The sequence below is a fragment of the Tyto alba genome, unplaced genomic scaffold (assembly GCF_018691265.1).
Source record: "Tyto alba isolate M040663 unplaced genomic scaffold, T.alba_DEE_v4.0 Super-Scaffold_32, whole genome shotgun sequence".
Classification (NCBI taxonomy): Eukaryota; Metazoa; Chordata; class Aves; order Strigiformes; family Tytonidae; genus Tyto; species Tyto alba.
The window spans coordinates 78,466-133,877 of NW_024881307.1; the positions used below are offsets into that span (position 1 = coordinate 78,466).

Here is a 55,412-nt window from a genome sequence, read left to right on the forward strand (position 1 = left end):
GTTCCTCGGTCTGCCCATCTGCTGGATTTGGCAAGTTGTGTGTTTGCAGCTTTGGTTTGATCAGAAAGTTGAGGCTCGGCCAGCTCCTGTGGCCTCAGGCTGCAGCTCCTTCAGCTGCCGGCACTGAGCTGCTTGTGCAAAATGACCCTGCGGAGAGAGAAACAGACTGCACGCAGCTGCTTGGGTAACGACCCCAGTCCCTGGTGCACGGGGGTTCTTGCACACCCACACCCGTTGCAGGGGGGTCTCTGAACACCCGTCTCCGTTGCACAGGGCTCCTTGCACGCCAGCAGCTGTTGCAGAGGGCGGTCCTTGCACACCCACACGCAGTGCCCCCCTGGAAGCTGCGTGGGAAGCGGAGGTGGCTTTGAGGCCTCTCAGCAGCAGCCAAAAAACCCTGGAGGTATCAGCCAGCGGCTGTGGCTCCGGGAGGGGCTGGAGAGTGGGGCTGGGGGGCTCCCAGGGGCTGGAGAATGGAGGCGGGGCTGGGAGAGTTGGAGATGGGGCCTGGGAGTTGCCTACCGGGGGAGCCCCGAGCCCGGGGGGGCTGCGAGCCGGGGGGGTCCCGCCCCTTTCCCTGCCCGCCCCAGGCCCCAGCCCGGGGTCCCGGCCGAAGCCCCTCGAGGAGCTGATTTGGCCGCCCCGAGGGACGGCTGGGAGGGCAGCCCCGAGCTGCTCGGCTGGGGCCTGGTTATTACTGCAAGAGTGGTGCTATTCAGTCGAAGCAGGGATTTGGGGGATAAGCAGCGTGCTGATTTTGTGTTAGCATTTGCAACTTAAATCATAAAACACTGTTTGTTCTCTTAACTCTTCAGAGTTAATGCATCATTATTAGTACAACAGGCAGCACGTGCCTGCGCAGCGTTTGAGGTTTTACTTGAAAATTACAGCTTTGGTTGCTTCGTGCACAGTGTAGCTCTTGCTTCTTGAATTTCACCCAGCAGCCATGCAGGTTCCCCCAGGTTTCTTGGTATTTTGCTCTTCTTCAACCTTCAGTTTCAGCAATCAAGAAAATGTTTTTTTTGTTTGAATAGTGTTTGGTTGCTGTAATGACAGCAACAGGCTTCAGAGATGAACCTCTGCAATTCAGTAGTCCCAAGCTTTCCACTTTGTGCCTTTAGTAGAGAAATAATTTGAACAGTGATGTTTCAATAATTTGAACAGTGAAAGGGTGTTTGAGCATTGCAGAGTTTTTCTTTGTATGGGTGAACAGATTTTGGTTTTCTCAGATTAGTTACTGTCCATGGAGGCAAGGAAGGAGAAGCCAAGTGGCAGCAATGTATTTTCTTTCTATTTAAGACACGCATAGTGATTAGAAGGGTAGCCTAAAGAGGGGAAAAATGCACCAAGTTCTCCAGGAGGCCCTTTCAGAGCCGCAGTTGTGACTCAAGTGTGAGACGTGGCTGGGGTTTTATGGCTTTGAACACAGTAATCCTGCTCACCCCCTTCCCCAGCCCAGGTGTCAAGGGGTAAAGAGCAGCAAAAAGAGTTATTTCTGTTTGCTCCTGTAGTTCTCCTTTGGCTTTTAAGACACGGCTGCTCTTCAGGCAGTGAGAGCAGTGGTATTTCAGGCGAGGAGAGCATTGGCTCTCAGTCTTTGGCTTTTGCAAGGATAAAACCCGTGGTTTTGGTGGAAAGTGCACTCGCAGCAAGGGAAACCTGAGCCTCGTTGGGCTGAAGATGAAGCTTCATCCTTGCAGGTTCCTCAGGGCCTGTGGAGGTTGTTTGTAATTTTCATGTAGTTTTTCTCTTGTTGCCCATTGACTGTAATGGGAAAATAAAAAAATAAAAGTCTCATTTTTCTCGCTGTGCTGCTTCAGTGTCTTTTGAAGGGGGCAGAGGGGTCGGAGGCATCTTTGGATCTTTTTAAGGGGCTTTTTGGAGGTGATGCGGGAGTGGGTAGCGCTGCTTTGGGGGAAATCCATCTCCCTGGGCTCTGGGGCAGGAATCCTACGATTGCTGTTGGCTCAGGAGAAGGATGGGGGAAGAAAACGGGGTTTCAGGCCCACGGTGGCATCCTGCATCCTCCTGGCAGGAGCTGCCCAGAGCAGGGGCTGTGTTGGATGAAATGTCCTGGGCAGAGTCAGTCAGGCCTGTGCCCTACAGAGCCGTCAAGCTTTCCCTTCCCTCAGTCTGCCCCTCGCTCTGGGAACGGCCCTGGGGATGGAGGGCTGGGGGACGGAGCGCCGAGGGAAACGGCCACCTTCATCTGAGCTCTGCCCAAACCGCTAGGGAAGGAGGAGAGCAACTGATGTGGTGATCAGATGTTTAAAGGTAGAAATATTTATGCATGCTCTTCTCACAGAAAAAGAAAACACAAAAAACCCCAAACCCAACAACCAAAGCAACACACCTTTTCCCAAGAATTCAGATCACCAGCCTCAGTTCACATTCCCATCCATGACACACCCTGAAGGCTTTTCCCTTCCCACTTGTACCTGTGACCCTAAGGCTGAATAGGAGAACTAGCAGAAGTAGGTAACACAATGGATTGTAAAGGTGGCAAACTTTAAGCACTTGCACCTCTGACTCCAGTGTGCTTTTTGAGTGTAGCTGGTTTGAGTCCCTGGCTGTGCTAGGAAACAGGGAAACAGAGGAATAGTTCCAAAACAGAGAAATGGTCACGTCAGCAGCGAAAGATGATCTTAGCAAACATAGTTTGGATGAAGCTGCAAGGACCCAAAGGAACATCAAACAATATGGGAAAAGAAGAGCTTCCAGTAATCCGGATGACATACTGGGGCTACTTGTCCTGAAAGTTGTAAAAATCATCAAAAGGTCACAGGGTTAATAATCACCATGGGCAACTATTTGTAATCCATAAATTGGTATTTAGAATTTATTTATAATCTGACAGATGGGAAGAACCTTGATTTCAAGCTTGCTCTATAGCTAGCCGTCAAGTGCTCCATTTGCAAGAGTGACCTAGTAATCTGTACGCGCTTCGGAACAAATGAGGTGGACACCCTTCAGCTGTGTTCCCTTCAGTGTCTTCTCAAGGAAAACAAGAAGTCACTCCTGTCAGAGATTCTTGCTGTGTGCAGAGGAATATCCCTAACCCATGGAAAACTTTGTAAAACATACCAGAACCACCTGTCAGGTAACAAATTATCTCTATAGAATACCTCTCAAGTGGAAAAAATTGCTTGGCCGCCATTTGGGATATTTGGGGCATGTAGGAGGAGGACAGCAAAACCCCGTAAAAATGCAGAGACTCCTGCACATGCTCAGAAAGCGCTAGGTATGTATGGATCCCTGTCTGGAACGTGAAATGCAGAGAACGTTCAATACTGCTGGTGTTCTTGTTCCTATCCAAGATACCCCTGGAAGAGACAATCTGCAGCCCAAGTATACTGGCACATGCAGAGGACAACAATTCCTCAGCTATATAAATTCCTTTACCTTTTAATCACCAAAATTACAAGTTCTGCTGTGTGTCTGACACCACTTAAATATGTCTGAAAAATGTCAGTATTTCTGAAGCTTAAAGAGACAGTCTAAGAGGAGTGTTAAAATTTATCCCCTGATAAAGTTATAAATCAAAGGAGATCTTGGAGCTGTGTAGAGGTATCACTCTAAAAAGAATCCCAGAGGGAATCTGATTATATGAAGAAACTATCCTTTAAAAAAAAAAAACAAAAAACAAACAAAAAAAAAACAACCAACCAACCTAACCAACCAAAACAACAAAACAAAACACCAACCACAAAACCCCCAAACCATCTCTTCAGTGAAAGCAATACTCACAGTATCACAATATTGGGTTTTCATATCCATGGGGTTGCATAGGCATCCTGACAGTTTGTTTCCAAGAGAAAGATCTTATAATTGATTTAAGGTCTAGGCAGATCCGTGTATGATTTTCTTTCTTTTCTTTACCCTCCGCTCTAAACCAAGTAATGATATAGTTATTATTTGGGCTGCTGGTTTTTTTTTTTAGTTTGACTTGGTTTTACTACTTTATCATCCGTCTGATAACAAAAATTACTTCAGTGTTACTGGTAGACAGCGTGGTGCTGCGTTCCTAAGGGTATAGCTTAACAATAGGAGCAGCCACTGGCCCCTGCAACATCCACAACCCCAATGCAAGAACCAAGGAAAACTGGGAGATGGGTTCTCTGCTGACTCTCTGATAAATACATGGTCCAGTCATGCTATTAGATATGGTAGGAGACACACAGCCTGGTGAAGCGCATGGTCTGGGCATCTCTATCCATCCCTCACTGGTGGGGCTGCTTTTCTGGGCTTGTTCCCTGTGCTGTCACTGCTGTCACCTCTTCCTTCCCAGTCTCGCAGTCCACAAGACGTGCCAGACTGCTGGGGAGGAAGCCAGTGGAGAAAGCAAGGATTTGAACACTCAGACTGGGAGGAACACATTTCAACCCTGGGACGTAAAGGCTGTTGGGCTTAGTTACTGGTGACTCATTTCCCACCAGGAAGCCACAGATCAGCATATTTCAAGCACTACTGATTCCTATTATCTGTTATGCTGAGAGAACGAATTGGAAGAAATTAAAAACACTCAAACCACAGTAAGAAAATAGCCAAATAACATATGGGGACATGAAATAAGCCAGTCTTACTACACTACACATAAACGCATGCTACAAGTAAAACAACACCTGAAATTAGAAGAGTATTTGGTAGTGTTTTTTACCCAACTGATCATCCACATTCATCTCCCAGTTGTCCACCGTGAGCAGAGAAGCGCTGCTCATAATCCTAACCTGCTGCTGTTTCTCAAAAAAAAAAAAAAAAAAAAAAGACTGTAACCTTACTGGCACCCTGCAGTACACAGGGACAGAAAAATCTTCAGTATGCTAACTTCCAAAAGATACTACTTAGTCAAGCTCCTGGGGTCAGGGGGGCTGGGCTGTGGTGGTTTGGGTGTTTTGATGTTGTTTTGGATTTTTATCATAGCAGAATCTAGTGAGGAAAGACATTACAACAGAGAAAGAGACAGTAATTGTCTCTCACTAAATCCAGGAATTTATATTCTTTCTCTTGGATGATCCTCAAGAAGGTCATTCCTTTCAAGGGCTTCCACTCTCCTTCCTGATTAGACTAACAAGAGTACATCAGGGAAGAAAATTTCTATAATAGGTGATTTATGAAACTAATTTTTCAGATTGGGAAAAAAAAAGCCTCTGCAGATTAATATTGACAATAAAATGCTATTTCCAAACTTTCTCATAGCACTAACGCACTCTGGATGCTACTTCAGTAATTTTGCATATGAATTAATAAGCAGGATGCACTCTGTTATTATCGGTTTACAAACAGGTGTATTTTCTGCTTTGCAAAATAAAGTCTTTGCCATGTGAAAGATACAAGATAATAAAATTTCCTTTTTATTTCCCAAGTCTCATATTGGTTTGTGCTGGAGGATAAGCTTTAGTATTTCCACTATACAGAGAGAGAATTTAAGCCATAAGAGAAATATTATTTGCCTTAAGAATGTACTATGAGAACAGGCAGAATCGGGCACAAATTCTCCTGGTTTATTCTACAGCGTTCTGCCTACTGGACCATAAAGCAGCTTGTTATTTGACAATTTTTTATTTTTTAAGTACTGGGAAAACCCCCTTTCTCGCCAAGTCCCATCCAGAATTACTTTCTAAGCTACCACTCCTACTGCATTGGTTTATGTTGGTTGTGAGGGAAGGAGTTAATTTGGAAAGCACTGTTAAATTTAAAAATTGCCTAACATCATTGGACGAGATCCTAACCCTTTTCAGGTCCACATCAGAAATCCCACTGACTTCAGTAGGACCAGGATCAGACTCATTTTACACACACGCACAAAACTCACAGAAAAAGTATTCAATCAAGAATGCGGTCCTCATCTAGTACTCAAATGAAGCCATGACCCAAAACCTCCACAACTTTGGACAGTCTTACATGAAAAGAGGGAAATCCTATGAGAAGGATGCATACTAGAACTGATTATCAATAACGACAGCATCAGTTTACACTTAACTGTAACAGGGGAATCAGTATTACAGCCTATAAGCTTCTGACTTTTCTATTCACTAATATAATCATTCCTATTCACCTGCTCATACTTCTAGCTTTCAAATCCTTCCCAATAACTTGACACATCCACATGTGTTTAAAAGCTACTCTAATCTTCTCCTTTGGGGCTTTTCCTGGGTTCAGCTAGGACATGGTTAATTGTCACCAGGAGCTGGGAGGAGGCACAGCCAGGACAGGTGACCCCAAAGAGCCCAGGGGATATTCCCCACGTGCTGACATCGTGCCCAGTGTATAACTGGGAGAACTCGTGGGGCAGGGTTTGGCTGCTCTCAGCAAAACCCCCAGCACTGCACAAGTGAGAGAAGGAGACGTGCTGGGACTTGTCGGCCACAGGCCTTGGGAAGAATGAGACAAGAACTTCGTGTAGGAGGAACTGTAGGGGGGGCTGACTTGGTGTCTGTGTTAAGGTTGGGCGCTGTGGAACAGATGTCCTGTAACTGGGAGTTAAGAGAGCCCCGAGGAGGGGGGCGGTCCGGCGGGGCGGGGTGGGGGAGCGCTGCTCTGGGTCGCAGCCGGGGACGCTGCGGGGCGGGCTGGCCGGAGCCGCGCTGTGGGGGGCGAGGGGCTGAGCTCGGCGGGAGAGAACAGCTGTGTCCGCGCAGGGTGAGCTGCCTCCCCAGGGCATGCCGGGAGCTGTAGTCTTACGGCACTGGGAGGTGGGCGGCTATGCTGTGCTTGCCCCAGGGCATGCCGGGAGCTGTAGTCTTACGGCACTGGGAGGTGGGCGGCTATGCTGTGCTTGCCCCAGGGCATGCCGGGAGCTGTAGTCTTACGGCACCGGGAGGTGGGCGGCTATGCTGTGCTTGCCCCAGGGCATGCCGGGAGCTGTAGTCTTCCAACTCGGTGGCTGACGCCCATGCTGTGCTTGCCCAGGGGCATGCCGGGAGCAGTAGTTTTTGCGGACCCTGCTGTCAGACAGCTGCGGAGCTCCCTGTGGTGCGCGGCACCCCCGGCGCGGCTCGAGGCGTAGTTTTGGTGCCGGTTTTGTGTGTTTTCCTGCGAGTTCCCGGCTGCCCCCCAAAAATGCGGTCCTGCAGCCCCGGGGCCGCGCATGCGCGGTGGGGGCGCGCTCTGCCGCCATCGCTGCTGCCTCCGCGGTTACCGGCAACGTGACGCGGCGGTGCTTGCGGAGCGGCGCCGCCTCGCCCGGCGCTTCCTCCCGGTAAGGAGCCGCCGCCGCCGCCGCCCCCCCGCCCCCCCGCCCGCGGTGCCGCCGGGCGCTCTGCGCGCCGATCGCGGTACTGCAGCCCGGCGTTCGCGCGCCGGCTCTGGCCCCTCCGGCGCAGGCGCGGTGCGCGGGAGAGAGAGGGGCGGGGCGGCGGCGGCGGGTGGCGGTGAGGCGAGCGGGCCCCTTGGGCGGGGGGGGGGTGTCTCCTGGGGGCGGGGGGGGCGGGAAGTTTAGATGTCTCTTGTCTTCTCCAGCACTGAACGGCCGTTCCTCAGTCATTCCGTCAGCTGAGCAGAGAGAGACCCATGTCCGAACAAGCAATCTTAACAGACAAAGGGCAGGTCTCAACCCCCAGGTGCAACATTTCCTGAGGCGGCGGGGGGGGGGCGGGGGCGCATCTGGTTTCCTTAGATCACAGGGAGCCCCCCAGACAAGGTGCAAGGGGGCCAGAGAGTTTGCCCAGAGATTTTGCAGGGTGTGTGGTCGGTGCTCAGGGCGTCCAGAGAGTTTACAGGGGGGCCAAAGGAGGTTGCATGGTGTTTTCTTGGGGTTCAGGGCACCCAGACAGAGCGCAGGGGTGCCAGACAGGGTGTATGGGGTCTGGTCAAGGTACAGAGGGACTGTCTGGGGTACAGGGGGTCTGGTTGGGACGCAGGGGTCTCAGACAGGGGGAAGGGTGTCTTGTTGGAGTGCAGGGGGTTCAGAGAGGTTTCAGGGGGTTCTGGTTGGGGTGCAGGAGCTCTGTTTGGGAAACACGGGACCCAGACAATTTACGGGGGTTTTGGTTGGGGTGCGGGGGTGTCGCGGATGAAAGTATGAGCACGGTGGTGATTTACCAACAAATCAAAATTTATTAATAACTAATAGTACTTGATCATTAATCGGTTTAAATACATACAAAATAATTCAGGAAAATGTTGTAATTAAAATAGCGACTTATCTACAGATTCTAAGATGACAAGATTCACTCTAACTTACTATACGTTATCTTAAATCAGTACATATATGTACACATATCTGTGCGCACATACACAAAGACAGAAACATGCAGACACACATGGCAAAGTATTTGGATCCAATAAAATAAATGATATACCCACACACCAATAGGCAGAGGAAGAGGAAGAGAAGCTAGCTCAAAGTAAAATCTCCCTCCTCGAGTTTAGAGCAAATCCTCACAATGTTAGCGGTCGCCATTGTGAAAGAACTTATCCACCCAAAGCAGATAAGCAGGCACTTCTTTATTCCAGCACTGGGGAAGACGGGGGATAACTCCGCCAAAGACGTGTTCGCCAACAGGTACAAAGCACAACATATTTATACACTTTTTCAGCAGTCATGGTTACATAAGATCAACAAAATTCATAAAGTTTGAGTTGACCTTAACAATGATTGGCTTTCAGTTACCTCACCTTACCTCTATTCCTATTCTACAGAAATCATTGGTCATCTTTACTGATGGATTTAAATAGAATGGGGGGAGGGCAATGATTAGCACATTCATGTTATTTCCTGGGAATTATTATCATATGCAGATGTCCCTAACGCATGCGTGGTTATACTGGACGGGGGTCCTCTGGTGGTCGTCGATAGTCTTCATCACTCTGTCGGCTGATTGAACTCCATCCCTGCGCATGCTCACTCCACCTTTGGTTAATGTTCACCTCTCCCTTGGCCGATCTTCCCAACCAAACCAGTTTTCCTCTGGTACCTATTGTTTCAAGTCAAGATCCATAACCAGTACCCAGTGTGTTAATTCAGAGTCCGTAACGATTCTCATAGCGTTCAAGGCACAGAGCATACTAGTTGCTTAATCCTAAGGGCCTTAGTGTACTTTCTATTCTCAGAGCTACTGTAGCTTCATGTTAAGTCAAAATCATACTTTTAAACTAAAATCAAAATAATATTCTAATCGAAGCGTCCTTGACATTCTTCATGTATCAGCAGCTGCGAGCAGCTGCAGGCAAACCCTAGTGGGGCCCAGCATCAGCGAGGCAGCATCAGCCCTTAGAACAGGCTCTGATCGTACAACTGCTCGGGGGGCTCAGGACCCTTGTCTCTGAGCCATTCTCCAAAACCTGTCTAGCTGCTTCCTGTCACTGGGAACACACAAATGTTCAGCAGAGCCAGAAGAGCGCTTTTAGGGTCACAGCGAACTTTTCACACACCATTCTCGACTGAAATTTGGTTTTCTTGATCAAGTTCTGCCGTCACTAATTGTTTTTAAACGTTGCTTGGATGGTTCTAGTTCAAAAATTTAGTTCTTCAGCAACATCTTACAGTTTAACACTCTTAGTAATTCATTAATTCTTTATGTTCTGTGGCATTACCAAAGCCTGAAGAGGAAAACTGATCGAAAATCCTGAAACAAAATCTAGAACTTAAATTATAACTTTCATGAAACAGTGAGTGGCTGTTTTCTGCACTGCATATGAGCTGCACCTTTGTGTCCATTAATTCTTGGCATTAGACTGACACGTGTCTGGTGGCCACCATAACCAAGTCTGCCTTCCTAGCTCACATCTCTTCATCCAGTTCTTCGGGAATGGTCAGAGAAGTATAATATGTTAGAAAGGTATAATTAAGATTTTGAAAGATTAATACCTGTGGTATTTAGTGAAATTGCCTTCTAGTGGAATGCTCATTATTACTTTGGTATAACATTTCTGCTGTTAAAATGGTAGTGCTTGTAAAAGTGCAAAATCAGTGTCAGACGTTTGGTTTATATACATTTTATACCAAAAAGAACCCCATGGGAGAAGCAATCAGGTCAGGTTTTTTTCGCCTGGAATTCTTATGTGTAAGTCTTTAAGTATTTCCATGTCTGGTGTAGTTAGGATCTGCTTGCTGGCTTTTGGCTAAGCTCTAAATAATTCTGTAGTCAAAAGAATCTGTTCAGGTTAATTGGAATTTAAACCACTACCTGGGTACCAAGCCCCAAAGCATGTTTTTTGAAAAGGTGAGAAACCTTTCTAGCAATTTCCTATATTTTTCTTTATTATTGAAACTCTTTATATTTAGGGGATTTCTTGGTAGAAGGCATCTTTGAACACAGCAGAACTTGGAGTCGATGTTTCTTGGATCACAGTTGGAATCCCCAAGTTTGGTACAGCAAGGGAGGTGTTATGTCATTTCAGCTGCATACCCCCCACTTAAAAACATACTTACTTTTTGCCTTTTACCAGTTGTGGAAGCAGATAAGCTCTCTACTACATGTTTGGCTGATGCTCTATGTGTTTCGATTAAAAGAAGCCCTGTAGCAACATGTGTTTGTCACCGGCAGAGGCCAAGTGTAACTTTAGGATACACTTGTGGGAACTTGTAGGAGCAGCCATCAAGATAACCGACAGGCAAGGACAGTGGAGCGTGAGTGTCACGTCAGCGGCTGCTGGTGGACTCTGGGCACCCTCTGTGTGAGCAAGTGCTGTGAAATTGCAGGGGAGTGGCTGATCTGTGGAGAAAGGGTAGAAGGTTGCCTAGTGGCTGGTAGTAATTTTAAGACTGATTTAATGCTTTTGCCATAATAACCGCAAGACTTAAGAAAGCAGCTTTGGTGTTTCATGCTTTCCCTGCTTTGAGACAAACAGAAGTTGTTTCGCAGCTTCCAGCATGTTTTCCTTTGAAGCAAATGAAATTAAAATCCAGAGAGACTTCATCTGGTATAGTTTTCTTTCCTGTGAAGTATATCTCTTATATAAACAGATTGAGACGCGTGTTCTATTGGAGTTGGGACTGCAAGATTTATACTAGAGAAGTGGCAGATCTCAAAACCAATATTATGTACATGATCAGCCTCATAAATACTGAGCTCAGGATTCTGACTCTGTGTTGCAGCTGTCAAGCATCTTTCTGAAATCAGGGCTGAAGAGCCAGCATGCCACTAGTGGGAGAAGAAAAGAGAGCAGCACGTGGAGTTGCACAGAGAATGAAACTGGTGAGTGTGGAAAATGAAAAAAGGGAAAGGTGGTCAACAAGTTGAAGGGGGAGAGTAGCGTAGTGCTTCTTTTGCAAGCTAAGTAGATGTGTTATTTGCCAACCGTGTATATTATCTACAAATCTAGGAATATAGGGAAATTGAAGGAAAAAAATAGTAATGTTACGTTTTTTAACAGGTGACAAAAAGGTAGATGAAAGTGCTGAGGGAATACCTACTTTAAAACTGATTTTTTAAAAATATTATCATATTGCTGGAGAATGTAGCATGTTTATCTGCTTGTCATGTCTAAAGTAGCATACTCTTCAAAACAGTAACAACATATCTCTCTTGAGTTTCTAACTGTTTTAAAAATGTATTTGGGCATTATTATAGTTTAAAACAGAAAGCAAAACAACTGCAAGATGTATTTTCTGTTCTGTTTAGGAGAAGCAGAAAGGAAAATAACCTTGTTCACATTTTCCTGCAGATGTGTCACTTGACTATAGAATGATATGTTGCACAATAGATACTTACGAAAGTATTATTCGATAGTGCCATATATTGCCAGAAAAGCAGAACTAAAATGAATATTTTTGTTATGTGGATGTCTAAATTGAGCAGAAAAATGAAGGGTACCTGTTCCTCTTACTTATTATGAGGTCATTTTAGCTATGTGGATTTAAGTTTGACCTTGTTTTTATGGCTATGAAATGGACTACATCTTTAAAAAATTGATTTATCACACAGTAGCATCAGAGAGGGTGTGATAAACCAATATTCCAGAAAGCTTGCAACTGTTGGCATGTGGCTGAATGCCAGTGGCTGTATTTTAGATAAACCGATTAAATCTGATTATTCCCCCTCCTCCATTTTACTGATGACATTAAAGTTCATGTAACACACTAGATTGATCCTAATAATCCTAAAACTGCTTTAGATTTAGCAAAACACTGAAAATTAGTTTTTTTGTGGTGCTTGAGTTTTATGTTAAATGTGAAGAGAATAAAATGTTTTTAACATGCATCCAAAAATTCTATGAAAAGCAGCTCGCTAGTGGTGAAAATCCTTTGAAGACAAAGACTTAATGATCTGCATGCATATTAATACTTAGCATCCTGTACCAGGTCTTTCAGTTGGCAAGCATGAAAGCTGATTTCTCCACCTGCCCTTCAAAGGACAATATTTGTTTCATTATAGAAGTCTAAGTAATGCTAATGGTAAGAATAGTGAAAGATTTGTAGGGGCAGCCTGCGATTGATTTTAAGTTTCAGTTTTGGTTAGTAGCATTACTGATCCTTCTTACTGCCTCAGTGCTGTTATTCACCTCTACCAGAGAAACACCCTACCCTAAAAAAATACACATTTTTGGCTTGTAATCTTTAAGGGAAAGAAACATGTCTTCTCTGTGCTGTTTTCCTCATGAAGCATATAGATGGCAAGATAAGAGCAATTTGGAAGTAATCTGTTCTTTCTCAAGTCCAGGCAGGTGTTTGTCAGGAGTTTATTGCTGCTTCACATAACTAATATTCTTTGGCTGAAGCTGTCCTCCATCCTCAAAGATAGGTGAGTCTCTAGTTACCCCTGCTGAACTTCTGAAGTAGATTGCTGCAAAGACTCAGGGAATCAAAGGAATCAGCTCTCGAGTGTATAGGCATCTGTAGATTTATAAAAGGTTCGGGAGAAACAAAGGATGACCTACCCATCTCTTGACCAGAGAAATGATGAGCTGAAATCTAATTTAGCCAAAGGGAGTCTTTCTTTCTTGATTAAAAAAAAAAAAAAACCAAAAAAAAAAAAAGAAAAAACCCTTCAAATGATATCTAACTTCCTTTTCTATTAGTTGCATCTTGGACCTGAATTTGAGGTCGCTTGTATTCTCCACTGATCCAGGATATATTTTCTTTTCCAAAACCTGTTTTAACATCTTTTTTTCCCCCTGTATATTTGTGTTTAGCCCCTCTTTTTCATTCTGAATGCTGCGACAGCCAAAAGTAGCATAAAACCTTTAGCAATTATATTTTGCAATAGGGAGAAACAGAAGGATGTAGCTGCCTAATGGTTTACTTCATGGATGGATTTTGTATGCTCTCTTTTCTTGAATTTCAAGGCTGCACCTGTTCTGCAGTCTCTGTTCCTATACATTTCACCTTCTATTTTGTGTTTGTAGCTACCTGATCTCTTGTGTTCCTTAGCATTTTTCCACGTATTTTCTTGTTTTCTTGTTCATTCATCTGTCTGTCATCTATCCACAGAATTAGAGCATCTACCAAAGCCAACAAAGTTTCAATTCTTGGCGCAAACTTTAAACCTCCTTTATAATTCTCCCTAATGCAGATTCTGCTGATGTAAATAGGAAAATACTGTTCAACAATTGAATTATATGTCTTTGTAGGAGTCTGTGTGCCCTCTTCTAATGAAGTTTTGTGCTTAAAAAAGTTACATACAAAATGTATGAGCAAAGGAATCGTGGCCAGCAGAGCACACTTCAGCTTGAAAATGAGAATAGTGCTGAAAGCGGTGGTCTAAACGCCTTTAATTTGGCTATCTTTGTCTAAAAATGAAATATTTTTTAAAAAATGTTAATCAGAATCATTTAGGCAGGAGGTATTTGCATTATGGTTGGTGCTTTGTTGGCATTGTCTTCTACAAACTATGTATCTGCTGCCAAACAGCACTGTACCATGGAAGAATCTAGGAATTGAAGGAGAAAAAAAGCTCCCCATATAGTCTAAAGGGTGACTTTACTGAAAGAAATGATAGCTTTGTTGTCACCTTTTATCACCTAAAATTGAACGCAATAGCGTATGTTAAAGCCATCTTTTGAAAACTTTTTTCCCCCAAAGTGGGTGCTTCTGATTTCTTTCTAATTGTGATTTGATTTATTCTTCTAATGGAAAAGCAACTGAAACTGGAGAACACTGCAACCTATTAATTGATTTTTGAGAATGATGGTGTAAATAACTTAACACCAAATACTAATCTATTTCTCCTTTTAATCCAGCACTGATACTGTTTTCTTGTAATACAATACTAACATATGATTATACCTGCCATTAATGCATTTAACAATAGATGACGAATTTTATTAAGAATGCTTTCATGCACTTCCATTTGCTCTGGTGTAAATCAGAAGTTACTGCCTTGAATTGAAAAGATTTATTCTTGTGAAAGAGCTTACTGGTGTAAATTAGGGAAGTCAAGACTGACAAGTGGTGATGTACCACATTCTGTTACAGGATATTTAGATTCTGTCTTCCACTGAACAGCAGGATACCGTTTTTAGCCTTCTTGTTGAATGCAGAATCACTTTTCTATTTATGAAGTGAGCCTGAACAGAGTGCTCTCAGTATTGGCTGCTCCTCTGTTACTCCACCTACAGAAGATATTAAGACACATGCTCATCCTTGTAGGGCAACCAAAATACTTTCCTCTAAACAAATCAGTCTGTGATTAGTGGAATTAATGAAGCTTCACTGTCTGCAGATTCCTGTCCTCCATCCCTAATCCCCTCAGCAACCCTTCCACCAGTGTCTCTCTGCTCATATTCCCTCTGATCTTCCCCTTTCCAATACAGTAATGCCAGCTCCTGTTTTCCTCCATCCTTTGACCCTTCCTGCAATACCTTCCTCAGGTTCCTCCTGCCCTGTCACCCCCAGCAGCATTTCTGCCTGGCCCTGGGTGACTTGGGGGCTGAGGGGCAGCTGGGCCACTGGCAAACAGTCATTAACCTCAGATTTCACTGCTCAGAGGTGGTACTAATTCATGTCTCTTGGTTTACTGCCAGATTTTCTCAGAGATCAAGGAAATTTAATACCTTCCAGATGACTGCCCTCTGTTAAATTGCATAGAAATGGATCAAGAAATATTAAAAGTGTGTGTCTATTCCCGCCTCCTTGCTCCAGCGATCGGTCTTTCTTAGACTAATTTTAACTTGGTTTTGCTAAACTGCTGCTCCTTCTCCTATCTTGCTCTCTTGTTTCTCAAATGAAGTGCCGTGGTTACTGCCCTTGTAATGATATTATTACCTGGACAGAAAGCCAGCACAGAGCAGCAAAGGAGGGCTTCGCCCCATCGTATTTTTAAGGGCATGTATGCAGCTGCCATTCATAAGGTTCCAGACCTTGCACCTGAGGACAGTATGCAAGGATTGCCTTTGAGCATACCACAAAGAAAAGAGGAAGATGAATACTGAAAACCTTTAGCTTTTAATACTTGAAAATCCTATCTAAGTGAATTTATGCTCACTTAGGTGCTGCCCAGTATTCAGTATGTGAATGCCAGTATACTCAATTGGGGACTTTAAGCTCAGTTGCTGCACTGAGTCTTTTCTGTGTTTTGTAAAAATGAAAGCATGCACAGTATTTTTCATCAATAGGTATTTAATTAACGAGTCTGCAAGTTTTAAAATTGTCTTGTTTGCTCAGTGCAGAGCACTGGCAGTGGAAATAGCTGGAAGCAGAATTATTACACTGGGCTTGGCAAGATGTCTTTTTGCTTAGCCTCACAGCACCAAATCTCCTGGTGAATATAAAGTTGTTTTTTCTACATGTTACCTTCCCAAAAGTTAATTTAAAACAAAACAAAACAGATGAAACACGCACAAAAACAAACAAACACCACCACCAACAAAAACCCACTCATTTATCTCAGTAAAATATTTTGGTTTGCTTTGCTTTAAATTTGATTTTTAGACCGTGATGGTTACTATATAAATATACTGAGTGGAAATTTTTTGCAAATGAACAAACCACAGTCAGCAAATCCTATGCTGTCAGAGAAGGTGCATATGGCTCTTTAGGGACTAATGAACAAATTAAATTATTTCCGCTAATGAGGCCCTGTTGATAAGCCATAAGCATTTACAAATGCATGTTTTATTGCTGTGTTGTATAAAGGTCATGGCTTAAGCCCTAAACTAAGGAGTTGACCGGTATTATAAGAGGCAATGACAAGAAAGAATAAACAGAACCTCCATAAAAAAGAGCAAATCTGTCTTTAAACTACAGTTTGTAAAAGTAAGCTGGCTTCAATCTTATGATAAATATAATCCTTATCTAAAAGGCAACTGGCAGCTTGCTTCTTAATTATCTGAATATTTGGGACTGCCTGCTTTGAAATTATTTCGGAAGCAACATCCAACTCATATGCCAGACTTTTTTATCATTGTTTTGTCGTTTGGGGTTTTTTTAATGAACCGTGAAGGTTCTTGCCTTTTCCACTTTCATAGCCAAGAGATGATAAGACTTGAAAGAATGTAATATCAAAATATTTTGTGCTTTAGAAATACTGTATTTTTATTTGTGTATTTCTGTACCTCATTCTGTAAAGGTAATGAGGTAAAAATTAAAAAAGATGCAATAAAAAGATGTATTAATTTCTCTGAACTGCTTAATGAGGCCTAATATAAACCTGAATTTCAAATCACCTTAGGGTTGTCCTATGCTCTCATTTCAAATGACAGTTCTGTCTTGCGACTCAGCTGGCCTTTTATTTTGTGCCACAAATTAGCAAACCACGTGGTTTTATGTCACTGTTTTATTAGAGCAGTGCTTGGTACTTAGAGAGGGGAAAATTGCGTTACAGTAGTTTTGTTAGAACGCAACCCACATGGGGTGGAGAGGGGGAAATAAAGGCAGTTTCAGGCCATGTTTAGATATTTTAAATATGGGTAAATATAGAGGACTGAAAAATTCCTTCTGGTTTTCCACACTTCCTAACAAGACAAAGTGCAGTTTATGCTCCTTAGCAGCAAGGTATCAGCATCAAGGTGCTACATGGCACTTTAGCAGCCAATACTGTATAGCAGTAGAGAATGTATTTACAGGTGAAACAGTTCTTGAAATGTATGGTGCTTGTGATACTTTGAAAATGGTGTCTGCTGTCTGTAATTGAAGAAAGGGGATCTACTAAAACCGTGAAAGGACAAAAAGCAACTGGGAACTGTGCAGGGTTTTTTTTTCAATCTGCTGTTTGCTCAAGGGGATTAGCATCTCCTAATGACTGGGTTCTTTTGTCCTGTGGCTTGATTCTGTATCTCTAAGTCCTATCATTTTGTCAGTCTAAATGAATAAGGTAATACCTAGAGTTTGTTGCACTGAATTAGTATTCTGGGGTTGGATGAATAGTCTGGGGAAAGGTGAAAATATAACTTGGCTTGACCACAGGGTCAGGATTCTGAGGACCACAAGAAGAATACCATGAATCACAGCTTTTTACCTTAACTGGTCAAAATCCCAGTGTGCTTTGATGGGACCTGAAGAGAATGAACACTGCAGTGGAGATCACCTTCCCTTCCCCTGCCTGGGCAGTTTGGAGGAATGCTTCCCCTCCCAAGGCCATTCTTGTCTGCGAAAGGAGATGGAACATTTCCCGTGGCAGGCACCTGGCTGTTTATCACTGTGTCAGAAATCAAGCTGTTTCAAGATGTTTAGATTTTGTTTCCTGTTGTCGTCTCTAGTGACAAAGTACCATATGTTGTTACCACTTTTTGCACTTCTGACTAGCTTTGTCTTACTGTCCTTTATAAGTCACGTCTACTGATGACTTCTCTTTTATTAATATGGTTATAGCAGTGTTCAGTGTCTGCAGAACTCATAGCTAAACCTAGCTAAGAAAAGGTCCTAGTTTTGCACGGTCTCAGCCCTGGAACGTTTCAGACTAGTGAGGTGAAACCTAATTCGTCACCCTGACTAGATGGACTGAGATTTGTGTCCCGGGTTTCAACTGCGAGGAAAACAGGACTTGGGAAATTGTGTCATTCTAATTTTTTTTGTGTGTGTGTGTGTTGTACAGACTGCTGGGGTGCATCTGGACAGGACAGGTTCCAGAGCACGCATGCTTGTAGCATAGTAAGGGTAGTGTCGCAGCTCTTAGCTGAGGGAATTTTAGCTAATAATAGTCCCAGCTGACATGTGGCCTGTATGTTACTTTTTATTCTTGATTACACCAACTTCTATGTCTTGTCTTCTCCTGTGGTTTAAAAAGCTTTCCTATATTGCTCGTTTTTCTCTCACCAGATAAAACCTGTGTAGTTGGGTGTGTTTAGCTGTCATTTGGGCTGTGATCTGTCTCCTGCATCCTGTGAGAGCCCATAATGTATCAGCTTTCTGCTCAGCATCTACGGGGGAACAGATGCCCTCAGGACCAGCCTCCTGCTATTCTCTGTCAAGTACCTTGTCAGACATGGGCTTCCTTGCTGACATTCATGGTAGAAATCATTGCAGCTATGACTGGGTGTGTCCACCTGAATGAGATATCTGGGCTCCCACTGTAGTCAAGGGAAGTTCATTTGGTTCAGGGGTGGGGTTTAGGGCATGATTGAGCTTACCTAATAAAAGCCTTTCCTCTAGGATGTGTCAGGTCAGCCTTGAATGCATTGATTGCACAGGCTGTACAGGAAGTCTGAGGCAAATGGACTTGGTATTGGCAGTCCTATTGTAGACAGAACCTCTGCGTAGATGAATCCGTCTCTTAGTGTTCTATGTGTGATTGGACACTGCTCCGAGAGTCCTCTGCCTTGCCTTCATTTGCTGTATTCCACCTGGACTAGGGAATGAACAGGCCCAGGCTGCAGAACAGTTGATCCAAGTTCCTGCAGAGAGGTGGAGAGCATCTGCCTCGGCAGGGCTCACTGGTAAGCAGCTGGAATCTGAACTACTTCAGCTGTGGTGTCTGTGGGAACGGGTGGATCATCTGGAGTCATCTTCCTGTGCTGGCACACAGGCTATCTGCCTATCCAAACTTTGAGCTGTTACTGCTGTGCCAGCACATCCTGTAAAGATGCAGTAGATTTGTTCTAAAACTGAAATAAAGCCTCTGTCCTACTGAGGTTGGGGTAGCTGGACCTAACTGCCTGCTAAGTAAAAATATGTAACAGCCGAGTCATTTGTATACTGTGAACATGCCCTTGACTCACAGGAATATAGGTAACAGGGAATAAGGGCAGTGGGGACCTCTAGTTAAAAAGGCCAAACTGGAGGGAGAGGCATGACTAGTACTGGCAATGATGTCTAGGTCATGTGGACACACGGGAAAAATCATAGGGATGTGCCTGGAAAACATTCATAGTTGCTGCACAGCAAATGCATTGATAACTGCAAAGCATTGCTCATTTACAGCACATCAGAATCCATCTGTAATGTACCATGGGTAAACCAACAAGAACTCTTTTCTTTTTGTATCTTCTTATCAATGGCTTGCTGATGCTGTTGCTTTTAAAACCCTATAGCTTTTGGGGAAGACTCTCCTAGCCTTGTACTACAGTGAGGAGCCTTTGACAGCTAAATCGGGCTCTGGGCTCCAAGTGTTCCACCACTCCTGAATATGTTGGCATTCTGCCTACGGTGATGTCTTACTGAGCACTTCTCCTTTTTTTGCCCCCAGCTGATAGGCAGGTGACCCAGAAAAGCTTCAGCTTTGCCCAGGAGTCTGTTTGCGCTCTTACTTTGTGTTTGCCGCAGGTGGCGCCAATGTAGTGAAGGTAAAACATATCTATTTGGCCCAACAGGCATGAGACCCCTATACAGTCCAAGGACACGGGGACTGCTGTAGGCACAGAGCAGAAAATGGGCTAGTATGTCTGTTTGGCTACTCACGAAGTCCTGGTAGCTATAGGTAGTTGCAGAGGTGTTCATTTCTTTTTTTTTTTTTTTTTTTTTCTTGGGATGTGGGAACAGTTTCCATATGCTAGAGAAACCCAGTGCCCCTTAGTTTGTGACAAGCATTCTCCTTCTCATCAGCTCTCCAATGATGCTATCAAACCAGCAGATGCTTACAAAGAGAATTTCATGGGCAAAGTCATGGAAGAACTGGAGGTAAGAAAGGCTCTACTTACTGCACTCCTCCTAAGTGATTAGCAGCTCTGCTCTTTTTTCCCGCAGGCAGAGCAAAGCCTGTGGCAAAGGGTGAAACTCTACAGGCATGGAAAGATTTGTCTTCTGCTGGTGACAGCCTGGGGTTTCTGTGCTGCTCGTGTCTAGGTTGGAAGGGGTGAGGTGGTGACCCTCTGAAGAGCCCATGCTGCCCTAGAGCAAATTTGAAAGAACCACAGCAGAGTGTAGCTGTTGCTTTCATGCTTCTCAGCAGTTTCATGTCCTGCTCCTCTCCAGAGCTCTGACCTGCAGAAGAGGAGCGGGAATTTGTCGGATAAAGAGAAGAGAAGCCCCCATCTGTCTAAGCCCTGGACCCTGAGTCTGTGTTTTCCCTTTGTTCTAGATTTCTGGGGCTAGTTAGAGCTGGTCTTCAGAGAGGAAAGTGATTTTTCTCATGCCCCGAGAGCTCTGGTGATGGGCAGCTGGGCCTCTCCCCTTCTTGTGGGAGACTGTCTGGGCATGACCTTCCTTGACTTGGTGCAGGCCACTGCACATCACGGTCAAAGAAAGGGCAAGAGCATCCCCATGGTTGCTAGTTATCAAGGCAAAGCATTCCAGGAGAGCTAGGACACTCTTGGACCTGCAGAGAAGGGTCCTGCTCAGATGCTTTAATGGTACATACTGGAGAAAACAAACACTACATCATTTTTTTTTATACAGCTTTGAGCTTGCATTCTTCCTGCACTTTCGTTATAAGGCAGTCTAGTTACTATACAGTACAAACCCAACTGCCAGCCCGCCCCATTGCTTTCACAGCTTCGCCAGTGCTGCCTCTCTGCCCACCCCTGTGATCTCTGCTGCAGAGTTTCTTTGGGTTTCCTTCCCCATTCTGTTACAGAGCAGCTAGATTCAGTAGACTTCTGAACACAGGGGATTTCTCCTTTCAGGTCTGCTAGAGCTGAATCCAGTGGACTCTCGCTCCCAGGAGGCTTCTCCCAGCCCAGCCTTGTGGCTGCTGCTGTCCTCACGTGTGTGTGTGTGTTCAGAAGACTTATGGTGCATTCCAAAGAGCCAGATGCAGACACACACACACAGATTTACACCAATAATGCAACCGGCAAAACAGATTGACATAGACAGAGTAACGCCTTTACCGGCACCCAGGTCTTTGTAACCACCACTTACATAAATGTGAACACAGGCCGCTCCTTTTCTGCCTTTCCATATGATCAGGACTGGATGTTTGCTAGTGAACCACAACTTCATTCCCTAGATTCATAAGCACAGCGTGTGCATGGATTCCTCAAGCAACACTCTGGAAATCGAGTCCATGTAATATCTGTGGCTGGATGTCAAGCTCCTTAGCCAGTCATTGGTGCAAACGTTGGGTCTTTCTAGATCTCCTGTGTCATGAGAGAGTCCAGTCTGAGGTTCACTGGTGCATTGTACACACACAGGGATCCCCCCAGTAGCCGGCCAAAGACACTTTGTGTTTCCAACTGCTGTCCCAAGACCTCTTGCCCCCTATCACCCATGTTCCTTTCTTACACTGAACCATCCCCCTCCTCTGTGGCCAGACAGGGATTCAGGCCTTTTGAGCAACTCTTCCCTTTGTGCCCCACTTAGCTGCCTGCAGCCTCATTTGGCAGGGACCAGCCAGCCATGGAAGTCCTTGCTTTGCACAGGCTGACTGAATTGCACTGGAGCATGGTTAGCTGTGAAAACTGTTAACTTTATTTCAGGAACTAAGGCAACTTAAGCATTTGTGTGTACTCTAGCATTTGTGAGCAGGGACAGGACAGAAGAGGCCTTTGACACTGAGGCTGCCATCGGATCAGCAGGCATTGCCCCAGAAGGGAATGGTCATGGTACACTGCAGCCTGCACTGGATCCCATTCATCTGGCTACTCAAGCCTTTTTTCCTCTTAGGACCTGCAGGAGCTCCTGCAGCAGATTAAAGAATTCCACCAGCTTCTGGCGTGGAAATAGACAGGATGTAAAGCCGCTCTCTTGCGTTGGTACGGGACTTGGCTTCTGAAAGGGGGTTGAAGTGAAAACTGGCTGTGGTGTGAAGACTGGCTGTGGTGTTGGAGCAGCCGTTAGTGCTGGGTGCAGCCCCATCTGTACCAAGATCCAGTCGTAAAAGTGCTGAGTGGAGGTGTAGACTCCGGGCCGTCTTGCTCTTGCACAGCCTTTCCCCCAGCTGGTGACTCCAACTAGCCAGAAGTAGTCAGCACTGGTATCTTTGCAAACAAGAGGACCACCACTGTCGCCCTGCAGTGGAGACCAGAGGATTAAGGCGATGTTGGGTGGCCAGTGGCAACACAGGGGCTGGCTCCTCCTCTGTCACAGCACATGCCGGAGTCTGGGCAGTGGTGACAGGGCTGTCTGTGCTGCTGGGGACAAGCCATCGCACGCTCCTACCTGGCAGGTGTCAATGCCGCCCTGCGGATAGCCAGCACACAGGTTGTGGGGGTGGACGGCCCCACTGTACCACCGGGTGCTGTTACAGAGTTTGACGTCGATGAGCCGGACCTTGGCCTCCTGCAGGACATCAGTTGGTCTTCCAGCTGTGAGCACAGAAAGGAATGAACACCCAGCAGCTCGTTGCCAGTTCTCCTCCCTTGCCTGGGTGAACCTCCCTTTTCCCTAGGGCTCGGCTTTGCATCATGACAGGCATTGTACCAGTGTTTCATTTCTGTCTTGCTTTGGGTAGCGTGCCAGGCCCATCTCTCTACAGGCATATGTCCCTGCAGTCTGACCCTGGCTCTCGCCTCTGCTGTCAGGAAGCCCAGCCCATCTCCCCCAACGTGCCAGGCTTGCACTCGGGACCCGAGCACTTTTTGGGAACTCACATCTTGCAGCTGTGGACCCCCAACCGCTGACGTAGCAGTTTTTCAGCTCTGACACTCTCAGCGAGGCGTCAGGCACGCAGGCAAGCTGTATGGAGTAGCTGCACTGGACAGGCTGGTCCAATTCCAGCAAGGCAATGTCATTCTCCTCTGTGATACTAGTGTAGTGCTCGTGAGCCAGTAGCCGCTTAATATGGCGCACTTGGGTGTCAGGGCCCAGCTGAGACAAATGGGTGGCTCCGATCACCACGCGCCACATGGTGATGTACCTGGAAGGCAGATCGAGAGAGGGATCAAAGGGAGTGGAGCCATGCACCCAGCAGCCCAGCAGTTCTCTGCTTTCTGCTTGGCAAGGGAGAGGGGAAAGCAGCACTGTGGAGGGTGCAAGTGCCCTAGCATGCCTCTGGCTGGAGGCATGTCAAGCTGGAGGCTGCTAGGAAGCAGTGGCACGAGCCCAGCCTTCTCCTGAGCAGTCTCCGAGCGGGGCTCTGCAGTGCCCAGGCACTGGGCATACTGCAAGGGAACGGTATGGGAGCAGCACACGGTGTCGCAGACAGGGCATCTGCAAGTGCCGTGGGGATATCCCCGTTCCCTGGTCCTCCTTACCTGGCCTCGACGAAGCAGTGGGCTGCTGTGAGGACCCACTGTGGGCTGATGAGGGACCCTCCACATATATGTCCTGTGCCTATCGCCCAGGGATCCTGGATGCTGACAATCCAGGGCCAGGAGCCTGGCTGGGCGTCTGTGCCACCGACGACGCGCGACGTGCCGTGCTGAGAAGCCGTGGGCCGGAGCCCGCAGGTCCCTCTGTAATCAGAAACTCGTTACCATCCTGCTCTGTGGCTTGCTGATGTGCAGGCTGAAGCTCAGCCATCTTCCCTCCCCACAAGGCCCGGAGAGCATGGCCAGGGAACCCTCTTGGGGGGGCGCATCCATCTGAGCCTGTTTCTGCGTTAGCCCTGAGGATGGGCCGTGCCAGCAGCCTGGGTGCTGCAAGGAACTGAGGCTCCCACGTGGGGGAAGCTGCGGGGACAAGGGGACAAGCGGGCACCCTCCGGTGAATCCCATAAGGGTTGCCCGAGCTCCCTCCCAGAGCCTCGAGCCACTCACCCACAGCTGTCCCGTGTGCTGCCTGCAGCCCAGCACGTGGCCAGCAGGACGAGGAAAGGAAGCGAATGCATCACTGCAGCTGCAAGACCGGAGGGCTCCTCACCACCAGCGCAGCAGCCGACACAGTGCCCGCAGTGCTCCTGTTGCCCGCGGTGCCCTCGGCAACGGGGCTGATGTCACAGAGTCACTGGTTCCAGGTGCTGGGCACGGTGGCCTCTCCTGGGGGGGGGTGCAACGTAAGGGGGGGTTCCAAGCAGGAGGGGAGGCAGAAGCTGGGGTTGGACACCCCCAAGAGACTCCCGCTGAACGCTCTGCCTGCGGGATGAGGGGGTGTGGGCCCCATGGCAGGTGTTAAAGGAGACTCGAACTCCGTCGTGGGTTACTCTAGGATTTTATTCAGGTCCAGCAGCGTTGGGTCACCTCCGCAGAGAGTGACAGCTTACATGAGTTCGCATACATGTATTTATGCACCTACAAAGCATTACCTAATCCAAAATACACAGAATTATACTTGATCAGTCATTCTTATCTTGACAGCGGGTTCCACATCTTGTTCTGGAGTCCGACTACTTCGTTGTTTTGTTTCTTCTTTCTTTTAGTCTTCAAGGACGATTACCTCAAGTTCTGTACGTCTCAGTTCTTAGTAGCCACAATGATAGATCTCCCATTTTGGGAGATAAGCAGCATGCTGATTTTGTGTTAGCATTTGCAACTTAAATCATAAAACACTGTTTATTCTCTTAACTCTTCAGAGTTAATGCATCATTATTAGTACAACAGGCAGCACGTGCCTGCGCAGAGTTTGAGGTTTTACTTGAAAATTACAGCTTTGGTTGCTTCGTGCACAGTGTAGCTCTTGCTTCTTGAATTTCACCCAGCAGCCATGCAGGTTCCCCCAAAAACTCCCTTAAAAAGCTCCGAAGATGCCTCTGACTCCTCTGCCCCCTTCTGAAGCAGCACAGCGAGACAAATGAGACTTTTTATTTTCCCATTACAGTCAATGGGCGACGACAAAAATCAGCCAGCCATGGCTCTGGGGGTGGAACCCATCAGTCAGCAGCAGCACTTCATGAACGGGGTCCATGAGATGGCGACATGGATCTATGGTATTTGAGTGCCACAGAATGAACCCAAAATAAACCGAATTAAAAGAAAAAAAAAAAAAAAAAAACAAAAACAACAAAAACCAAAACAACACACATACCCCCAAATATTCAAACTGATAAGTAACACAGGTTTGCTTAATGGATTTCTCCTTCCCCCCCCGTCCCCATCAATTTCATTTACAACACAGCGCATGTCCAAACTAGATCATCTCTTACGATAAAAAATTACATATTTCAGCATTTCCAAAACAAAAATAATTCCTATATTTCTAGATGTAGCGCCCTGCGGGAAAAACATAAATTTAAAAAGTAGGCCAGCATCTTATTTTTTACCTTTTTACACCCCTTCAGGATTCCCATTTAGGAGACTTTTTGAAGGGGTCCTTGGGAGACTGGGGGAGCTGTTTTAAGGCACCAAAGATGCGGAAAACACCCAGCACCAAGCCTGCATCGCTTGGGAAGGGGGTTGCTGCTAACTAAAGCATCGCGGGTCCCTTCAAGGATTTTCTTTTTTTTTTTTTTTTTTTTTTTCAGTCCTAAAGGAACACCTCTGAGAGGGTTTTTTCCCCTCCAACTTCTTTTCCCTCTGCACAGAGAAATACTAAATCCTCCCCAAATAAGGACCCAGCCATGGGTTTATGGTGTATAGAGGGGCCGGCTGCAGCGCTGGGCCTCACAGCCAGCCTGGGGCATTGCACCTACCTTGTAGAGGGCCTAGAGTCACAGTATGAAGCAAGACCTCAGCGTTCATTTCAGAAAGAAAGAAGAAAGAAAGAAAGAAAAAGCCACCAGACCCGCAAACAGGATAAGCAAAGCTTCAAAGGGAGAAGACGGCTGCAGAGGGGCCCGCCAGGGAAGCCTGGTTTGCTTTTTAAATGAGGAATTGCCCAGGCAGCTGCCGCCATTTTGCAGCTCCCCGAGGCCAGGGGGGAGGCCGAGCCCCGAGGGGCTGGGCCCAGCCCACTCTTCATTCCAACCGGCACCATTTCCCTCCCAGGGTGGGATTTGTTCTTTCGACACAGAAGAGGTGCCAGGCACATGCTGAAAACAATCCCAGCCCCTGGCCCTGATCCCTGCCAGGAGCGGGAGTGGGGTTCAGCCTGGCTCTTGCCTCCCACGTCGAGGAAAATACGAATGGAAAACCTAAAATTGTCCCCTAGTAGAAGCCCAGCAATTCCATTTTAGGGGCAGGGCAGCACTAGGATTGGTTCCACAGCCACCCAGCACTACAGCCGGTGCAGTCCACTGGCTTAATGCTTGTACCTCCCTGGGCATTAAAGTTGATTTGCCAAACGGTGGAGAGCTCAGGGCTCTCCTCCACCGGGACCTTTTCTCTCTGGGGAGGGAGAGACGGCCCGTCGCAGCAGCAAGCGCAGGGCCATGCTCAGAGCCAGGCCCAGGAAGGCAGCCTGGATGGGACATGCAGGGGCTTCACACAGGAGCAGCAGGAAGAAAACCCAGGCTGGGCACCTTTCCCTTCCTGCAAGCCTTTTGGGTTTGCCTCCCTTCATTTTTGAAGAGCTAAACCAGCCTCCTCCCACCCTGACAGTCCTCGTGCCACGCTGGCAACAGCCCAACTACACTGTGCAAAACCCCATCCCTTAAAAAACAAAAGTCTGATTTTGGCCCTGCTTGGTGCTGTCCTGCTTTCATCCGTACAGAGCAAGTTTATCTTTTCTTGTCCCCACCCGTTCCCAAGGAACAACAACTTGCCATTGTTGCCTGGGGCCGGGTTGATGCACAAAGGCTCCCGCAGCACTGGGACAAGCCGGTGGTTCGGGCACTGGTCCCAGCTGGGCACTGGGCACCAGTTGCAGCTGCCAAGAGCCAGGAGCATGTGCTGAGCCCTCAGCAAGGTGGGGGGCTGCGAGGAGACCTTCTCTGCTGGGGTGTAGTGGCCCCACTGCCACTACAAAACCGCAAATACGCACGCACGTACACATGGAGGCTTAACAACACCGTCCTCCCTCCCTCCCAGTGACTGGGATGTGCACCTCTCTTTGCTGGTGTAGAGACACCAAATGCCTGCAGCACACCAAGGATAACAGAAAACACCTGCACGGCTTTAATGGGAATCCTCTACATGCAAAAAAAGTCACTCCTCCCTGTGTCTGCGTTGGCACGTCCCTGAGTCATGTCCTTACTCCTCTCCTTCAAAGTCAAGATGCCCCGACAGGAAAACTGGAGGAAAAAGAGGAAGAGGGAGAGCACCATCAGTGGCAGACCTGCCGGCCGCTGTCGGCTCAGCCCCGTCCGTGGGACCACCCCGGCAGAGAGGAGCTGGTTTGCGTGCCACGGTCCTGGCCGCCTGCTCCCGGGGACGGGCCCTTTGCTCGGCATCGCCACCCAAAGCACGGGCGAACCGCAGGCACGCGCTGCCGCTTGCAGAGGAGCACGGGCACGGTCACAGGCAATCCCTCACCTCTTCCCTCCCCACATTCAGCGTGCTTCTGTGCTCACGGGGACAGCCTTCCATACGTCCGTTGTTGAAATTTCACCTGAGATACCAACCTCGGAAGGATCGGTCCTGCAATAAATATTTTACACAGCGTGTAGGAAGTGTGGGAAAAGCAAAACAGCGAAGAAACTGCAAAATACACATTTCCTTAACACACACCCGGTGCCCAGAACAAACACAGGACAGGATGAAGATCCGATGATTGGTGTTGTGATGTCACCAAGGAGGAATGAGAAGCGAGGTGGAGGCCGTGTGGTCCTGTTCTTCTACTTCTCTCAAGGAATGTTTTGACATGACTCTGCAGATTTATCTCCTGCTCTTCCCCTTTTCCCAAGGGATGTTTTACACCACTTCTGCAGACACTATCTCCCATGCTTCCTCTTTTCCCACAACAACTGCATGCATGTTGCACCAAGAAATGTGCTGTGTCATTACTCAAGAAACAACGGGTTGACCACAGTCCCACCCAATCACACATACACATTTTGATAAATACCACCCCAAGTTTGTATTTGACTCGGAGGGACGATAATCAACACCACATTGGAGGGACAGGTGGATGGGTTCGTGCTCCTCGCCGCGCCCCAGAAGGGGTGCCTTTTGGTAAAATTTATGCCCTCAGCTATGCTGAGTGATTACCCGGGGTGTAAGTCTGTGTTTGCAATCATTTTTGTGTGTATTGCTATACAGCCAACTGCAGTTTGTGCATTTATCGTAGGCAATCTCAAAGAATCCGTAAATGTTGCGTAAGAATGAACTGTACTATTCATGCACCTGACTGCTTCTCTTGAATGGCACCGGACCTACAGCACATGGGCTGTTTGTGCACCTGGTGTCAGGCCTATAGTCACAGCAATAATTGGCATAGCTATTAAGAGGTAAGTCCAGCTGCCCTCAGCCCCTCTCATCTCTGAGGACTGGCTAGAACACAAGGGGATTCACCTCTTCACCTTGAATGCAACACAGCAGCCCGTGATTATGGGCACTGATGCACCAAGTGTGTTAGCAGCAGCAAGAGGAACAGGGCATCCTGGAGAACCAAAGCTCAGTGTAAACACAGGAGGTTTTGCTGGACGGGGAGTTTGGGGAGGCAAGCCTGAGAGCTGCAGAGCAGCAGGCCCAAGCCAAGGCTCTTGCTGGTGTTTAGCCCTGGAGTGGGCTCCTGAGCCACTGCTGGCACGGATCATGCCTGCAACTCCTCATTGTTAAGCACGAGGATCTCCAGCTACAATCAAGGCAATGATGATGCAAGTTTTGGGGGTCACACGTGAGCTGGGCAGCCCCTCTGCTTGGGGTCAGAGCCCTGCGATCACATCCTGCAGCCCTGCCCATACATTTGATTTTCCCACGCAGCTGACTGCTGGTTTCTGGGGGATGCTCAATAAAGATGCAAGGGGAGAAAACTGTGCCAGAAGCCTTCAAACTAATTTTGCCGGGGGTCCTGGTGCTTGGTGGGCTTTACCTGTCACTGCTTTGCTCTGGGATAGCTGAGTCACTGGTCTTCCCCAGGTTCAGCTGAACTGAATTTCCAGCAGCAGCAGCAGGTTCCATCATCATCTGGGACTCCTGATGTAAAAGGGACAAATCAAGTTCTCTGATCAAAGCGGAGGTAAACCAAGCAGCCAGCAAAAACATTGCATGCTGCCCTCTCCTTCTGACCCTTGGCAGCTTTAGCGATTAGTGCAGCAGGGCAGAGACCTTTCAGTCCAAACACTGGAGGGGGAGCATGGATTTAAACACACTATTATGAGCAAACCTTTCCATAATAATAAAAACAGTCATCATCACCATCGTTACAAATGACTCATTTGAAAGATTATACCCCAATTCAAGTGTTAAGCTCTCTCCTAATTTAGGAAAGAAAGGTTACAATGTGGGATCCAGGCCATCAGGATCTATTTCTATTGAGTTCTGACCTTCCCCCAATATTTCAAGACAAGCTGTGATAGCAACAGGCAATGGCACAGCCTGAGAGAGATGTCCAGCCCTGAGCACCCAGAAAGTGTTACCTCTTCCCCTTCGGCTTCATTTTTCTCATCATCCAGCAACTTCTTGCTTTCTGGCATAAGGTCATCCAGAAAGCTGAGCTCTCGCTGCGAGAAGCAGAAATCCATCACTTTCCGGACAAAAACGAGAGCCAAAACCTTCACGAGTAAGAGGGAAGATGTGGTGAGGCCCAAGATAATGTGACATCTCACTCCGGCGCTGCAAACATCCCGCTGCCAAGCGGCACCGGCTCTTACCATCATGGGGAAGATGATGGCGGCTGGGGACACCTTGATGGCCCAGAGCAGGACGAGGCAGATCAGCTGGATCATGGTGAACAAATGCACCTTTCGCAAGGGGACGTGCCGCAGGTAGATGAAATCTGGCTGGTGTTTTGCTGGCATCCAAAACAGCTTCAGGCGGTTGAAGAACTGCAAAATCAAAGTGAAAAGTGGCCACCTTGGGACTGCAGAAAGTTTCTGGCCCTCTTGAGACGTGGGGGGACTTTTCAAGGTCTCGTGTGCAGTGAGAAATCCTGGATCCCACTATGTTCCTCCTGGGAGCAGCACCCCTTTTCCCTTCACTCCATCTAAAAACCAGCCAGCCCACGAGAGCTGCCCTCCAAATTGCAATTGATCCACACTGTTCTATTATTAGCCTTTCCTGGCCCACTGAGTCCCTCAGCAAGGATTTCCACTGCTAGCAGAAATTGCCTTCCTATTGCGCTGAATTCCCCCATTTTCACTGGAACCAAACACCGACCTGCCCTAAACTGTGAAATAAAGAGCGTTCTGAGCTTGCCCGGTCCTCCCAGACCTCTGTAACCTCCCGTGCCCCCACCAGTCATCCCCCTACACCAAATATTTCCACTGTTTGCTCCTGGAGAGGTTTTTTCCTACGCCACCACTTTTTTCCTGCTGCTACAGAGATGAAACACCAGGGAGCTGACACACTGCGCGCTGTACAACAGTCTGTACCTGAATTCCTCTGAGTGACGACGTGCCCATGTAGAGAAAGACGCCATAAAGCACAGGCATTGGGATAAACTGAAAAAGAAAGAATGCAATAATTTATTTCTTGAAACTGCATTTTCTGTATTACCCACCTCTTCTACAGGCACTGTCCAGAATTGCCTAAATCTTCCCAGTTTCCACAGGGTTAGAGATGTGTCAGATTTTCACCATCAGAGATTTTGTGTGTGCGAGTGAGCTAATGCTCTGCTTTATACTGAACCTTTGAGTGACCTTTCATCCAAATAATCCTCTTTTCCAGAAAAGTTGGAGGAAAAGCGGTGTTTTCACCCATGCTACCATGTGCTGCATTCTGTGTCAGTAGAAAACCATTTCTACGTATTCGTGTGGCGAGAGGTAAAAGCAAAGTGCCCCCTTTTAGCCTAAAGATGAGATTACTTTGCGCAAGGAAGCCCATGGGGACAATGTCAGTGTGTTTAGCTACTGGGAATCGTTGTTTTGGGGCATCTGGGGGAGCAAATTGCAACCGATAAAGTGCTCCCTGTTTGAAAGAGAGCAGAAGTCTGAATATGCTTAATGGTGACCCATAAACACGGGTGGGCCTGAAAGATGCCTGAAAATTAAAGCAGCTGCCTTGCTCGCTTGCCATGAGCCCACCAAACGGGGGTCTGAAGGGATGAGAAGTGTCACAGAGGCTGGCTCCCACCGTGGGGCAAGCCCCAAGGTTTGGCATCACTTCCTCCTCTGCTCCACAACTGCTCAGGCCTGGAGAGAGGAGACCCCTTTTGCATAACCTCCAAAAAGCTTGTGGTTGTTGGGTGCTTTGCAATTTTCTCTTACCTTTAACGCAGACGTGAGGAAGACAGAGCAACCCATGAGCACAAAGATCATCAAGCCCGTGACCCTCTGCTCTCGTATCCCCAGGAACTTGGGTTGTTCTCCCGGAGCTAAGCAGTCAGATTCTACTTTGAGGCTATTCACGTGGGTGATGGACAGGACGGTCGCAGCCACAAACCAGGGCAGCCCCATCACAGAGCACACCCCGAGCATCACGGCCACCACGAAAAGGTCCAGGTGGTACCCGCATCCTTTCTGCAGGGAGGAAAACAAGAAACAGCATCCCACAGTGTAAGAGCGCAAGGACAGCATCACAAGTCAGACTCAAACCCTACTTGAGCACAACTCAACTTCTTGAAAATTTAAAACAAGAATTGGAAAGAAACAGGGATGTATCCAGTCTCTGAGCAAGCACCTTGCATCAAAATCTGCCAGGAGTGCAGACAGAGTGCATTTGGAGAAACTGTTGTTTTCATTCATAAAGCAATTTCCGCTGCTTGCAAGTAAGATGCAACTCCCTTATCCCTGGCAGTGCATCAAAACAATTCATTCCCCCAGCCGTGGTTGACGTTTTAAAACAGAAAAGTGCTTCTGTATTTCTCTCAGATTAGTTTGCGGCTCCAAAAGATTGCTCATCTGAAGTCTCCTGTCATTTGCTCCCTGTGTCATCATGAACCCACGAGAGCATCTTGCCATGCAGTCTGACATTGTCCCAAAGCAATGCCTTCCCAAAGCATTTGGAATAGGAGCTTTTCCCCATCTCTGCAGGCCGGAGAGTGGGGTGGGGACAGGGCCATCTCTCAGCCCCTTACCTTCAGCCTGTGCTCCTTCCTGTTCACAAGGACAGCAGTGATCTGCTGATCCATGAAGATCAAGATGGTGCAGAGCAGAGCTGGGATGGGCGCAGCCAACACCGTCCACCAAGGGTTCGGTCCTAGGGGGTTGATGAACCACCCGCGGTCGTCTCTAGTAGGCTGCAACAAAACACGCACATCAGCATCATCTCCCAGCCCAGCCACTCCACTGGCTTTGATCTTCCCCTCCCTGCCTGTGTCCAAGCATCTCCCAGCCCTGGCTGCATGTCACTCTCTCCTGTGGGGCGTGCTCTTTGTCCTCTCTAGTGTCAGTGTCCTCTTTGCAAGCGTCCACAGATACTTCTCCTGGAGGTATCTAGTTTGGGGGCTGTCTTCTAGTTTCCCGAAGGAAACGATGCACTCGGAGGTGGAAGAAGAGAAGGTCCCACCACCACCATCTCCTCCAGACTCAGCCCTGATCTGTCCCAGCATCACCTTCTGGCATCCCCAAGGGCTGGAACCAGCTCCGTGCCAAAACCCCTCATTACCTTGAACACGTGGGGGACGTGGAGCTTTGGTGATGGGATCCCAATCATGAAGTCCATAAGCACCATGATGACGATGGTGAGGAAAACAGCAAAGTCACTTACTGTGGACCGCACCTGGGGCAAGAAACCAGAGCTGACAGGGGCGTCGCAAATGGGGCTCTAACATGAGAGGGAAAAGTTGGGGACATCAACAACATGAAGGCTGGTTAACGAAACCCCAACACTCCGAGGACATGCGGCTGAACCCCTTGGTTACACATTGCTGCTGTGTTTACCCCTGGGAGATTTGGTGTCAGACAATAAAAGATTTTAATTAGGTGGAAAAGGGTTGTTTGAATTTGAAACTTTAAAAAAAAAAAAAAAAATCCAAAAAGGGAACAGATGTCTGCCACTACAGCCACACTCACAGCTAAAATGGGAATAAGGACCTGAGGCATCATTTATTCCTCATCTGAATCAACTTCCCCTCGAGCACATAATACACAGAAGGTGGGAAAAACTCCCAAACTTTGGAAGACCTGATTTCCCACTGCCTGAGCGAAAAATTGCTCTGGGGCAGGTTGCAAGGCAGGTGGGAAATGCTACGGTCATTTTGCACTCATGGAAATGAGTGAGGGACGTCCGAGCTGATGGAGAGCTTGACCTTCAAGGTCAGCATTTCCCAGCTTGACCAAGTGATGCCAAGTACTGCTTAGTGCTCCAGGAAAGCCATTTGGGGAAGTGAAGGTGGAGACTGCTACTGGCCACCATCTTCTACTTACTTTGGTTGGGAAGTAACGGCTGGTTTTAAACTTCTTCAGTAAGCTCGAGAGCACAAAGGTGGAGAAGAAGAGGATGCAGCACCAGAAGAGGACATTGGGTGCGTAGGGGCCGTTGTGTCCACAGGCGGGTCCTTGAAACACTCCATGCAAAGACTGACATTCCTGGAGAAACAGAGTGTCAGGACACAAAGGCAGTGCACGTGTGGCATGGAAACCTTGAGTAACTAGGGGGGCTTGAGGATTTCGGCCCAAGATCCATGCCCCTGTGACTGCTGTGGCTGGAGATTTACAGTTCATGACCAGCAGCAGCTGAACGAGTGATACATCGAACTGCACGGAGGAGAGCGGAGAGATGAAATGTGATGGGACACCATAACATAGACCCGCGGTACATCCTCTGCTGCAACAGCAGGTAACCGTGGCTGAAGAAGACACCAGAGGGGAAGGAAACGCTGGAAACTCTTGACGATAGAGAAAGAGGGAATGGGGAAGGAGGGCTAAGGCAGCCATGGTAGGAAAGGAGAAGAGACAAATTGTCCCTTCCCAGGGGAGGCCTCGCAGAACCTGACCAAGAGGGGGTGAAGATGTCCAGAAAAGCTTCCCATCCCTCTGCTTCCAGCAGCAACAGCCCTAGAGGCTGCTCAGACATGCAGATTTATGCATGTACCTGCAGGCAGCACTGAATAAGAAAGCAAGGCCTAGAGTTATTAGCAACCAGTTAAGGAAGCCAATTACTACCTTCAAGCATGAACTTTAGTCCTCCAACTGCTACCAGAATCAAACCACCCACTTATCGTTGCTCCCCGTCAGCAATATTGTCCAGCAACAGAGCGGAGGAGGACAGTTATCTCCTACAACACCGGGGACAAGGTGGATTGGATAAGGTGGACTCTCCTTCCCAGGTCCAAGCGGCATAAAACCACGTATTAAATTTAAGTAGTGGCTTTCCAGAGCAGCACTAGCCCAGTTTGAAGTCCATCATCACCTAACGGGCTTTGACCTTTGCACCACACGAATGCCCCCGGGCCCCATGGCCGCGGTGCGAGGAAGCAGTGGCTCAGGGCACTTACAGCCACCGTGAGGTTTTCCCAGGTGATGCTGGACACGTTGATCTTGTTGCTCTCCCAGAAGCGCAGGGTTTTGTTGCTGGGATGGGTCGGTGCCTCACACTTACAGCTGGGAGGAAAGAAGCCAAGACAGGGGTCAAGGGGTCAAAGGCTGTGAAGGTGCAGCCCTGACCTCCTGTCAAGGGGCAGACGTGGTTTTGGAGGAAAACACCCACTAGTAGGTGGTGAGCAAGTCGAGCTTGCTGTGCATGTGCACAGGGTAGGTCTCCCGCAGACGATTCAGTTTCTCCAGAGCCTCGTAGATGAAGATGAAGCAGATGAGGGAGGCAAAGGCTTCTTCGGTGAAGCGGGTGATGTAGCACACCAAGGAGCTGGCGTCGGTGGCCACCAGCACGATGCAGAAGGCGGCAGTCCACAGCCCGATGCACGCCCGCAGGGAGAGATAGGAGAGCGTGTACTCCCTGGGAAACCCAAACAGCATGAGGGGTGGAAAGGCCGGCACGAGGCTCCGAGCCGTGCCTGCCTGCGGGGAAACCTGGGAGCGATTTAGGAGCGTGTCCAGGCTGCGGAGGGTCAGGGCAGTTCCCATGGACATGGACAGCCAGCCTCGGGGCTGCGGGGCAGGCTGGGAGCCTGCAGGAGGAGGGGCCAAGGACTGCTTTATCATTATTATTATCAATTATCTGGTGTTAGCCCTCGGAGGCTAACTGAGGTCAGGTCCCTGGTGTGGAAGAGGTGGTGTTGTCCCACATCACCCTGATGCCCTGACACGGAAACCAGAGGGTTTTGCGCTCAGTCACCTGCTACCTGCAAGCTGGGGCTTGATAATAAATTTCATTGCAGTATGGGTGGTTCATCTCACATCAAAGTCACCACCACAAAAGGACTGTCATGGAAAGTGTCCATTTCACACAAAAAGCTCCTACTTTTCAATAAAATCACCAAAACTCAAAGTATTTCATCACAAAACTATTTGCATGTTTGGGCAAAACATATTTCCACTCCCAGCAAAAATCAGACTCAAAAGTGCCTGCTTTGGTACTCAGAGAAAAGCCAATCTTCCCTCCTTCCCAAACCAGAGTGACTTGTCTCATCTTTCTTGTACAGCCCATCTTGGGCATCCACATCCTTTTGCTTTCTCCCCCTCCCCCTGCTGCGCTTTAACCCTAGAAACCCCAAACGACCCCTTCCACACTGCAGAGACCGAGGGCTCTTGCACCATCACGTACTAAAGCAGCAGCATGCCATGTCTCTGGCACAGAAGACAACTTAAATCAAACAGCTACCACCGAGAAAAATAGAATAAAAACATCTTTTCCCCATCGCTGCTGCCTTCTGAAGGCCCTTGCAGCCCCCAGCCGCAGCAGGCAGCATTACTTGCAGAACTTGTAGAGGATCTTTTCAAACACGAGGACAGGTCCAGTGCTGCCGAGGATCGTGAGAGGTTGTCCAGCAAAGAGGGAAAACACCACACCGGTCAGGGATGCGCCCAGCAGTGACTCCATGGCACTCTATCCAGGGAAGAAAGGCAGCAGTCAGCAAATAAAGCAGGGAAAAAAAAAAACAAAACCAAAGCAAGTTCACTGCAGCAATGTCTTCTGCATGAGTTTCATCCTCCCCCATGCCACCCAACCCAGAGAGGTGCTCACTATGTGGCCATGGGTCGCCTCCCCCAGCAGTCCCCCGAAGGTGATGATGGGGGACATGCAGGCACAGTAGAGGAAGAGGAAGGACGCCAGACACTGCAGCCTCAGACCATCCCGAAAGTCACTCCAGTACCATGGGGCTTTTCGCTTCACATCCCGGATCAAACCTCCAAAGAGCCTGGAGGAGGGAAAAAAAATCAGACTGTTCTCTTGGAAGAGCACAACAGAGTTTGCTTTCCTACAGAAGGGCCACCACGAGCACTGCTAAAAGGAAGCACTCCCCTTCACCCGTTTTATACCCTGTAGAAACCGAGGTACGCAAAAACCCCCTCCAACAAAAAGAACAAGGAACCAACTTGAGGGCCTGGCCCCTCTTATTGCAACAGTCCCTTGCTTTGAGAAGCAGCAGAGCTCTCCCTGGAGGTATTTACACATCTGCTTCCACCCCAAATCAGGAAAACCTGTGTGCAGCGATGCTGTGGCTGAGCCCAGCTGCCCAGATCTGCCCCCTGCCCAGCCCAGGGGACCAGGCTGGTTATGTGGAGCCCCTTCACTCAAGCAACCAGCCCCAAACACCTGCTCGAAGGGAAGGTGCGTGCTGAGATTGGAGAGGCAAACAGAAAAAAATAGAACCCCCAACTGTTAAAGCTCACACCTTCCTGTCCGCTGCAGCTCAGGACCGCTGTGTTTCTCTGGCTTGCTGTGAGAAGCACTGTCATCGGGAGCTGCTGGCATCTTCCTTTTTTGCTGTTGAAATGGAAGTAAGATAAAGATATGGATTTGGAATCCCTGGCTTGTTCTGCTTCTGCTCTGGGTGACTGTGTCAAGCTGGGCCCTTGTGAACTCTGGCCCTGGGACAGCATCCCTGTCCTGCCCGTCCCCCTCGCACCTCCCTCTGTCACAGCACCCACCTGTGATGGGACGTTTTTCGGGGGCTTGATTCGAATCGATGGATCCCATTCTCCTGGTGGCAAGACCGTGACCTGATCCAGGAACTCGTCAATGCCGGCCACGAGGTCATCCCGGCTCTTGGCTTTATAGGCAACGTCATGGAAAACCTGCCCAAAGGAGACAACCTGGTGAGAGGCCAACCCATCTTGGATGTCCTGACACGTGCAACAAGACCTTGGCTAAATGAAGGATAATTTCCCCCAGATTCTCGTCTGGAAACGCCAGGAAATATCCACCCCAAAGTTAAAATCTGTGCATCCTGGTATCTGTAATCATATGCGTGAGGCCCCCATCCCCCATGGCACCCTGCAGCCTTTTGCTTCAAGAGCAAGAGAAGGTTTCCTGGCCCTCGCAATGCCACCGCTGGGGACAGCGAGTGGGGGCCCCGGGGAGAAGGACGAGGTGCAGGATGCACCCGGCTGGGATTTCAGCCTCCAGGACGGGGGGTGATGCAAATGCCTGTGGTTGCTTTGGGGTGAGAACGAGGGGTGGGCTCTTTGTAGAGCTGTGGGCAGCTGGGACAGCAAATCCTCTTCCTCACTATTACAGAGACAGGGAGAGGTGAAAAAAGCCAAAAAGGACCCAGAGATATCTCTGATCTTGTCGCACCTCATCCGTCATGATAGTAGCCATTGACCTGCCAATCTCATGGTACTGCTGGCCTTTTCCTTCTGGTCCAAGCAAAATAAATAGGAACCTGGGCAAGGAAAACAAAATGAGAGAGAAAAACATGCCCTTGCTCAAAGGGCACCCAAGGAAATCCCCGGGAGCTCCCAGCCCAGAACACAGCTCTAGCGGGGACACATAGGCTTACTGAACTCTGTGGTGAATTTGAAACTCATCAAAACCAACCACGAATTGAATTTTTGGGCCAACTTTCATTAAAATTGGCCAACGGGTTTAAAAGATAGAGCAGGGAAGGGAGAAACGATGGCAAGGCTATGTGAGTGGGAGAAACGTGCTTGCTCTCGCTGGCTGCATTCCCTGGGGACGCCAAACCGATGCATGCAATTTGGTGTTGTTTAGTTGGGTTTTCTTTGAAATGAAAAGTTTGTGCTTCTTATCTGGACCTTATCGGGATGGGAACTTCCATCATGCCCGAGAGGAGGGCAGCTGGGGTCAGGCGGACAAATGCCACGAAGGGCTGCTGAAGGAAATCCAGCTCTCCTACGAGCACGTCAGATGCTTCAGCCCCGGTGGGAATTTTCTTCATGAAGTGCAGCTCCGCCTGGGCACGACAAGTGATTTTCAGGCAATTACTCCAAAAGCAAAGCCCACAGCACTCTGCAGCATGCTCTCCAGCCAAGTTTGCAAGAGCAAATCTGGCCCAAAAGGCATAAGAAAGCTATGAGTGTCTCACCTTGCTTAAATCCATTGAGCTGGTCTCACGGTTCACCCCGTTTTTATCTCCTGCAGTGGTGGCAGGGTGAGGGGTGAGTGTTTGGGCTGGTGGGAAAAAGAAAGACACACAGAAAAATGGAAAAAGAGCAATTGGGATGCCTCTCTTTTGCCAGGAATAGCCTAATGAGGACGAAGACCAACAAAAAACCCTCACCTGGGCCCAAAGCCCAACAAAAACCCCTCAACTGGGCCCAAAGCCCAACAAAAACCCCTCACCTGTGACCAAAGCCCAGACAAAACCCCTCACCTGTGGCCAAAGCCCAACAAAAACCCCTCACCTGGGCCCAAAGCCCTGCAAAACCCCTCACCTGGGCCCAAAGCCCTGCAAAACCCCTCACCTGGAATGTCAAGGGGGTGCAGGTCTGGTTGCTTCCCACTCCCATCACCAAACAAGTGCAGAATGGGGAAAATGTTGCTTCTTTCCTTCTCATTCTGGTGGTGATGCTTCTTCAAGAGGAATTCTCGAATTTTCGCCCGTGGGCACTCATCAAACTCCTTGGACTGTTCTTGCTGGCCCAGGATCATATCTGGGGACGGCAAAGGGAAATTAAGCCATTGGGGCAGAAACCCCGTCAAGTCCCGACCCCCAGAGCCCCTGGGGAAGGCTGCGGCCACACAGGCCACCCTAACGCAGGCTCAGCCTTGCTTAGCAAGACGTTTTATCACAATTCAGCCTTTGGAGGGAAAGCAAGAATTTTCTTTTGCTAATAAACATCACCTAAGTGCTCATTTACTACTCTCAGGTAATTATTTCCCATTCTAAATAATGTAATTTTCTTGCCCAGTGTGGCCTTTCGGTCTGACTCTACACATTTAACCAAACTGGAAGCAATCTACAGCGCAGAGTTTCCCAGAGTTTCCCTGGCTGATCAACTGCCATTTGCCAGCGCCCACAATACCTGCAATCTCCTCGATGTTGTTGGCAGAAACGTCCAGCAGCACTGTGCCGTTGAGGATGCAGCTCCTCAGCTCAAAGAGGCTGTGCAGGGACAGCGTGGCCACGTAGGGCTTGCTCCAGCGCTCGCCACCGTCTTCCACGTCCTCCTCAAACTTCAGCCACCTGCGGGCATCGGGCACCATCAGCCCCATTGCGAGAAAACAGCCCCAGCTAACGCAGCCCCTTGGGTAGAGCTGTGGGGTGGCAAGAGGGGAAGGCTCCACGCAGCAGCACCTGCAGCTGCAAAAGCCTCGCCTGCCGGGGAGCAGACAGCAGAGCCCGCGGGTGCTGTTGGCACAGGGTCTCCTCTCCTACCGCCGTCGGCAGCAGAGATTTACCTTGCCCTTTCCTTCCACTCAGCATCTTCACCCTCTTTCACGCAGATCTCATCCAGCTCAGTGAACAAATCATGGGGGGTGTGCTGCTCATCTTCCTCGGTCCCGAGGATGAACTGCACCCGCTGGGATGGGGTGTCTGGGGGCAGAAGAAAAAGCCCCATCCTGTTACCGTGCTTGAATATGGCCCGTCACGCTCACATGCAAAGTGGACATGGGTTCAGCCATAAATATCCGGCTGTCCCCTCTCCCCTGGCTCTGTCCAGGCTTGCGCAGAGCCACCAAGTAGGAAAAGCATCAGTTCCACCTCTGCAAAAGGATGGGCAGCTTTTCTTCCCCACATTTCCATTTTTAAAGCCAGGATCCCTCGAAGGAAGGTGACCCTAAATCCATTATGCATTTAACTACCTTAAAGAAAAAAAAAAACAAACAAACAAAAAAACTGGGCAAAGTTTGGAAAAAGGAGGTCTTGCTAAATAATGTCACTTTTCCTCGGAAGAGCAGCAAGTCACTCCAGCTAGTCACATGGACCTGTGTGCAGAAGACCCCATTGCCTACATAGCCCTGAGGAGTTTAGTGAAAACTGTGGTGGGACTTACAGTGGTAGCCCTGCTCCACTGGGGCAGAGTCCTTCTCCTGGTCACCTTCCTGGTGCTTCTGGCTGCGGGGTCGGTGGTGCCGGTGGCTCTGCCTCACTGGTGGCATCCACATGCCCACAGACAGGTTCCGGTGGCCTGTGAAAAAGCAGCATTTGCAGCATTCTTGGTATTGTGGGTATGGTTCATGCAGAGGCCACGGCTAAATCAGTGCAGCCGTCCCAGAAGGAAACACCCATTTCTCTTAATTTTGTTTTCACTGGATCATCAGAGACCTCTCCTTTTTTTCCAAGCCTGTTTTACTCGAGCTTTGCAACAACAGAGAAATAACAAGTGATGGCTCCTGGTCATCGGAAAGTGCCCTGAATTATCGAACCTCTTCCCAAATTCCAGATTTGGCTCGACAACACTCAGACTTGCTCATTGAGCAGTGACAGAAGGTATTTATTTATAAAATCTTTGTATGGCAGAAGGTGAGAAGATCAAATCAGTCCCATGATAAATCACAGCCCCATGCCTGCAGCTGTCAAATCAGTCTCCTGACCTCTCCAAGCCCAGGAGCAGCTGCTGTGGGAAAACAAACCACGCATTATCCAACCCTGTGGCTAAAACTCACACCGTGGCCTCTGCAGGGGCTTTTCCCCTCCATTTGAGAAACTGTAATAGTAAACAATGTGCAAATAACTGTGCTGCTTCATTAAGAAGCACAGCACGTTTTCCTGCATGTGAGGGGACACTGAGCAAGGGACGTTGTAGGGTCTTTGTGCAGTGGGAAGAGGCGCTGGGCTGGTGGCCCCTCTCTGAGCATCTCAGCAGAGACTCACCTTCCAACTCCTCCATCTCATAGTGAATCCTGACAACACTGCTCACTCCTCCCCGGTCAATTACCGCCTCTTCGTCATGTCTCTGTTCAGCAACGAGAAGAAGGGAAAAGTTGGAGATGGGTGTGTAGAGCTCCCTTACGTCCCCCCAGCCATCACCCACCCCTGCCTCCACGTCAGTCCACGAGGCCTCTGGGTGCCTCCTCCTCCAGGCACGGCCCTAAAAACACAGACTTGGAGGAGCTTTTTCTTCCCATACCCAAATAAAACAGCACGTGGCATCACCTAGATTGTATACAATGTGAGTTGGGAAGTTACTTACTACAGGGGGAGAGGCCTGAGGGTTTCACACTAGAAAAACAAACCTCCTGCCTCGTTCTTGCAGTTCCTTTTTTTAAAAAAACAAACAAACAAACAAAAAAACAAAGGGATTTCCAATGTGGGCGAAACCCCCCAAACCCTGCACTTTTTCTCACAGCCTTTATCGAAAGGCAATAGCTGCAGGAATCACCAGATGGCACTTGGCCCCAGGACATGGCCACCAACAACCTCCACAGGCCCTGAGGAACCTGCAAGGGTGAAGCTTCATCTTCAGCCCAACGAGGCTCAGGCTTCCCTTGCTGCAAGTGCACTTTCCACCAAAACCACGGGTTTTATCCTTGCAAAAGCCAAAGACTGACAGCCAATGCTCTCCTCGCCTGAAATACCACTGCTCTCACTGCCTGAAGAGCAGCCGTGTCTTAAAAGCCAAAGGAGAACTACAGGAGCAAACAGAAATAACTCTTTTTGCTGCTCTTTACCCCTTGACACCTGGGCTGGGGAAGGGGGATGAGCAGGATTACTGTGTTCAAAGCCATAAAACCCCAGCCACGTCTCACACTTGAGTCACAACTGCGGCTTTGAAAGGGCCTCCTGGAGAACTTGGTGCATTTTTCCCCTCTTTAGGCTACACTTCTAATCACTATGCGTGTCTTAAATAGAAAGAAAATACATTGCTGCCACTTGGCTTCTCCTTCCTTGCCTCCATGGACAGTAACTAATCTGAGAAAACCAAAATCTGTTCACCCATACAAAGAAAAACTCTGCAATGCTCAAACACCCTTTAGTTTTCATCACTGTTCAAATTCTTTCTCTACTAAAGGCACAAAGTGGAAAGCTTGGGACTACTGAATTGCTGAGGTTCATCTCTGAAGCCTGCTGCTGTCATTACAGCAACCAAACACTATTCAAACAAAGGCATCTCCCCCTGCCCATCCTTTTGTGCCCTGGGGAAATGTCCATGGGGTTTTGGGGAGAGTTTTCCCACTGGTTGGGGGATGCTCAGCCCCTCGGCAGAGCCCAGGCCATGCTACCTGTAACTCTTCCAGCAGTGTCCTTTTGTAACTCTCATTCTGGTCCATCCTCACGTCAGCCACCACTTTTTGGGGATAACTGAACCTCCAGATCAGTCAGGGGGACAGATACCCCCAGGACACTGGAGCACCCCTCTCTGAGAGGAGCTCAGTGGCCCCCCGTGTGCACCATCTCCGGAGACACAGCCGTGGCCATTATGAAATCATCAACTGTGATGCGTAACCGGGTGGGTGTTGAAAGCCACGGCCCCCAAGACCCTTCCTGCTCGGAAGACTTAGTGGATGGGGAGGAACCAGCTCTGTTTTGAGCAAAAACCAGCCGGAATAGAGAAGCGGGGTATAAATGCCTGTGTCCCACCAAGGCGAAAGGCATAAGCAGCATTTGGGTGTATTTAAAAGCGCAAGATGCCAAAATAAAAGAGAGATGCAAACTGTTGGGAAAATACATGTTACAGGGCAGCACTGATTTTCTGAAAAAAATCAGGGCGTTTCAGGAATGTCTCGTTTTGGCACAGCCTCCATCCTTTTGGTGCTTCAAGAAATCCTTGTTAGCCAGACCAAGTCCCAGCCTGGTACGGAAATGTCCAGATAAGCAACAGGTTTTACTCTCATCGCTCCCTCCAGCTATCTCCAGCACCACTTTACTTTATGAACTGAGGTAATCTGTCATTTCCATCCTACAAATTCATTTGCTCTAACGAACTTCCTTCCCAGCACTGCTCAGCACAAAGGTTAACCGCTGGGCTTGACGTGAAAGGCGACACGGGTGTAAAATAACACGGCAAAGGAAGGTGACACTGAGGTCTAATCAGTTCAAATCCCATCATGATCCAAACTCACTCCTTTTTTATTATTTCGTATTGAAGCCTCAGGAGGAAAGTGGACAATTGGGCACCTCTGGCTCTGTGACACGATGCCCTGAGCATCGCGTTGCCCTTCCCCAGGCCCTTGCAGCACCCCAAAATCACATCAAGCCTTGCACGGAGATGCCACCGAAGGAAACGGCCCTACTCAGAACTCCCTTGGTCCTGATTAGGCCACTGCCATGGTCTTGGAGGGGTTATTTCACGTTTGATGCCGAGGGTGCTGAGGCCCTGTCACAGAGAGGTGGTAGGTGCCCCATTCCTGGAAACGTTCAAGGTCAGGCTGGATGGAGCTCTGAGCAACCTGCTCCCGCTGAAGGTGTCCCTGCTCACGACAGGGGCTTGCACTAGATAGACTTTAAAGGTCCCTTCCCCCCCCAACCGTCCTGTGACTCCAGGAACTGGTTCCTCGGTCTGCCCATCTGCTGGATTTGGCAAGTTGTGTGTTTGCAGCTTTGGTTTGATCAGAAAGTTGAGGCTCGGCCAGCTCCTGTGGCCTCAGGCTGCAGCTCCTTCAGCTGCCGGCACTGAGCTGCTTGTGCAAAATGACCCTGCGGAGAGAGAAACAGACTGCACGCAGCTGCTTGGGTAACGACCCCAGTCCCTGGTGCACGGGGGTTCTTGCACACCCACACCCGTTGCAGGGGGGTCTCTGAACACCCGTCTCCGTTGCACAGGGCTCCTTGCACGCCAGCAGCTGTTGCAGAGGGCGGTCCTTGCACACCCACACGCAGTGCCCCCCTGGAAGCTGCGTGGGAAGCGGAGGTGGCTTTGAGGCCTCTCAGCAGCAGCCAAAAAACCCTGGAGGTATCAGCCAGCGGCTGTGGCTCCGGGAGGGGCTGGAGAGTGGGGCTGGGGGGCTCCCAGGGGCTGGAGAATGGAGGCGGGGCTGGGAGAGTTGGAGATGGGGCCTGGGAGTTGCCTACCGGGGGAGCCCCGAGCCCGGGGGGGCTGCGAGCCGGGGGGGTCCCGCCCCTTTCCCTGCCCGCCCCAGGCCCCAGCCCGGGGTCCCGGCCGAAGCCCCTCGAGGAGCTGATTTGGCCGCCCCGAGGGACGGCTGGGAGGGCAGCCCCGAGCTGCTCGGCTGGGGCCTGGTTATTACTGCAAGAGTGGTGCTATTCAGTCGAAGCAGGGATTTGGGGGATAAGCAGCGTGCTGATTTTGTGTTAGCATTTGCAACTTAAATCATAAAACACTGTTTGTTCTCTTAACTCTTCAGAGTTAATGCATCATTATTAGTACAACAGGCAGCACGTGCCTGCGCAGCGTTTGAGGTTTTACTTGAAAATTACAGCTTTGGTTGCTTCGTGCACAGTGTAGCTCTTGCTTCTTGAATTTCACCCAGCAGCCATGCAGGTTCCCCCAGGTTTCTTGGTATTTTGCTCTTCTTCAACCTTCAGTTTCAGCAATCAAGAAAATGTTTTTTTTGTTTGAATAGTGTTTGGTTGCTGTAATGACAGCAACAGGCTTCAGAGATGAACCTCTGCAATTCAGTAGTCCCAAGCTTTCCACTTTGTGCCTTTAGTAGAGAAATAATTTGAACAGTGATGTTTCAATAATTTGAACAGTGAAAGGGTGTTTGAGCATTGCAGAGTTTTTCTTTGTATGGGTGAACAGATTTTGGTTTTCTCAGATTAGTTACTGTCCATGGAGGCAAGGAAGGAGAAGCCAAGTGGCAGCAATGTATTTTCTTTCTATTTAAGACACGCATAGTGATTAGAAGGGTAGCCTAAAGAGGGGAAAAATGCACCAAGTTCTCCAGGAGGCCCTTTCAAAGCCGCAGTTGTGACTCAAGTGTGAGACGTGGCTGGGGTTTTATGGCTTTGAACACAGTAATCCTGCTCACCCCCTTCCCCAGCCCAGGTGTCAAGGGGTAAAGAGCAGCAAAAAGAGTTATTTCTGTTTGCTCCTGTAGTTCTCCTTTGGCTTTTAAGACACGGCTGCTCTTCAGGCAGTGAGAGCAGTGGTATTTCAGGCGAGGAGAGCATTGGCTCTCAGTCTTTGGCTTTTGCAAGGATAAAACCCGTGGTTTTGGTGGAAAGTGCACTTGCAGCAAGGGAAACCTGAGCCTCGTTGGGCTGAAGATGAAGCTTCATCCTTGCAGGTTCCTCAGGGCCTGTGGAGGTTGTTTGTAATTTTCATGTAGTTTTTCTCTTGTTGCCCATTGACTGTAATGGGAAAATAAAAAAATAAAAGTCTCATTTTTCTCGCTGTGCTGCTTCAGTGTCTTTTGAAGGGGGCAGAGGGGTCGGGAGGCATCTTTGGAGCTTTTTAAGGGGCTTTTTGGAGGTGATGCAGGAGTGGGTAGCGCTGCTTTGGGGGAAATCCATCTCCCTGGGCTCTGGGGCAGGAATCCCTACGATTGCTGTTGGCTCAGGAGAAGGATGGGGGAAGAAAACGGGGTTTCAGGCCCACGGTGGCATCCTGCATCCTCCCTGGCAGGAGCTGCCCAGAGCAGGGGCTGTGTTGGATGAAATGTCCTGGGCAGAGTCAGTCAGGCCGTGCCCTACAGAGCCGTCAAGCTTTCCCTTCCCTCAGTCTGCCCCTCGCTCTGGGAACGGCCCTGGGGATGGAGGGCTGGGGGACGGAGCGCCGAGGGAAACGGCCACCTTCATCTGAGCTCTGCCCAAACCGCTAGGGAAGGAGGAGAGCAACTGATGTGGTGATCAGATGTTTAAAGGTAGAAATATTTATGCATGCTCTTCTCACAGAAAAAGAAAACACAAAAAACCCCAAACCCAACAACCAAAGCAACACACCTTTTCCCAAGAATTCAGATCACCAGCCTCAGTCCACATTCCCATCCATGACACACCCTGAAGGCTTTTCCCTTCCCACTTGTACCTGTGACCCTAAGGCTGAATAGGAGAACTAGCAGAAGTAGGTAACACAATGGATTGTAAAGGTGGCAAACTTTAAGCACTTGCACCTCTGACTCCAGTGTGCTTTTTGAGTGTAGCTGGTTTGAGTCCCTGGCTGTGCTAGGAAACAGGGAAACAGAGGAATAGTTCCAAAACAGAGAAATGGTCACGTCAGCAGCGAAAGATGATCTTAGCAAACATAGTTTGGATGAAGCTGCAAGGACCCAAAGGAACATCAAACAATATGGGAAAAGAAGAGCTTCCAGTAATCCGGATGACATACTGGGGCTACTTGTCCTGAAAGTTGTAAAAATCATCAAAAGGTCACAGGGTTAATAATCACCATGGGCAACTATTTGTAATCCATAAATTGGTATTTAGAATTTATTTATAATCTGACAGATGGGAAGAACCTTGATTTCAAGCTTGCTCTATAGCTAGCCGTCAAGTGCTCCATTTGCAAGAGTGACCTAGTAATCTGTACGCGCTTCGGAACAAATGAGGTGGACACCCTTCAGCTGTGTTCCCTTCAGTGTCTTCTCAAGGAAAACAAGAAGTCACTCCTGTCAGAGATTCTTGCTGTGTGCAGAGGAATATCCCTAACCCATGGAAAACTTTGTAAAACATACCAGAACCACCTGTCAGGTAACAAATTATCTCTATAGAATACCTCTCAAGTGGAAAAAATTGCTTGGCCGCCATTTGGGATATTTGGGGCATGTAGGAGGAGGACAGCAAAACCCCGTAAAAATGCAGAGACTCCTGCACATGCTCAGAAAGCGCTAGGTATGTATGGATCCCTGTCTGGAACGTGAAATGCAGAGAACGTTCAATACTGCTGATGTTCTTGTTCCTATCCAAGATACCCCTGGAAGAGACAATCTGCAGCCCAGTATACTGGCACATGGCAGAGGACAACAATTCCTCAGCTATATAAATTCCTTTACCTTTTAATCACCAAAATTACAAGTTCTGCTGTGTGTCTGACACCACTTAAATATGTCTGAAAAATGTCAGTATTTCTGAAGCTTAAAGAGACAGTCTAAGAGGAGTGTTAAAATTTATCCCCTGATAAAGTTATAAATCAAAGGAGATCTTGGAGCTGTGTAGAGGTATCACTCTAAAAAGAATCCCAGAGGGAATCTGATTATATGAAGAAACTAACCTTAAAAAAAAAAACCAAAAACAAACAAAAAAAAACAACCAACCAACCAACCAACCAAAACAACAAAACAAAACACCAACCACAAAACCCCCAAACCATCTCTTCAGTGAAAGCAATACTCACAGTATCACAATATTGGGTTTTCATATCCATGGGGTTGCATAGGCATCCTGACAGTTTGTTTCCAAGAGAAAGATCTTATAATTGATTTAAGGTCTAGGCAGATCCGTGTATGATTTTCTTTCTTTTCTTTACCCTCCACTCTAAACCAAGTAATGATATAGTTATTATTTGAGCTGCTGGTTTTTTTTTTTAGTTTGACTTGGTTTTACTACTTTATCATCCATCTGATAACAAAAATTACTTCAGTGTTACTGGTAGACAGCGTGGTGCTGCGTTCCTAAGGGTATAGCTTAACAATAGGAGCAGCCACTGCCCCCTGCAACATCCACAACCCCAATGCAAGAACCAAGGAAAACTGGGAGATGGGTTCTCTGCTGACTCTCTGATAAATACATGGTCCAGTCATGCTATTAGATATGGTAGGAGACACACAGCCTGGTGAAGCGCATGGTCTGGGCATCTCTATCCATCCCTCACTGGTGGGGCTGCTTTTCTGGGCTTGTTCCCTGTGCTGTCACTGCTGTCACCTCTTCCTTCCCAGTCTCGCAGTCCACAAGACGTGCCAGACTGCTGGGGAGGAAGCCAGTGGAGAAAGCAAGGATTTGAACACTCAGACTGGGAGGAACACATTTCAACCCTGGGACGTAAAGGCTGTTGGGCTTAGTTACTGGTGACTCATTTCCCACCAGGAAGCCACAGATCAGCATATTTCAAGCACTACTGATTCCTATTATCTGTTATGCTGAGAGAACGAATTGGAAGAAATTAAAAACACTCAAACCACAGTAAGAAAATAGCCAAATAACATATGGGGACATGAAATAAGCCAGTCTTACTACACTACACATAAACGCATGCTACAAGTAAAACAACACCTGAAATTAGAAGAGTATTTGGTAGTGTTTTTTACCCAACTGATCATCCACATTCATCTCCCAGTTGTCCACCGTGAGCAGAGAAGCGCTGCTCATAATCCTAACCTGCTGCTGTTTCTGAAAAAAAAAAAAAAAAAAAAAAAAAGACTGTAACCTTACTGGCACCCTGCAGTACACAGGGACAGAAAAATCTTCAGTATGCTAACTTCCAAAAGATACTACTTAGTCAAGCTCCTGGGGTCAGGGGGGCTGGGCTGTGGTGGTTTGGGTGTTTTGATGTTGTTTTGGATTTTTATCATAGCAGAATCTAGTGAGGAAAGACATTACAACAGAGAAAGAGACAGTAATTGTCTCTCACTAAATCCAGGAATTTATATTCTTTCTCTTGGATGATCCTCAAGAAGGTCATTCCTTTCAAGGGCTTCCACTCTCCTTCCTGATTAGACTAACAAGAGTACATCAGGGAAGAAAATTTCTATAATAGGTGATTTATGAAACTAATTTTTCAGATTGGGAAAAAAAAAGCCTCTGCAGATTAATATTGACAATAAAATGCTATTTCCAAACTTTCTCATAGCACTAACGCACTCTGGATGCTACTTCAGTAATTTTGCATATGAATTAATAAGCAGGATGCACTCTGTTATTATCGGTTTACAAACAGGTGTATTTTCTGCTTTGCAAAATAAAGTCTTTGCCATGTGAAAGATACAAGATAATAAAATTTCCTTTTTATTTCCCAAGTCTCATATTGGTTTGTGCTGGAGGATAAGCTTTAGTATTTCCACTATACAGAGAGAGAATTTAAGCCATAAGAGAAATATTATTTGCCTTAAGAATGTACTATGAGAACAGGCAGAATCGGGCACAAATTCTCCTGGTTTATTCTACAGCGTTCTGCCTACTGGACCATAAAGCAGCTTGTTATTTGACAATTTTTTATTTTTTAAGTACTGGGAAAACCCCCTTTCTCGCCAAGTCCCATCCAGAATTACTTTCTAAGCTACCACTCCTACTGCATTGGTTTATGTTGGTTGTGAGGGAAGGAGTTAATTTGGAAAGCACTGTTAAATTTAAAAATTGCCTAACATCATTGGACGAGATCCTAACCCTTTTCAGGTCCACATCAGAAATCCCACTGACTTCAGTAGGACCAGGATCAGACTCATTTTACACACACGCACAAAACTCACAGAAAAAGTATTCAATCAAGAATGCGGTCCTCATCTAGTACTCAAATGAAGCCATGACCCAAAACCTCCACAACTTTGGACAGTCTTACATGAAAAGAGGGAAATCCTATGAGAAGGATGCATACTAGAACTGATTATCAATAACGACAGCATCAGTTTACACTTAACTGTAACAGGGGAATCAGTATTACAGCCTATAAGCTTCTGACTTTTCTATTCACTAATATAATCATTCCTATTCACCTGCTCATACTTCTAGCTTTCAAATCCTTCCCAATAACTTGACACATCCACATGTGTTTAAAAGCTACTCTAATCTTCTCCTTTGGGGCTTTTCCTGGGTTCAGCTAGGACATGGTTAATTGTCACCAGGAGCTGGGAGGAGGCACAGCCAGGACAGGTGACCCCAAAGAGCCCAGGGGATATTCCCCACGTGCTGACATCGTGCCCAGTGTATAACTGGGAGAACTCGTGGGGCAGGGTTTGGCTGCTCTCAGCAAAACCCCCAGCACTGCACAAGTGAGAGAAGGAGACGTGCTGGGACTTGTCGGCCACAGGCCTTGGGAAGAATGAGACAAGAACTTCGTGTAGGAGGAACTGTAGGGGGGGCTGACTTGGTGTCTGTGTTAAGGTTGGGCGCTGTGGAACAGATGTCCTGTAACTGGGAGTTACAGAGAGCCCCGAGGAGGGGGGCGGTCCGGCGGGGCGGGGTGGGGGAGCGCTGCTCTGGGTCGCAGCCGGGGACGCTGCGGGGCGGGCTGGCCGGAGCCGCGCTGTGGGGGGCGAGGGGCTGAGCTCGGCGGGAGAGAACAGCTGTGTCCGCGCAGGGTGAGCTGCCTCCCCAGGGCATGCCGGGAGCTGTAGTCTTACGGCACCTGGGAGGTGGGCGGCTATGCTGTGCTTGCCCCAGGGCATGCCGGGAGCTGTAGTCTTACGGCACCGGGAGGTGGGCGGCTATGCTGTGCTTGCCCCAGGGCATGCCGGGAGCTGTAGTCTTACGGCACCGGGAGGTGGGCGGCTATGCTGTGCTTGCCCCAGGGCATGCCGGGAGCTGTAGTCTTCCAACTCGGTGGCGGACGGCCATGCTGTACTTGCCCAGGGGCATGCCGGGAGCAGTAGTTTTTGCGGACCCTGCTGTCAGACAGCTGCGGAGCTCCCTGTGGTGCGCGGCACCCCCGGCGCGGCTCGAGGCGTAGTTTTGGTGCCGGTTTTGTGTGTTTTCCTGCGAGTTCCCGGCTGCCCCCCAAAAATGCGGTCCTGCAGCCCCGGGGCCGCGCATGCGCGGTGGGGGCGCGCTCTGCCGCGATCGCTGCTGCCTCCGCGGTTACCGGCAACGTGACGCGGCGGTGCTTGCGGAGCGGCGCCGCCTCGCCCGGCGCTTCCTCCCGGTCAGGAGCCGCCGCCGCCGCCCCCCCGCCCCCCCGCCCGCGGTGCCGCCGGGCGCTCTGCGCGCCGATCGCGGTACTGCAGCCCGGCGTTCGCGCGCCGGCTCTGGCCCCTCCGGCGCAGGCGCGGTGCGCGGGAGAGAGAGGGGCGGGGCGGCGGCGGCGGGTGGCGGTGAGGCGAGCGGGCCCCTTGGGCGGGGGGGGGGTGTCTCCTGGGGGCGGGGGGGGCGGGAAGTTTAGATGTCTCTTGTCTTCTCCAGCACTGAACGGCCGTTCCTCAGTCATTCCGTCAGCTGAGCAGAGAGAGACCCATGTCCGAACAAGCAATCTTAACAGACAAAGGGCAGGTCTCAACCCCCAGGTGCAACATTTCCTGAGGCGGCGGGGGGGGGGCGGGGGCGCATCTGGTTTCCTTAGATCACAGGGAGCCCCCCAGACAAGGTGCAAGGGGGCCAGAGAGTTTGCCCAGAGATTTTGCAGGGTGTGTGGTCGGTGCTCAGGGCGTCCAGAGAGTTTACAGGGGGGCCAAAGGAGGTTGCATGGTGTTTTCTTGGGGTTCAGGGCACCCAGACAGAGCGCAGGGGTGCCAGACAGGGTGTATGGGGTCTGGTCAAGGTACAGAGGGACTGTCTGGGGTACAGGGGGTCTGGTTGGGACGCAGGGGTCTCAGACAGGGGGAAGGGTGTCTTGTTGGAGTGCAGGGGGTTCAGAGAGGTTTCAGGGGGTTCTGGTTGGGGTGCAGGAGCTCTGTTTGGGAAACACGGGACCCAGACAATTTACGGGGGTTTTGGTTGGGGTGCGGGGGTGTCGCGGATGAAAGTATGAGCACGGTGGTGATTTACCAACAAATCAAAATTTATTAATAACTAATAGTACTTGATCATTAATCGGTTTAAATACATACAAAATAATTCAGGAAAATGTTGTAATTAAAATAGCGACTTATCTACAGATTCTAAGATGACAAGATTCACTCTAACTTACTATATGTTATCTTAAATCAGTACATATATGTACACATATCTGTGCGCGCATACACAAAGACAGAAACATGCAGACACACATGGCAAAGTATTTGGATCCAATAAAATAAAGGATATACCCACACACCAATAGGCAGAGGAAGAGGAAGAGAAGCTAGCTCAAAGTAAAATCTCCCTCCTCGAGTTTAGAGCAAATCCTCACAATGTTAGCGGTCGCCATTGTGAAAGAACTTATCCACCCAAAGCAGATAAGCAGGCACTTCTTTATTCCAGCACTGGGGAAGACGGGGGATAACTCCGCCAAAGACGTGTTCGCCGACAGGTACAAAGCACAACATATTTATACACTTTTTCAGCAGTCATGGTTACATAAGATCAACAAAATTCATAAAGTTTAAGTTGACCTTAACAATGATTGGCTTTCAGTTACCTCACCTTACCTCTATTCCTATTCTACAGAAATCATTGGTCATCTTTACTGATGGATTTAAATAGAATGGGGGGAGGGCAATGATTAGCACATTCATGTTATTTCCTGGGAATTATTATCATATGCAGATGTCCCTAACGCATGCGTGGTTATACTGGACGGGGGTCCTCTGGTGGTCGTCGATAGTCTTCATCACTCTGTCGGCTGATTGAACTCCATCCCTGCGCATGCTCACTCCACCTTTGGTTAATGTTCACCTCTCCCTTGGCCGATCTTCCCAACCAAACCAGTTTTCCTCTGGTACCTATTGTTTCAAGTCAAGATCCATAACCAGTACCCAGTGTGTTAATTCAGAGTCCAGTAACGATTCTCATAGCGTTCAAGGCACAGAGCATACTAGTTGCTTAATCCTAAGGGCCTTAGTGTACTTTCTATTCTCAGAGCTACTGTAGCTTCATGTTAAGTCAAAATCATACTTTTAAACTAAAATCAAAATAATATTCTAATCGAAGCGTCCTTGACATTCTTCATGTATCAGCAGCTGCGAGCAGCTGCAGGCAAACCCTAGTGGGGCCCAGCATCAGCGAGGCAGCATCAGCCCTTAGAACAGGCTCTGATCGTACAACTGCTCGGGGGGCTCAGGACCCTTGTCTCTGAGCCATTCTCCAAAACCTGTCTAGCTGCTTCCTGTCACTGGGAACACACAAATGTTCAGCAGAGCCAGAATAGCACTTTTAGCCCCAAAGTGAAAACTTCTCACAGAAAGCACCTACACGGACGATCGTCGCTGTACAGCACTGTTTCCTCCAAACTACCATGCTGCACATAGCAATCCCTGTCTAGCTGCTTCCTTTCACTGGGAACACGCAAACATTCAGCAGAGCCAGAAGAGCGCTTTTAGGGTCACAGCGAACTTTTCACACACCATTCTCGACTGAAATTTGGTTTTCTTGATCAAGTTCTGCCGTCACTAATTGTTTTTAAACGTTGCTTGGATGGTTCTAGTTCAAAAATTTAGTTCTTCAGCAACATCTTACAGTTTAACACTCTTAGTAATTCATTAATTCTTTATGTTCTGTGGCATTACCAAAGCCTGAAGAGGAAAACTGATCGAAAATCCTGAAACAAAATCTAGAACTTAAATTATAACTTTCATGAAACAGTGAGTGGCTGTTTTCTGCACTGCATATGAGCTGCACCTTTGTGTCCATTAATTCTTGGCATTAGACTGACACGTGTCTGGTGGCCACCATAACCAAGTCTGCCTTCCTAGCTCACATCTCTTCATCCAGTTCTTCGGGAATGGTCAGAGAAGTATAATATGTTAGAAAGGTATAATTAAGATTTTGAAAGATTAATACCTGTGGTATTTAGTGAAATTGCCTTCTAGTGGAATGCTCATTATTACTTTGGTATAACATTTCTGCTGTTAAAATGGTAGTGCTTGTAAAAGTGCAAAATCAGTGTCAGACGTTTGGTTTATATACATTTTATACCAAAAAGAACCCCATGGGAGAAGCAATCAGGTCAGGTTTTTTTCGCCTGGAATTCTTATGTGTAAGTCTTTAAGTATTTCCATGTCTGGTGTAGTTAGGATCTGCTTGCTGGCTTTTGGCTAAGCTCTAAATAATTCTGTAGTCAAAAGAATCTGTTCAGGTTAATTGGAATTTAAACCACTACCTGGGTACCAAGCCCCAAAGCATGTTTTTTGAAAAGGTGAGAAACCTTTCTAGCAATTTCCTATATTTTTCTTTATTATTGAAACTCTTTATATTTAGGGGATTTCTTGGTAGAAGGCATCTTTGAACACAGCAGAACTTGGAGTCGATGTTTCTTGGATCACAGTTGGAATCCCCAAGTTTGGTACAGCAAGGGAGGTGTTATGTCATTTCAGCTGCATACCCCCCACTTAAAAACATACTTACTTTTTGCCTTTTACCAGTTGTGGAAGCAGATAAGCTCTCTACTACATGTTTGGCTGATGCTCTATGTGTTTCGATTAAAAGAAGCCCTGTAGCAACATGTGTTTGTCACCGGCAGAGGCCAAGTGTAACTTTAGGATACACTTGTGGGAACTTGTAGGAGCAGCCATCAAGATAACCGACAGGCAAGGACAGTGGAGCGTGAGTGTCACGTCAGCGGCTGCTGGTGGACTCTGGGCACCCTCTGTGTGAGCAAGTGCTGTGAAATTGCAGGGGAGTGGCTGATCTGTGGAGAAAGGGTAGAAGGTTGCCTAGTGGCTGGTAGTAATTTTAAGACTGATTTAATGCTTTTGCCATAATAACCGCAAGACTTAAGAAAGCAGCTTTGGTGTTTCATGCTTTCCCTGCTTTGAGACAAACAGAAGTTGTTTCGCAGCTTCCAGCATGTTTTCCTTTGAAGCAAATGAAATTAAAATCCAGAGAGACTTCATCTGGTATAGTTTTCTTTCCTGTGAAGTATATCTCTTATATAAACAGATTGAGACGCGTGTTCTATTGGAGTTGGGACTGCAAGATTTATACTAGAGAAGTGGCAGATCTCAAAACCAATATTATGTACATGATCAGCCTCATAAATACTGAGCTCAGGATTCTGACTCTGTGTTGCAGCTGTCAAGCATCTTTCTGAAATCAGGGCTGAAGAGCCAGCATGCCACTAGTGGGAGAAGAAAAGAGAGCAGCACGTGGAGTTGCACAGAGAATGAAACTGGTGAGTGTGGAAAATGAAAAAAGGGAAAGGTGGTCAACAAGTTGAAGGGGGAGAGTAGCGTAGTGCTTCTTTTGCAAGCTAAGTAGATGTGTTATTTGCCAACCGTGTATATTATCTACAAATCTAGGAATATAGGGAAATTGAAGGAAAAAAATAGTAATGTTACGTTTTTTAACAGGTGACAAAAAGGTAGATGAAAGTGCTGAGGGAATACCTACTTTAAAACTGATTTTTTAAAAATATTATCATATTGCTGGAGAATGTAGCATGTTTATCTGCTTGTCATGTCTAAAGTAGCATACTCTTCAAAACAGTAACAACATATCTCTCTTGAGTTTCTAACTGTTTTAAAAATGTATTTGGGCATTATTATAGTTTAAACAG

General features: G+C 48.1%; 2 protein-coding genes and 2 long non-coding RNA genes across 4 annotated transcripts; 2 read left to right on the forward strand and 2 right to left on the reverse strand.

Annotated features, from left to right (window-relative positions):
- The first annotated feature begins 7,119 nt into the window (after window positions 1–7,119).
- Window positions 7,120–21,605, forward strand: LOC122154138. Its single transcript, XR_006166060.1, has 4 exons — window positions 7,120–7,198; window positions 11,039–11,138; window positions 19,859–19,933; window positions 20,878–21,605. It is a non-coding gene; the product is annotated as an uncharacterized LOC122154138 (long non-coding RNA).
- A 70-nt stretch (window positions 21,606–21,675) lies between these two features.
- Window positions 21,676–24,377, reverse strand: LOC122154133 (acrosin-like). The gene is made up of 5 exons (XM_042800706.1): window positions 23,893–24,377; window positions 23,389–23,589; window positions 22,786–23,051; window positions 22,355–22,500; window positions 21,676–22,204 (listed from the first exon to the last, which is right to left on the reverse strand). The coding sequence occupies exons 1-5, from the start codon at window positions 23,961–23,963 to the stop codon at window positions 21,839–21,841; spliced, it is 1,050 nt and encodes a 349-aa protein (XP_042656640.1). The 5' UTR covers window positions 23,964–24,377; the 3' UTR covers window positions 21,676–21,838.
- Window positions 24,378–27,040: 2,663 nt separating this feature from the next.
- Window positions 27,041–41,325, reverse strand: LOC122154137 (electroneutral sodium bicarbonate exchanger 1-like). Its single transcript, XM_042800713.1, has 23 exons — window positions 41,111–41,325; window positions 40,290–40,424; window positions 39,694–39,829; window positions 39,318–39,478; window positions 38,757–38,945; window positions 38,378–38,463; window positions 38,088–38,245; window positions 37,627–37,714; window positions 36,978–37,124; window positions 36,722–36,813; window positions 36,070–36,244; window positions 35,798–35,931; window positions 34,636–34,881; window positions 34,424–34,529; window positions 33,354–33,515; window positions 32,593–32,706; window positions 32,063–32,224; window positions 31,254–31,505; window positions 30,420–30,488; window positions 29,466–29,873; window positions 28,919–29,022; window positions 27,421–27,525; window positions 27,041–27,179 (listed from the first exon to the last, which is right to left on the reverse strand). The coding sequence occupies exons 1-22, from the start codon at window positions 41,124–41,126 to the stop codon at window positions 27,438–27,440; spliced, it is 3,228 nt and encodes a 1,075-aa protein (XP_042656647.1). The 5' UTR covers window positions 41,127–41,325; the 3' UTR covers window positions 27,041–27,179; window positions 27,421–27,437.
- A 9,523-nt stretch (window positions 41,326–50,848) lies between these two features.
- Window positions 50,849–55,028, forward strand: LOC122154130. Its single transcript, XR_006166057.1, has 2 exons — window positions 50,849–50,927; window positions 54,929–55,028. It is a non-coding gene; the product is annotated as an uncharacterized LOC122154130 (long non-coding RNA).
- Window positions 55,029–55,412: the final 384 nt, after the last annotated feature.

What these genes read in the sequence shown, in the direction of transcription:
- LOC122154133 (XM_042800706.1), bottom strand. Translation starts at nt 23,963, where the DNA reads ATGCATTCGCTTCCTTTCCTCGTCCTGCTGGCCACGTGCTGGGCTGCA. An exon ending in CACTGCTTCGTCGAGGCCAG is followed by an intron (nt 23,052 to 23,388) that starts GTAAGGAGGACC and finishes TCTGCCTTCCAG; the next exon opens with GTACATCACCATGTGGCGCG. An exon ending in GCGGCATTGACACCTGCCAG is followed by an intron (nt 22,205 to 22,354) that starts GTAGGAGCGTGC and finishes TCTCCACTGCAG; the next exon opens with GGCGACAGTGGTGGTCCTCT.
- LOC122154137 (XM_042800713.1), bottom strand. An exon ending in GAAGTTCCCATCCCGATAAG is followed by an intron (nt 37,715 to 38,087) that starts GTCCAGATAAGA and finishes TTCCTTGCCCAG; the next exon opens with GTTCCTATTTATTTTGCTTG. An exon ending in AGGCGACCCATGGCCACATA is followed by an intron (nt 35,932 to 36,069) that starts GTGAGCACCTCT and finishes TTCCCTGGATAG; the next exon opens with AGTGCCATGGAGTCACTGCT.